The following is a 72089-nucleotide window of genomic DNA, read 5'->3' as shown; positions in this document are numbered from 1 at the left end:
CTTGTTGAAACTCGGTTTAAAAATCCCAATCGACACCCCTAAGCAAAGTAGGGGAATGCTCACTAACGGAGCACGCAGCCTGATCTACATTTGTCGAAGAACACTAATCTCCGGGTTGAAAGTCAAAACATCCATCTTTTTTCTAAGTAAAAACATCCAAGTTAATAATATGGCATCCATGTTAATATGCTGCTGGCAATTGTCTGCAGTCTGTAACGGCTACAACTTTTGCTTTCTTGAATTTATGTGCAATCGTAATTATTCGAACAGATAATTAGTTATCCACAAAGGCAAATGATATCTTTGTCACAGCCAAAACTTTAATACCACAGAAATTTAGGTTTTACTTGTTGATCATTTAGTGTCAATTAATTTTCTTTTAACATCAATACTATATCGCTCACCATTACTTTTGTTACATAATCATGTATCACCATAACTATATAACACTTACATATACCATAGTCACCAGTGAATTTGGCGAGCAAGACCACTTTAATAGTTTAATGTATTTTTCATGTGAGAATTGCAGAGCAGTAGCCATCAATAGCTGGGTCAAACAGTTTCAAATTCCATTTTGGAGCCACTCTCCCACAAAGTTCCCCGCTTTGTATGGGATCTCTCTTTTCAAACTCTTAAATAAGTTCTTGACTTTCAAACCAACTCTTCTTAGGCAAATTGGTCACTAGAAGAGATTTAAAATCTCTCCTTGAACTGCAGGTATGGGCCCAAATTTTGCACCTTGCAATTAAAAAAAAAATCAAAAAGTGTGTCAGAACATTTATTCGATTTAGATATGCTTGTTTTCCCTCTATCTTCTTATGCAATGCAATTGTTGCTGACTGATAAAAAAATTAAAAAATAAGTTCTTGACTTTCGTGACAATGAAAACCAAAAAGTATATTCATTGAATAAGAAATTAAAAATTATATATAGAAATGTTAATGAAGTCTTGATTTAGTAGTTAAAGTTGAGATTCCAAGATTTAGAATTATGGGATCATTTTCTCCCCTTTCCCTTTTCCATTTTTTAAATTCCACCACTTGCCTGCTTTAAAAAAAATTTGTCAATATAGAAAGCAAATTTTTTTTTTTCATATAGTTATATATTAAAAATGCTAAAAGGTCTAAAATCAAAAAGTGGCGTTTTTATGGAAGCCTCCCTATTGATAATTGTGCATAATCGGGATGCCCTCCTATTTAATTCCAAACTCAAAATTGAATTCACAGATTGGTGCTTAGCCCGTCCGTGGTGGGCTGGGAATTTGGGAGTTCGCAGGGCTCTGAAGTCTGAACCCCTTTACAATACACGATATAGTCACATGACTGCCCACTTCGTTAAAGCCCGCGGACGCAGGCCGTTTCTGGGAAAATAATAAACAAGTCAGCAGCTCCACAGTGGGGTAAGTGTTTCACATATTAACATAATAATTCTTTTGGTAAATTATTTATGTATTGACATGTTATATATTAGCGGATTTAGATGCATGTCACATATATAAAATTTAATATTTAAATTTAAATTCAAATGATGTGGCATTTATCTAACCCCATCAGTGTGTACATTAACAGTGTTGAAAAGATTAATTATAATTCTTTTGGAACATAAATGAATTTGTATTCTGCCTTTTTATTCCACTTTTGTCACAAAAAAAAAGTAAATTTCCAAACTAACCATTTATGCTTCGTCTCCTTTTACGAAAACTAGGAATGCTTTAAACATTCAAAACCTCATAACCTTAGATATATGAAAGTTGTCGCATGTAATATACCAAGTTCTCATGTTTGAATATCGTTTTAAAGATTTGACACCAGTTCTTTTGAGAGAGGGCGTTAAGTTTCTGAATCATTTAGGTTCTAGAGAGAGAACGTATCACTCTAGCGCCAAGTGTAATAGATTGAATTGAATTTGCTATTGCAATCTATTTTATGTAAGTGTAACTTGTCATAAACTTACATAGTCTGAAAGAATAATAAATTCAAGTATACACACATGTAAACTCAATGATGGAGCCAAGGAGAGGTTGAGGGGGGCCATGTTCCCCCCCCCCCCCAAAGTTTTGAAAATTTCAACTTATAGTGTGTAAATATACGTGTTAAACAAAGTTGGCTCTCTTATTTTTTACAATTTTAGTTTATGTTACAAGAGTTTATATATATATATATATATTAGGTCCCATTTGAGATTACGGTACTTTTAGTAAAAAAAAATACTATTAGATGTTTGTAGACAAAGAAAATTTATTTAATTTATTTTAGTCAAGATTTATTTAAATTAAATCGATCTTGATTAAATTAAATTAAATTATAGAAGTCCATCATGTTTTGGACTGGCAAATTGGGCCAATATTATATGGGCTATTAAATCAAATTAAATCCATAATGTCCATTTAAGTTGGAGTGAATTAATTGATTTATTAATTCACAATGGACTATTTGGGTTGGCCCAATATTTAAGCCCAAGTTAAATGGATTTCTTGGGTAACAAGTGATCCAAAATGCAGGAAGATTCTGAGGGTTTTCTTGAAGACCTAGCCTACATATTTTGGCTATAAATAGAGGTCTTCCCTCAAGGCAAAGATATAGAAAAATCCCTAACATTCGGAGAAACTCTGTCAAATTCCCTCAAGAGCTTTCTTCCTCAAATCCAAGTCCAAATCAAGTCAAACAAATCCTCCTGCTATCGGTGTTGAAGACTCGAAGTTCCAAGTGTTTGACGCCATCATCAAATCAATCGTTTTCTACGCCGAAATTGTAGGAAACACCCTTTCGATTGGAGAACAAGTCTTTTCGGCCCTTCAATTGAAGCTATTCGAAGAAAAGAATCAGGGGATTAATTTCTTTGATTCAAGAACTTTCAGAGATTGTAACCCGCTTATTATTTGATTTAATAAATTTGATATTTGTGCAAGTTTTCTTGTCTTTTATTTTAGGCAACAAAATTTGTGCTTACAAATTTCTGGCACGCCCGGTGGGACAATCTCTGCCTCTCATCTCTTTTCTTCCAACAACTTACCAGTTTCAAAATTCGATGGAGTTCAAGAAGGTGAACTTTTCTCTTGAAGGCTTAGTTGCTGATGTCTCAACCACTCAAGGGACGCAGTATACTGCACCTCTGACAAGGAGTAAGGCCAAGAAGTTAGCAGAGAAGGCTAAGGCGAACGTTGTGACTGAAGAAGCAAATCTCGAGATGCTTCCTAACAAGAAAGGAGCCCATCATGAATCTATTGGTAGCCCAAGTGATTCGGCTGCCTCTGTGGTGATGCCCGTCATGATGACCAATACCACAACTGTGGAAGACCAGATCTCGAATCTAGCCAAAATTGTCGAAGGGCTGGTAGTGCATGCGCAAAGTCAAGATGCCAAGATAGTCAAGTTAATGGATATGGTGAAAAATATAGGCGAAAATAGCCTTAGTATGTCCAAGCAGAAATTCAAAATGCAAGATGAAGGGGACTCGTCATCAAGGGAGAAGGAAAAAGAGGATGCGAAGTCACAAGCCGCGAAGGAATTTTCAATCTCCCCTGATGGCACCATTCATGTTGACAATCTGAAGGAATTTATCGAAGGCACAATCAAGGATAAGATTGGTGGAAGCGCCAAGCCATACAGCGGTTACACCAAACCTTACACCGCTAGAGTGGAAAGTTTGAAAATGCCTGTGGGGTATCAACCTCCAAAATTTCAACAATTTGATGGCAAGGGCAACCCTAAGCAACATGTAGCACACTTCGTGGAAACTTGTAACAATGCGGGCACTGATGGTGACTTGCTCGTTAAGCAGTTTGTTCGCTCGCTGAAGGGTAATGCCTTTGATTGGTACACGGATCTGGAGTCTGGAACCATTGACAGTTGGGAGCAGCTAGAGCATGAATTCCTTAGTCGCTTCTATAGCACAAAGAGAACTGTCAGCATGACTGAACTCTCTAATACACGTCAATGGAAGAGTGAACCTGTCATTGATTTTATCGACCGTTGGAGGAATCTAAGCTTAAATTGCAAAGATCGAATTTCTGAATCTTCCGCGATCGAGATGTGCATTCAAGGTATGCACTGGGGACTCAGATACATCTTACAAGGTGTACAACCAGAAACATTTGATGAATTGTCCACAAAAGCCCATAAGTTGGAGATTAATCTTGATGGACAAGAACCGCCAGTTCCTGACCCTTACAAGGCCAAAGAGAGACAAGAAGCGAGGAAAGGGGGCAAGCCACCATTTAAAAATGAAAAGAAGGAGGCTATGGCTACAAGTGTAACGCCCTTTAAGGTTGTTCCCAAAACTGCCAGGAGAGAAGACAGCAAAATCAATGCACATCAAGAACAAGGAAAGAGGAAACCAACTCTCAAGGAGATGCAGGATAAGGAGTACTCTTTCCTTGATTCTGATGTCCCTGGTATGTTTGACGATCTGTTAAGTATAAACTTGATCACGCTTCCTGAGATGAAGCGACCTGATGAGGCCAGGAACACTGACGATCCAAATTACTGTAAGTATCACCGATTGGTCGGGCATCCTATTCAAAAATGCTTTGTCTTCAAAGACAAAGTAATGGAGTTGGCAAGACAGGGAAAAATTCTCCTTGAAGAAGACAAGGCGAGTGTGAATCAAACGTCCATTGGTTCCCTGCAGTCCATGGAGGATAAAAGGGTCATGGTGCCTGTATCGCCAATAATTCAATTTGGATCACTTGATCCTATAGAAATCAAACAAGAAGGTGCTCCTTCAACTCTTCAGGAACATGTATATGAAGATGAAAAGGCGCTACAGTCTGATGTGGATGATGAAGGATGGATTCTAGTCACGCGAAGAAGGAGGCGGAAGTCTTGTCCATCTAGTAGGGCGAGCAAGGTCTTAACAAGAAGTATGGTGATTTGGAAGGGGAAAGAGAAAGACGTAAAGAAAACTAATGATTGTCATAATCTTCAAGGAGGCCGAATCTTCAAGCAAAAGTCGCGAACTCCTATCACTTTAAAAGAATTTTTGCCAAAGGAATTCTTTGATGTTGATGTGGTCGCAAGTCACACAACGCGAGTAGATCATATCGAGGAACAAAAAGATAATACTTGCGAATCTCTCTGTGAGATGGCCCGTGCGTCCACCGGCAATGAAGAAGGTCGTGTGCCTACCAGCAATGAAGAGGTGAACGTCACAAGTATCACTTTTACTAGTGAAGACTTGTTGCTTGGGTCAACACCGCATAACCGTCCTTTGTTTGTGACTGGTTATGCAAAGGAGCAAAAAGTGAATAGAATGTTGATAGATGGAGGTTCCGCAGTCAATATTCTCCCTTTAAAAACTCTGAAGGAGCTTGGTATCCCGGTTGATGAACTCTCCAATAGCCGACTGATGATTCAAGGCTTCAATCAAGGAGGGCAAAGAGCTCTTGGGTCACTAAATTTGGAGATAGTCATTGATGACATGACGTCCAGAGCACTATTGTATGTGATAGATGCTAAAACAACATACAATGTATTGTTGGGAAGGCCCTGGATTCATGAAAATGGAGTTGTACCTTCAACTCTTCATCAATGCTTCAAGTACTGTCAAAACGGGGTGGCAAGAAGTGTGAAAGCTGATGATAATCCTTTCACTGAGGCGGAAGCATATATCGCTGATGCCAAATTTTACATCAAAAGGCACATGCGAAGGATAAAACTGAGCAACCTCTATCTGGGGATAAAATCCAGAACCCCGAATCTCCAAATGCAAAAGGGGAGAAAGTGATGACTTCGAAATCAAAAGAGGAAGTTCATGAAGAAACTGATGTTTCATTGCCAAACAATGAATCAGTTGTCTTTCGCTGCCCTCCCAAATCAAGAATGGAACAGGGACAGTCACCTGCAATTCAGCATGAAACTCTAAAAGATTTGACTCTTCCGGTAGCTCATCTTGATACAAAAAAGGCGTCATCTTCTCAACTTAAAAGGTCTAACTTTTTAAGCAAAGAATCTGAAGTTGAACAAGACACCATACCAAAGTCAAGAACTAAAGAAGGTTTTGATCCTATCGCTTATAAGCTTCTCGCTAAGGCTGGATACGATCTCAAAGAATCTGCGGTGTTAAATGTTTCATCCCGTCAATCTACCAGTGACATGATTCATGGGTTGAATCCTACCCAAAAGATGTTGAAGGAAAAGGGATACGCCGTTGAAAATCCCAAATTTGGCCTTGGCTACTCCTCTCCTACACCAATCCGCATCAAGATCAATAGAGTTAGTAGCCAATATATTGCTATAGAGGATGAGTCTTCTCAAATAGTTGGTAAATTTCAAGCTTTTCATGAAAAGGAGAATAAAACTCCACGGGTATCTGTTTTTAAGAGATTAGGACCACAAAGAAGACAAAAGCCTCAAAACTCTCATAAGAGTAAAGGAAAAATGGCAAAGTCATTGCAAAATCTTGAAAAACCTTCTAATGGTTCTCATAAATTTGGTAGTATCATTCCTTCGAGAATGAGAAGATGCACAGATCTTGTAATAAAGTGTGGGACTGAATTGAGGGTCAGGGAGCATACCGTGGTGTACACAAGACCAAAAGAGGATGATGAAGAGAGTGTTGCTTCATGTTGCTTCATGCAATCATATAACTATAATTGACGGTGACTCGCCTGAAGAAGAAGAAGATGCTGAAGAGGCTCCACCTGAATTGGAGGAAGGTGTTAAGGCCACTGTGGATGATCTAAAGGAGGTCAATCTTGGTACTTCAGAGAACCCACGTCCAATATATGTAAGTGCTTCATTGAGTCCTGACGAAGAGAAGGCATATATTGAACTCTTGTGGGAGTATCAAGATATTTTTGCATGGACTTATAAAGAAATGCCGGATTTAAACCCAAAAGTGGCCGTCCACCATTTGGCTGTTAAAAAGGGAGTTCGACCTGTGAAGCAAGCACAACGGCGATTTAGACCCGATTTGATTCCGTTGATCGAAATTGAAGTCAATAAACTCATTGAAGCCGGGTTTATTCGTGAAGTTAAATATCCCACATGGATTTCGAGTATCGTGCCTGTGCGAAAGAAGAATGGACAAATCCGCATTTGTGTCGATTTCAGGGATGTTAACAATGCTTGTCCCAAAGATGACTTCCCTTTACCAATCACTGAACTCATGATTGATGCAACTACTGGGCATGAAGTTCAGTCGTTTATGGATGGCTCTTCTGGATATAATCAAATTCGATTGGCACCGGAGGATGAGGAGCTCACTGCATTTCGTACTCCTAAGGGTATTTATTGTTATAAAGTGATGCCCTTTGGTCTCAAAAATGCTGGTGCCACATATCAAAGAGCAATGCAAAGTATCTTTGACGACATGCTTCATAAGAATATCGAGTGTTATGTGGATGATTTAGTTGTGAAATCAAAGAAAAGAAATAATCACTTGGAGGATTTGAGACAAGTTTTCGATCGGTTGAGAAGGTATCAACTCAAAATGAACCCTCTCAAGTGTGCATTTGGAGTCACGTCGGGGAAATTTCTTGGTTTTGTGGTTCGCCATCGAGGCATTGAAATTGATCAGGCCAAAATTGATGCTATATTGAGGATGCCTGAACCTCGTGACATTCATGAATTGAAAAGTCTTCAAGGGCGATTAGCTTATCTGCGGAGATTTATCTCAAATTTAGCAGGAAGGTGTCAGCCATTTAGTCGATTGATGAAGAAAGATGTGCCATTTCAATGGGATGAGGCATGTAGTAATGCATTCAATAGCATTAAGTCTTATCTTATGAAAGCACCTGTGTTGGCTGCACCTATTCATGGAAAGCCCTTACTCCTTTATATTGCCGCCCAAGAACGATCGATGGGGGCATTGCTCGCTCAAGAAAATAATGAAGGAAAGGAGGTTGCCCTTTATTATTTAAGCAGAATGATGACCCCCAACGAACTAAATTACTCGCCAATTGAAAAGTTGTGCTTAGCCCTTATTTTTGCAATACAGAAGTTAAAGCACTACTTTCAAGCGCATAGTGTGAGGCTCATTTCCAGGGCGAATCCCATAAAATATGTGATGAGCAGACCAGTGCTATCCGACCGTCTAGCTAGATGGTATCTTCAACTACAACAGTTTGAAATTATTTATGTACCTCAAAAAGCTGTGAAGGGACAAGTTCTAGCAGATTTTCTTGCTGATCACCCGATACCTGCTGAATGGGAACTAAGTGATGACTTACCGGATGAGGATGTACTCCTTATCGAGATTCGTCCACCATGGAAGATGTATTTTGATGGTGCGGCTCATCGTCATGGAGCTGGAGCAGGGATTGTATTCGTGACTCCTGATGGAGGGATATTGCTATACTCTTTTACTCTAAGTCATCATTGTTCAAACAATGTCGTTGAGTACCAAGCTCTCATACTCGGACTTGAAATAGCTGTTGATATGGAACAGTTGGACATTCAAATCTATGGTGACTCTCAATTAGTGGTTAACCAACTCTTGGGAAGTTATGAAGTCAAAAAGTCCGAGTTAATTCCGTATCACAAATATGCAACGCAACTAATGAGGCGTCTTGGAGGTGCAAGTATTAAGCATGTTCCTAGAAGGGAAAATAAGCAAGCTGATGCATTAGCTGCGCTAGCCTCTTCACTTACCATGCCGGATCATGAGATACAAGTCCGTGTGTGCCGAAAGTGGGTAGTTCCATCACTGATTGATGATGAAAATATTGAAGGAGGCGACGCTCATGTGGTCTCAACCTATGAAATTGACAAAGAAGATTGGAGACAACCCCTCGTTGATTATCTCAAATATCAAAAATTACCTGAGGAGCAACGTAGAAGAATTGACATCCGTCGTCGAGCCCCTCGTTTTATCTTGTACAAGGACACGCTGTACCGAAGATCATTTGAAGGTGTACTGTTGCGCTGTCTAAGCGAAGACGAGGCATATCGGGCGATGCACGAAGCACATTCTGGAATATATGGAGCACATCAATCCGGTCCCAAGTTACATTTTCGGATTAAAAGGATGGGCTACTATTGGCCTACTATGGTCAAAGATTGCATAGAATATGCTCAAAGATGTCAAGCTTGCCAGTTTCATGCAAATTACATTCATCAACCACCTGAGCCGTTACACCCGACCGTTGCTTCTTGGCCTTTTGATGCTTGGGGCCTTGATGTTGTGGGGCCATTACCAAAGTCATCCGGTCAACACTTATATATATTGGCTGCGACCGACTACTTTTCTAAGTGGGCTGAAGCCATACCGCTCAAGCAAGTTAGAAAGGAAGATGTGGTGAATTTTATTCGTGTGAATATTATTTACCGTTATGGAGTTCCCCGGTACATTATCACTGATAATGGAAAATCCTTCTCCAATGGCTTGATGGATAAGTTATGTGAGAAATTTAATCTCAAGCAACGCAAGTCCTCCATGTATAATGCCCCAGCCAATGGTCTCGCAGAGGCATTCAACAAAACTTTATGTAACTTGTTGAAGAAAGTGGTGGCAAAGTCAAAGAAGGATTGGCACGAAAGGATAGGCGAAACTCTTTGGGCCTATCGCATCACATACCGAACTCCGACGCAAGCCACACCATATGCCTTGGTCTATGGTGTAGAAGCTGTTCTGCCCCTTGAGCAACAAATTCCTTCTTTGAGAATTGCTATCCAAGAAGGGCTCACGGAGGAAGAAAATGTTCGCCTGCGCCTTGAAGAGTTGGAAGCTTTGGATGAAAAGAGATTGGAGGCCCAACAAAATCTGGAGTGCTATCAAGCCCGTCTCTCTAGAGCTTTTAATAAGAAAGTTCGACGTCGCTCCTTTCAAGTCGGGGACATGGTACTTGCCGTTCGAAGGCCAATAGTTATGACTCATCGCACTAAAGACAAATTCGTCTCTAAATGGGATGGGCCGTACATTGTTCGAGAAGTCTACACGAATGGTGCGTACAAATTAGTGGACAAAGATGGCGTGAAAGTTGGTCCTATAAATGGAAAATTCGTGAAGTTATACATGCCATAAAAAAAAAAAGTGAAGTACTCCATGACGCATGAGTCTAAACTGCATGTTGCTCCAAACCCGCATGAGCTAAAACTGTGGACAACAACCACCAATAGTGTAGCATGTGGTTAAACTGCTGAAACACTCCACCAAATCTAAGGTGGTAAACAAAAGGATACTCCTGACCCGCAAGAGTTTAAACTGTGAATGGTAGGAACTACGTGTGACTTGATTCCCTGTTGGGATACGTAGGCAGCTTAGAGGGCAACTTCTAAGTTCAGTTACAATTATATAAAACTAAATCCTTTGTCCGGATGATTCTTTTGATAAAAAAAAAAGGAGCGTTCATCTTTAAGACAATTCGAATTATTTTGTGACATATACTTGAAAGTGTATTATTCAGATTACCAAATTATTTGGATAATTATCTTTTCAAGTGTGATCAAAATTATGCAAAGATAGAATTGTTCATACTACAATTGATAGTCTAAAATGGTGGCTATCGAAAAAGCAAATAAAGACGAGGACGTCTGCAAGAATGTGAAAAAGAGAGAGCAAGTTTCATTATGAAATGTTTATGCACATAGCTACACGCTTTGAGCAGGTAACAAAAGATGAAATTTGAAACAAAGTAAAAGATTGCAACTATTTCTAGAATTCAAATAACGACAGCTCCTTTTGGTTGCTTTCAAGTAACGCTTGCATCTTGTCCAAAGTTTGACTCTCCTCAGCAAGTAGGGGCGGGGAATTCTCGATCTTTCGAACTTCATTTTGTAAGTCGACCATCACGCCTTGCACTCGGGTAAGATCATCTTGCTCTTCTCGTAGCAGTGAAAGCGTCTCCTTCCTGTGAGTATCCAAGAACTCAAGTCGCTTCCTCAACTCTACTTCCTCGCGATCAATCTCCTTAAGCTTCAACATGTGTGTTGAGATCTTCTCTGCCTGTTGTCTCTCCTTACTCTGAGCGTCTCTAAGATGTTGGGTAGCCGTAGAAAGCAACTCATCATATGATTCAGCTGGAATTTTATTTGAGAGAGAAGATTTCACTGCAACGTAACGAGCTGCATTTGCAAAGAAAGCCTTTAAAAGGCCTTGCAAATTTGAGATATCCGCGGCATTGAAGCTTTGCATTTCCTCTATGATTTCGTTGGCTTTCATTTCAAGTGCAGGCATGCGCTCTAAGGCTGTTTGAGATATCATCACCCTCAGGTTATTCCACAACATTTGGATATAGTCTCGACGGCATGTTGAGATCACATTTTGGGGGCAAAATTCAGATACTCGAGGTGCCCTTGGCCACGATGGTGGATCGAAAATTTTGAGTTTCTTTTGGGCCGATGGAGTCATATGTTCCACCTTCTGTGGCGTGATTTGCTGAATCACATTGCCATCCTCTACTGCCTTTTTGGAATTCTCACTAGCACCCATTTGTTGGGTAGAACTGATCACTTGTTTGGCCAAAAGTTCAAATGCAGTAGGTCCTTCAACTGATATTTGACTTGGTTCTCCATCATCAATGAAGATCAAGTCTTGATCATCCAACTGTAAGGAAAACGTTATGAGACAAATCATGAATATGAAATTGACAAGTAGATTTCAAATGCTAAATTAAAGAAGGCAAGGGGGGTCCTTACAATATTGACACGGCTTATACCAGGCACAGATATATCCGGAATGTCTTTAAAGAGTTCCTTAGGATCTAAACCAATATCATCCAAAGGGAAAGTCATTACCTTGGACTTCTTGCGCTTCCAATGCTGGTCCGTGCTAGTGGATTGCTCATCCTCCTCATCAAAAGGCTCGCTCCTCTTCTCCTCATGTGAATTGCAAGAATCATGATCAATGGCTTTCACAATTTTTGAGGGAAGACGAACTGAAGTACCCTTCGAAAATTGTTCATTAGGGGTAAGGTCCTCAAGGGTAGCAACCTTGTTGTTTGAACTCTTCAAAATTTCCTTCTCGTTTCTCACAGTCTTTTGCTTCATCTCAAGACTGTTGTCAACCTTGGAGAGATTGTTCAGATTTGCAAGTTCCTTCCCTTTTGACCTCTTCTGCTCCCCACTTGATTGGATACTCTTAATCAAAGTATCACGCCCTTTGAGGAGGTAATCATCATGTACCGTAGACCACCATGTTTGAAAGCCTGAAGATGTGTGCTTGCTAGCATTCAAGGGATAGCTAGGAAAAAGTATCTTTGACTCTGTTTTACTACGAATAGCAGTGCGCCAGAGTATTCGACTCAAGTCATAATTTGTGGAACGCACATCTGCCCCGAGTTCCTGTGGAGGAACTTGATAAAACCCGAATTGTCGCGCGAATCTATATGGACTATATGGCTCAACAAGGAAATCCCCTTCAGCATGCAAAACTAAGTAATTTGAGCAGGCGCTTACAAAATAACTTAGTTCGAGATTTGCTAGTTTGCCATCGTCAATAAAGAGTTCATTGCGATTCTTCACAAGAGAAGTGATTCCCCAAGTTACTTTATCTCCCTGATGAATGAGGTCGCGAGCACTATTTTCATCAAAGTATCGTGCGCCACCCTCTCCAGAATAGTTGGTCATGGTGGGTCCAGGCATGGTATTTGGAGTCAAATAATGGGTAGAGAAATAACTCGCTAACCAAGCATATACGTAGTGCACCGGAAAAGCCGCACGTGCACACCCTGGGGTAGCTGAATTTGAAATTTTATCAAGCCCACGGTATATGTTTAGCAGGACAGGAACAGCAAGGCAAGTCTTACGACCGGCAGCCATCATACTAGCCATTTTGAAAGTAGATGGTCTAATATAGTGGGGGTCCTCATCTGGTAAAACAAAGACACAGAGCCAGCAAGATATAAATGCTGCAAGATAACTCTCTTCTCGCAAGTGAAGTTTAACTCCGATGGTATTAAATACACCATTGTCTTGACTTGAAAATTTGCGCGGTTGTCCAATTTCGCCATCCGGATTTTGGGTTGCTTGAGCACGAGATGCCCTCTTTATCCTTCTCTGCTTTGGCTTTGAGTACCTGGTTTTGCCTTTAAACCAGAAATTAATCCACTGGTCAGCAGAAACTCCAGCTTTGTTGGATTCCCCACGTTGGAGATGATGTAAGGCTGCGAACAGATACTCACAACTTTGTGGAATATGCCTTAATTTCTTTTCATTAACCCCAGTTAGCTCCTCCGCGCATGGGATTACCTCTTCATAGATACCCCCGATGATTGGAAGTCCCCCCAACTTGTGCAAGTCCCAAAGTGAAAGAGACAGTTCTCCAACAGATGTATGCAAGGTATTAGTGTCCGGACACCACGCCTCGCAGAATGCTCTAAGTACATGGAGGTTCCTATCATATGTGAAAAGCGAAGCATATAAGGCATCAAACAAGCAATTTTCACGGAGCACTTGTTTGCTCCTGCCGAGAATATCCTCCAACCACTCCCAATAATTCTCGATGTAACTGAATGCACCACTGAGTCTCAAGGAAGGACCCCAGTGTGCATCTCCATCTATGATCCGCCTGCCAAGGGTTTGAAAAGGAGTTGTCCTTGGCTCCTTATCATGAATAAGGGATTTCAAGGAGTGAACCTTCGTGCCATCATCTTGAGGAAGTTCGAGTGACCAATCCTTTAACTCTGGGTACTGGTGAGAAGGCCACTTACCTGAGTAACTTCCTTGTATAGGGGGATGCACCAATAATTTCGTTCCTTTGTCACCGGAGTCACCATCGCTGTCAGTGATAAGGAGATACTTTTCGTTTGAAGAAAGCGACTTCCTTGAACACCACCATTGCATCAAGACTAACCTGCAGCAAAAGGAAGGAAAAAGAAAGTTTGGTTAAAATAGCAGGATTGAAAGTAGTAAAAGACTTCTTGAATTTTGGGTGAGTTTTATTGAAGTGGGTAATTGCATCTCCTTGGTACTCCTCAAGCCATAATATGGCTCTCGTGGGAGTTTGCGGTTGCGCCATCTTCAAATTTCTTGGTTGCACCTTCTTCATGTACTCCTCAAGCCATAATATGGCTCTCGTGGGAGTTTGCGGTTGCGCCTTCTTCAAATTTCTTGGTTGCACCTTCTTCATGCACTCCTCAAGCCATAATATGGCTCTCGTGGGAGTTTGCGGTTGCGCCATCTTCAAATTTCTTGGTTGCACCTTCTTCATGTACACCTCAAGCCATAATATGGCTCTCGTGGGAGTTTGCGGTTGCGCCATCTTCAAATTTCTAAGCCATAATATGGCTCTCGTGGGAGTTTGCGGTTGCACCTTCTTCAAATTGAGTGTCCATCGGGAGATTCTTCCAAAAAAAAAAAAGAAAAAAAAAAGTGCATTGACAAGAAGTAAAAGTCATGGAGTATGCCAATTACCTTGGTGTTGTGAATGCCAAGAGTTTTGGTTCTACAATCGCCGACACAATTGGAGCATCAATTTTGTCTCGGATAAAGGGTGCCAATACAAGGGGAAACCTTAAAAAGAAAAAAAAATCCATCAATAACAAATTTGCGACGGTCAAAAAAAAAAAAAAAAAAAAAAAGGAGGGCAGTACGGCTCACTTGAATAACCTCGGTGTCCCCGAATTTGGCCAATAAGTTGTGTTATGCGGGGGATAGTGGTTCCGACTGCAGGTTGCAAAGTGCCAATGTAGGATGCAATTTTAGTGGAAATAAATACCAAGAAAGGGGGAAATTAAGCCATGGAACAAATCTCGTGCTAAAATGCATCTTCTCTAATGATATGAGGGGCAACGTGAATAGTTGGCAAGACAGAGCTATTGAGTTCAAATCAAGCAATATTCATCGATTTTATCATGCAAAAGGAGTGTTGAAGTTTTTCTAGTCTCCCCAAATTTTCAGTTGCCACCAAACATCTCATGAGTATTGTGCATCATTCACTGAATTAACATATGCAATAGAGGTGAACTTAGCATGTGTTCGGTGGAAACTGTAGCACAATTGCATGAGTTGCAAGACCACTGGAGCAATTTGACAAACAATGGGGGCACAAGGCTACACTATTGATTTTAACAACGACTAAAGTTTGGCGAAGCCTAATTTGCAGCAGCAACAAGTGCAAGAAAATTAAAATTCCAGCAACAGCAAACGTGAGAAAATTGACTTTCTTGGCAAGAAAGTTTCCAGATGAAATTGTGAATTACCTGGTGTGAAGCTTACGGGTGTAATTCTTTAAGAAAGCTGGAGAATTTCTCTGTGGTTGGGATATGTTCTAGCAAATTTTGCCACTTTGTATAGAACTTATATAAGTTAGGTCCAAGGAAACCAACTTTCGTACTCCAAGGTTGTAAGAACTGGTTTTGGTATCATATGGTTTAAGAAGCTTTTGAAATTTAGAAAAGTCCATATTCCTGAATTTGGCACTTTCTGGTTTCAATTCTTTGCTAGATACTGAAAAGAAAATTGAGGAGTTTTGGAAAGTGGAGTAATGCATGGCGGTTGTCCAGAAACTTGAGTCCCCCAATGATCGTGATTAATCACTCATTCAGTTCAATGTAGTTTTTTTTTTTTCGGGCAAGTCTTGGTTGTTTTAAAAATCATACCACCTGGAAATATGGGTCCAGTAGCCAAGTCGGATGCTGCGTATTGACTTCAAAGGATTTGTGTTGAAGTTGGAAAGCTGTTGGAAGTTGTGAACTTGTGTTGCCTAATTTGAGTTTTGGCAATTCCCAAATTGATGAACATTGTTTGGCAGACAAAGGTAATTGCCTGGGCATTGATTCTAGCAATTACTCCTTGCTCGTAAGACTCGACTTAGATGACTACTAGTTGCCGCATCATGAGAAATGGAAATGGTTGAAAGTGGTTATCTAATTGTCATGGAATCCACCGCAAGTCAAATGGAAAGTGGCCTCATGACTTCTTAAAAAAAAAAAAATTTCTGAGCAAATGAAGCCACTGCATTATGATTCTATACATGAATCAATTGGAAGCTACAAGTTTCGGCAATTGTGCTTCTTTAAATCAAGTTTAAGAAATTAATTCCAATTTGGAAGCTACAAGTTTCGGCAATGGCACTTCTTTTCAAGTTTAAGAAATCAATGCCAATTTGCTTGTGAATAAGATTCGGCAACCATCAATTTTGTTTCCTGGTTTGAAACCTCATGCAAGGTGGTGAGAATTAACATGTTTGGTTGGCGGTTACCTAAGTTAAGAAGGTTCCAAATATTTGTGACCAGTTTCTCGTAGCATGTGGAAATATAAAATTCAATGGGTCTTGCTCCTTCAAATCGAGCTGGTGCCAGGTTGCCAAAAAAAAAAAAAAAAAAAAAAGAAAAAAGAAAAAAAAAGAAACCGATGGCCGTCTGGAATTTGCAAAGGCTAGTTATAACAAGATCATGAACTTGGAAGCTGCCAAATTCGAGTAACTTCCAATTAGCCGAGATGCGAATTGGAAATTATCTTCGATTTAGCAAGTCTGCCGCATATAATTTTGAGTGCCGAAGTGTGAAGACATTTCCTAATCTTTGCACCACGTCTCGGCTCTCTAAAGTGGAAGTTTCATGATAAGTATTCCACCGAACAAAGTGATAGCCATGCTTTGATTATTAGATGTTGGGCGGTGCAATGGTCATAGAAGTTTCCCAAATGCACGAGACTAATTGCAAGCAACAGTTTCATTGTAATCACTTGGGTAATGATCCTACGCATTGCACCTTGGTGTAGACCACACGTGATTCAAGGGAAATCAGCCTCCTTTTATTAAAAAAAAAAAAAAAATCAAGTACTTCAAGTCTCTATTTCAATCCTTGACAAGCAAGTCTCAATTGAGTCTTGAAGTGGGGGCATTTGTAAACAAATAAAATTTATTTAATTTATTTTAGTCAAGATTTATTTAAACTAAATCGATCTTGATTAAATTAAATTAAATTATAGAAGTCCATCATGTTTTGGACTGGCAAATCGGGCCAATATTATATGGGTTATTAAATCAAATTAAATCCGTAATGTCCATTTAAGTTGGAGTGAATTAATTGATTTATTAATTCACAATGGACTATCTGGGTTGGCCCAATATTTAAGCCCAAGTTAAATGGATTTCTTGGGTAACAAGTGATCCAAAATGCAGGAAGATTCTGAGGGTTTTCTTGAAGACCTAGCCTGCATATTTTGGCTATAAATAGAGGTCTTCCCTCAAGGCAAAGATATAGAAAAATCACTAACATTCGGAGAAACTCTGTCAAATTCCCTCAAGAGCTTTCTTCCTCAAATCCAAGTCCAAATCAAGTCAAACAAATCCTCCTGCTATCGGTGTTGAAGACTCGAAGTTCCAAGTGTTTGGCGCCATCATCAAATCAATCGTTTTCTACGCCGAAATTGTAGGAAACACCCTTTCGATTGGAGAACAAGTCTTTTCGGCCCTTCAATTGAAGTTATTCGAAGAAAAGAATCAGGGGATTAATTTCTTTGATTCAAGAACTTTCAGAGATTGTAACCCGCTTATTATTTGATTTAATAAATTTGATATTTGTGCAAGTTTTCTTGTCTTTTATTTTAGGCAACAAAATTTGTGCTTACAGAGTTATTTTACGGAGATATGCAGTGTTATAACCATTAGAATCTTATCATGGAGGCATCGGGTTCTTTCGACTGGGGACAAGATAGTATTGCTAAGGAGTGTGTTGTCTTCACTGCCGATCTATTTGTTGGTAGCGGCGTCGCTGCTGAGGAGGGTTTTTGCCTTGTTGGAAAAGGTGATGGTGAATTTCTTGTGGGGCTCGACAGACTTTGGCCCCAAGTTCCATTGGATTAGCTGGGGTGATCTGTGCCATCCGCAAGATGAGGGTGGGATCGGCTTTCGGAGCATTGCGAAGGTGTATGATGCATTCTCCATTAAGGTCTGGTGGACCTTTAGGCAGCAGCAATCTCTGTGGGCAGAATTTCTATCAGCAAAATACTGTAAAGGGGTCCATCCATGCCTGGCAGAAGGTGTCACTTCACAGTCTTCAATGTGGCGCAGATTATGTTCGGTCCAGCATTTGGCGGAGGAGCACATCAGTTGGATTCTAGGTAAGGGATCGATGGATTTCTGGCATGACAATTGGTTGGGTACAGGAGCCTTATGTCATCGGGTGGAGATTTTTCATGAACATAGAGTTTCAAATTTTGTCACAGAGGCACGGTGGAATTTAGGGCTATTCAACCAAGTTTTAGAGCCTGGGGTGGTGAGGCAAGTCATGGATGTTCCCCATCCTCCCTCTCGAGGGTCTGATATGATGGTTTGGGCTTTAACGCAGGATGGGGTGTTTTCGATTGCCTCAACGTTCTCTCTGGTTGCGTAGGCGACTAATTGTTCCTGGGTGGCCTCCCAAGTTTGGCTCAAGGGATGCCCACTCAAGATTTCTTTTTTAATGTTACGGCTCCTACGGTCAGGGCTTCCCATGTCAGATGTACTACGTAAATTTGGGGTTCAGGGCCCATCTAGGTGTCATTGTTGCGCGGAGCCGGACGAGGAGGGGCTTGACCACACGTTTTGCACAGGGGATGTAGCAAGGGCGGTTTGGAGTAGTTTCGAGGACCCAGGGGAAGAGGGCGGGGTGTCCAATTTGCGGCACAGGGTGCTAAGGTTGTGGTTGCGCCGGGGGCAAAATGTGTACCTCAAATTCGTTAATCGGCTGCTCCCTATGCTCACCTGCTGGGAATTGTGGAAAGAAAGGAACAAAGGAGTCTTTGAAGGGAGAAGTATGATGGGTACTGAGGTGGTGTGGCAGGTTTTTCACCAACTAAGGGACTTATACCATTGCCATTTTCCGAAGATAACATGTTCGTCGGGCTCTTGGGAGGTGTTCCACTCTTCCTTGTTGGCTATGAGACGGAGGATGTCGATATTTCCAGTGCATTGGGTGGCTCCTACGGTAGGGTGTAAGCTGAATTCAGATGGCTGTGCTAGGGGGAACCTGGGAGTTAGTGGGGATGGGGGCGTGATGAGGGACTCGGACGGGCAGGTCATTTTCGGATATTCCTGCTTCTTTGGCTCCTTGATGAGTTTACACGCGGAGCTCAAGGCTATGGCATTTGGGGTGCAATTATGTGTAGCCCGCGGCTTGCATGACCTATATATCGAGACTGACTCTCTAGTCTTGGTGCAGATTCTACAAGGGAAACGAGGATGCCCGTGGAGACTGCAACGGGAGCTGGAGGGCTTGCTCAGATATAAGCGTTACTTCCGGGAAATCACTAATTGCTATAGAGAGGCGAACAAGCCGGCTGATTATTTGGCTAACCTAGGAGCAGACATGGAGTAGGAGACAATTTTTGGAGTCATCGCACATTGCCTGTGAAGGTCCGGGGTGAGATCCAGATGGAGTAGTTAGGTTTCCCGAATTTTCGTAGGAGACTCTTGAGTTGAGAGTTGTTGAGAATTGTATTATGTTCCCTGGTGTTAGTTCAATAAAATCATAAGTTATTGATCAAAAAAAAAAAGGGAAGATTTCTAACAAAGTTCACCTCTTTACCTCCAAAACCTTAGATGGACAGCCAAGCATGAAGTACTCAAGGGTTTCTTCCTCCAAAACCTCTCCAATAGCTTCCTTCCAAGCTTATTCTAGGTTTGTCGGAGTAGACTAGGATTTTCTCTTGTTTTCTCTCACTAATCAAGCAAGAAATCAATGCTTGAACTTGGAGTTGGTTTTCCCCTATTTTCGCCTCAAGAATTTCGGCCAAGACAAGACAAAGAAGGAAGAAATGGTGAAGAAAGAAAAGGGAAGAAAGAAAAGCTTATCTTGGCCAAGGTCATGGTCAGCTTTGGTTGGCTACTTGACAAATGACAAGAAAAGAAAAGATATCTATCTCTGTCCCTCTATTTGTCTCTATTTCACCAAGATATCTAGGGTTTCTCCAAATTGACTCTTAACACCTTATGTCACATAGTCCCTTTTGTATAAAACTTTTTCTAATCCTCCAAATTTATTGCACACATCTTACTAGTTGATCACACCAGTATGCTGCACTATGAAACTTATCATGCACCAAATTAAGCATGCACCAAGGTAAATAATACAATAGGGGATAAATCATGATGTAACCATTAAAGCAACCAAGATTTTAAGGCAAGTAAGTTCAAATAAGAGCTATAAAGACAAGTAGAATTTCGATGCCTCACACATATTGCCCTAATTTATTTGGTTAGATTTAAATTATTTTATTTTTGTTAACAACAACTAATCCTAAACTGTTCCATGTTTTAGGTGTAATGTTTCTATTAATAATGATTAATCATTTGCCTTGTTGGGGTAAGAGGTAAGGGGTAAGGTGGGAAAGATTATAAGTTGGAGACAAAGTGTTAAAAACTTCCTACTTACACTCAAAAAAAAAAAAAGAAAAAAAATCCCACTTTGCTATCCTTAATTTTCATTCTTTTTTTTAAATGTCCCTCCACTCTCCACAATCTTTTCACCCCTAACTGTCAGACTTAAGATTCGAACCTTGAACCTAACAGTGGGAAGAATTCAAAGACCTCTTCCCTGACTACTGGTCTTACTTTACATTCTTATTGTGTTTAATTTTGGTCATATTTTAGAAAATTTGCTAAGTTTGTTAACTATAATCAGTCACCACTTTGTTATTCTTAATTTTTGTGCTTATATAAAGTAAGAAAGTTATGTATATTTATTTATGCTCACAAACAATCACATTTCCCGCTCTAATTGTTTCCACTATGGACTTGCTATTAGCATATCAATTAACCTACCATAAATGAAAAAGAACAATTAAATCATATAAATTACTTCACTCATATCCATGGCAAGTTACTGATTCACTCATTAATAATTAAATCTAGGGATTTTCTAATGGGTGCCCATTATCCAATCATTAATATAGACAAGAAATAGTCTACTTAATCATTTCACATTTTGGAAAGCTACTTTTAAGGTATTCAAATATTAAATGACATACGTAACCTTTTTTCTAAAAATAAGTATCACAGATCTTGTGCAAACACTTATCTTTCTACCGTTGAAATAATGAATTCACCATGGCACCAAAAGTGATGCTTTTAAGCCTCAAAAATGGAATCAAGATGCGTAAAACTCATATTTAACTCATGTTTAGAACTACAAAAGTTTTAACTCATGTTTAAAATCTTCAATGCTTTGAGAAAATATATTAAAGATAAAACAAATGTAAAATCCAAGAGAGATCATTTTAGTTGAAAATATTCATGTATTGGAAGTTGACTCATTTTATTTTATTTTATTTTTACATATTTTCACATCAAAATCATTAGTTGGTTTTGACAAGTGATGTAAAATGTCACAAGAACCATGTTAAAATTAAATTCATTTATCAACTAAAAGAAAAAGAAAACCTAGTGAACCATTCATATACAATTTGTTTAATTAAGAGAATTTGTTTAAAATTCACCTAAAGAGTACTTGCTTGTTTTGTCGATGTTTTTGAATTTTTTTTTTCTATATTTTCTTCTTTTACAAGTTTTAAAAAATTTATTATTCTATGTCTTCTTCCAAAATAGATTTCATTTTACCTTTCAATTTGTCTTTTGTGGAGGATAACAAGTTTCAAGTTTATAATTGTTTTCCTTTTTTTAGCCATAAAAGTCTTGATTTGGTTTGGTCTAGAATTTAGGAAACCATTATCTCTTTGTAATAAAAAAGAAATAAAAGTATAAAAATAAGCTACTTTAACTACCTTGACAGTATTATGCATCTTTTAGATCCATAAAAGAAAAGAGCATAAAGTTGGCCACACTTTTGTGCTTAGTTTTACGAAAGTAAATTATTATATTTCTAAATTTATGTTGTAGAAAAAAAGACAACTAAACAAAAAAAGAAAAGAATAGAAAGAGATGAAATTGAAGCACAAATAGTCCAACTTTCACCTACCTTTATTGGTTTATTTGAAATGGTCATTTTTGTCATTCGCCAGAAGTTCTCCAAAACTAATGACATTACCTCTTAATTGTTAAAATTCGTCAATTATGGTAATTTTAACTATATTATTGAGAGCCCATTGAGCACCCATTAGCTAGATGGTATCTTATATTGTTGATTATTTTCTTATCTGGGGCCACTAGTATAAATTCCCAATTTGTCAAGAAATTCAATGCGGTTGAATGCCCTACCAAATTATGAATCTATGCGATGTTTTTAATTACCAAATTGAAAGGTAAAATGAAATCTATTTTGGAAAGGTATAATTAGATGTAAATGACCATTTTGAAAGGTCATTGAAAGGTAATTGAAAGGCGATGTTTTAAATTTCATTAATGAGATGTTTTCACTTTCTTTTATTTGAAAGGTAATATGGTCATTAAAATATTGAAAGGTATAATGACCTTTTTAATTGAAAATATGGTAGGTCATTATACCTTTCCAAAATAGATTTCATTTTACCTTTCAATTTGGTATTAATGACCATAATTGAAAATATTGAAAATATGGTAGGTCATTACTATATTGAAAATATGGTCATTAATGACCATAATGACCATATCGATGGCCATATTGAAAGGTCATTAATGAGATGTAAAAATTGAATGGTATAAATTTCATTTTACCTGCCCCTTCCGTCCTACCATATTTTCTACTACCTATTACCATACATCTCTTTGTCTTCACTTGTTTTCTATATTAAAAGGCCTTCAACCTTTTTCAGTCCTCATCTCAAAAATTTCAAAGCCATCCATTACTTAGCGGAAGATCAAAACAGCTTAAGGAAGATTATGTCTACCATTAGAGTTGGCCTAACTCTCATGCTTTCGATAGCAACATTCCTCCTGCTCGTCCTTGCCTCTCAAGGCACTGCAGCCGAGGATTTCCATACGTGGTGTAAAAAGACAACCCACAGTGCCAAATGTATTGATGTGATCTCCGCCGATCCTCGAAGCAATTTGAAGACTAGTCCTAGTGGCTTTTGCACCATACTCAACGACAAGGCCAAAGCAATTGCTGCTGGGACCTCTTCAAAAATCTCAAGTCTTCTAAGAACCACCACAGATCCTCTTCTCAAACGTGCTCTCGGAGCATGTTCTGATTTATATGATGGAGTCAACTCTAGATTGGACCAAGATTTTTCAATGCTAAATCATGAAAACTATTCAAACCTTGCCATAGCACTCACAGGCGCCTTCGATGACGCTACGGAATGTGAAGATGCATTAAATGACCCCAAGCCACTTGAACCTTCATTGACGCCAGAAATACAAAATGTTGCTGATATAGTTGAAATTACCTTAGCTGTTCTAAATCTTAATGAGTGCCACAAAACCGCTGCTTGTATTGGATAGAAATATGAATGTATGATCCATCTACAGAAAATTGTGATGTTAAATCATCTTTGAAATTCTTCAAACTTAATATATAGATTTGCTCTTGTGTATTTTTATACAAAGTGAATGCTTTTCCATTAGAACATTTCTGGAAGAAAAAAAATTGCACTTTGATATACCAAATTGTAGTCTAGTTTTTTTTTTTTTTTTTTTTTTTTTGTACAAAAATGTATAAATTTAGTGATAACGAGTAGAGTCAACAATTATTGATTAAGGTAAATACTTATCTACACCTAGTCCGGACATAGACTTGTAAATCGTGTGGTATGTCCAAAAGGTAAAAAGGATTATTGTTCTATTAATATAAATAAATTCTTTTTTTGCTAGAAAAAGTTTGGGTAATTTTGGCACCAGTAACAACCACGGGTTAGGGCATTCTTTCGAAACCATAAATCTCTTGTATCTTCAGAGTCATTAGCACTAGTAAGGTTATATTTTCTTGCATCAATGAACACCGATTAGCATATTACCTTGTCGAGTTAGTATGAATTAGGATATATTATCTCATAGGTATTAGACAAAATTTGATGTACTAGTTATTTAGATTCATTTTAGACAAGTCCATAAGTACATGCATTGTCTCATGATACAAATTTTTAGAAAAGTATTTAATTTTCCCTACTCTGAATTTCTAATATAGTATCAAGAGCATTTGTTTAGTTCTTTGGATAAATTTGCAAGAAAATATTGTTCTTATTTGTTTTCCCTAAAACCTTTCGCAGCTATTCCTTTATGTTTTCCCATTTCTAGCCTTCATCTTCGTCTACGACACTATAACTCTCCACTTCACAGCAGCTCGATTATTTCTATACCTTTTCCATAGCTAGAATCCATTTCACATGCAGGCATGCATCGGGCCATCACTCACCCGCACTCTACACCGGTTGGTTCCCGTTTAATGCTCCAGCCTATCAACTACATGCTGCTCCATCCCACGACCCAATCTTGGTCCAGATCCGACAGCTTCGATCTGCGTGTTTATTAGCGCGTGCATTTGCACGAGCATTTTTATTGATCAAGGAGTAGGGTCAACAATTAGTGATTAAGGTAATTACTTGTCTACACCTAGTCTAGTCTACACTTAAAAAGTAGAAAGGATTTTTGTATCTGTTAATATAAATAAATCTCATGTGTTTATTAGTACCACTAGCACTAATTAGGACATATTCTCTTGTATCAATTGACATCGATTAGCATATTTGTGAGGATTCGTACTTTTATTCTTAATTTTACTTATTTTAAAATTATTTGCATTGGTGTTATTTAATTTTATTATTTTAGCATGAATTTTACTTAAATCATATTTTTATTGCTTACGTGTCAAAATTTTTCAAAAGCCACACCGACGCTGTTAATTGGGGATTTGGAGAATTAACCTCGGACTAGTAAGAATGAGTATTAGTGGTGTAAGAGAAACTACTTTAGAAGATTAGTATTTGAGAGTAAGAAACAAGAAAAAAAAACTAACTAGTGCATGACACTATTTGGTCACTATTCCTAGTTGACCTTTAAACCACCAAAAAGCAAGATTTCTCTTCAACTTCACATCACAATTCAAAGCTCAATTTCTTCTTCCTTTTCTCTCTCATTGGCTGAACTCTTGAAGCTCCAAAGGAAGGGAAGAAAAACTCTATCTTCAACCCAAAATCTTGCTCCAAGAATCTCTCCAAAACCTTCAAACATTTGGAAGTTGATCAAGCTAGAAGAAAGCTCTTGTCTTGTGGTGATTCTTGGTGATTTTGGTGGTGCAAAGCTTGACTCTAACTGGGGTTGAAGAAGCTTGGGTGAGGTAACTAGTTTCACTTCACTTGATCTTTAGTTTCATGCAAGTTTTAGAGGTAGCTTTGCATTGTTATGAAAGGATATTTGAAACCCTAAACAAAGTTAGACTAGATGACTTGAGGATACCCTTGTTTTCTTGATTTACTCTTAGGTAGATGCCTTGAGGTGAATTACTAGGTAGCGGACTTGAGAATTTCTTGTTTGTTTAGTTGTTATTTTAGTGATTTCTAGCTTAATTTTGGCTTGGAAGTTGGAGAGAAAAATTTGAAGTTTTCTCAAAATTGTTTCAAACTCCTCTTCAAGCACGGTATTGGTTTTCTACGAAGAAGCAAGTTAATAAAGTTGAGATCGAGATCATGTATGATAGCAATATTTGAGATGCAAAATGACTAGTACGGAAATTGAGATCAAGTTTCCAACCATAAGGAATAGCTCAGAAATCATGCTTGGCATTATTTTAGTAGATAAATCAAAGGGCCAAACTATCTTATAATATGTCGGAGATACAAGTCTAAAGCACATGTTGAGTAGACAAACAAATTCCAAGCAAAGCATCTAATGATGAAGCATGCAAGAGCCTTGACCGAAGCTTCTTGTAGCAATTAGATATTGCCAGTACAAAAAAAAAAGGGTGAAGCTTCAAGTACCTGGTAAGCGAGGAAAAAATTTTATTGGATCGCAACCTATGGATGATGATTGACTCTTACGGCAACGACAACTTGATGATGCAACTAAAGAGAGAAATAAAACGCATCCAAGATTTTGTGGCTGGGACTTGGTTATTTATAGGAGAAGGTTTGATTCGAATCTGAATTGGAAGGAAGTCCTTTTCCATACGAATTTGAAAGAGAGTGGATCTGCCTTCCAAAACTAAAACCGGTTTATCAAGGTCTTTGGGATTGCATTGGTAATAGTAGAATTTGTAATGGCAAAGAGTTTTAATTCAATGTGGAGTTGAGCAAGTGAGCAAGCGTGACTTGTCATGGGCTGTGATTATGTTTCAACAAAATGATAATACAATTTATATGGAACTCCTCCTTGAGTTGTCGGATTCAATTCAACAATTTACCAAGGACGCAATTCCTAGCTTTGAGAGGTTATCCAAAAGAAAGAATCCTTATACACATGATCTTTGAATTCCCGAAAGTAAAAAAAAAAACAACATCTATAGCCAAGGCTGTGGACTTGAGGCAAGTGCATGATGTGATTTGGTCTTGGAAATTGAAATGACTAATTCACCAAGCTTTGCATGCATTCGGTGACTATCGTGGCATTTTGCATGGCCATCTTATATGATTGAGCCGTTGCCAGTAAATTTGTAAAAGCCTTGAGTTCGGTCCAATTATGGGCTTGCAAGACACGGGTTTGTCACAAATTATACCCAAATTATACCACGTTCAAGGAGAATTCAGGTTGAAGAAAGTTCTAATTTGAATCCGAATGGGTTTCTGCTCCTAACGGAAGTTCAATTAATAAGCTTGGGATTGGTTCATCCAGACATAGTTTCCTTTTGAAAGTTGATCTCTTATCTATAAGAGTCGGCACTGAAATATTTCCCAAGTTCTCAAGAGATTGAATTCACAAAGGACAAGAATTCTTGTGCATATGGTAGACTAACAAAAGGAAAGCTACGGACATCGGACATAAAACTTCGAAATGAAGTGATCCGGCCTCGGGAAATTGAAAGCACTAGTGATGTGACGCCCCCACTTCTCCCTAAGGCGAACCAAAGGGTATCCATGGGACGCCTGCCCAACTCTCGCCAGGACTCAAGCAATTTCCGTCCAAGCTTAATACAATACTAGACGTTACGATTAAATATCGTAAATACAATCAGTGCGTAAGCATTCAAGCTTATCAATATTCAACATCTGCCCAATCATTACATCGGGACCTCGAAATACATCAATATTCAAAATATACATCAATCACAAGTCTAGCCCCAAAGTGCAACGGAAACCCTAAAACAAGAGTACGCCAAGAGGGGTTTCTCCAACATTTCTCCAAGTCCAATCCTGTTAAGGAAAACAAATCTACAGGGTAAGCAAAAAGCTCGTGAGGCCAAGAACACACATGCAAGCACGTTGTTCAGGTAACAAGCCCAAATAACAGTTCAAGTGATAAATTACAAGTAATTCATAAAGCCAACGAAATGTAAACAGAAACAATTCAAGGATATGGTAGCTCTCAGAAGCTAAGTTCCACTTGCTTTGCCAGTTCATTCGTATATCTTCCCGCGATGACTCTCCATCAACCGGGTTGATATTTTCAAACCGTAGATCACCACTTACTTCTCATCCGTCCACCATACACCGCTTCGGGCCCGCACGACATTTATAAGGCTATACTCCACGAGTATGCCAAGCAAGATCTCTCAAATAGATCAAGCTTATCATGTGATTTCTCATGACTCCCAAGGTTCCCGACCAAGCCCATGCCGGCTCGAGTCCCAAGGTCGGCTTATGAGTTTGGCGTCCCCCATGTATCATGTAAGTGTCGAGGAGATTCACTCCAGCGACGTATGCAGCCATAGCACACCATGTCATGTAATAAAGCATTCGACAGTCTAAGCAGGTATTTCAAGTCATGTAAACTAGGTAAATCATTTAAGCATGATCATTTGTTTCAAATGAGAACGAGTGCATAAAGTACACACCCGACTCCATTTTTCAAAACCAAGTAGGCTAAGCATGTAATCAGTAAGTCAAGCATGAATCAAGTCCATAGAGTTCAATAGACACGCACTTGACACTCACCAAGTTAGAAGTAGTCTCAACCGAAATTTAAACGTTCACCGTGGGATCCTCTTGAGGGTCCTCGTGTGCGCCTGAGCAAATAATAGTGAAGTATCACTCATATATCCCAATTATCAAGGAAGATTGAGCACTAGTACAATCTAAGGAAATTTCATGAAAACGAACCTCAATTACTCGTAAATCGAGGTTTAAATGGAGTTTCTTAAAGTACACAGTAATCGAGTTTTCATTTTGGGAAATCAAGTATAAAACGTTCAAGAAATATTGAAGGAATAAGGAGTACTTGAAAACTCCCTTCCCTTGGAATTTGGGAAAAAAATTCAGGTTTGATATGATACTTTGAAAAATCGTATCTCCCATTCTACATGTCAGAAATTGGAAAATCAGGTGCCGTTGGAAACCTCTTTGAAAGTACTAAATGTTCTTAAAATACACTTTTCTAAGATAAGAGAGGTTCAATGAAAGTGTCAGAAATCCCAAGGGAGGCTTCTGAAATCATCCCTGAATAAAAAATGGATATCAGCACTAAGTGACTGACATGGAACTTGTGAGGCAAATTTCCCATTGAAACTACCACTTTGAATCATGTTTAGGAATTTCCTGCAAATTGCAAACCAATCCCAGACTTGAAGTTCCAGATAATCTGTCTAAGATAGACATGGTCATACCCATCAAGTCTTCTTATGATACTCTACTTCATGAGTATTCTTCTTATGTCTTTAATATCTGATTTGCTTCCCTTTTAATTACTTATCTTTTTGTAGACATTGATTTTATGAAAATTTCTGTGGAAAAAAGCATTTGTTTGTTAGCCTTGTCAATCGTTCCAGTCACATTCTTGAACATTTTCACTCAAATCACTTTTACAATTTTTACTATTTACCAAAAATTAAAAATAAAACGAAAAGAGTAATTTCATCTATTGCACGAATCAACAAGCCAATTGCCAGTTTTAAGTAAATTTCCATACCTATCCTACACCTCCAAATAGTATTTTCTTCGATAAGATATATACTTTCCAATACTTTTGTTGCTTGATTTTCAGCCCAACCCCCTCTTTCTAAGCATACTTTAGAAATTTGCCTTCATCAAAAGTGGTGCCAAGAGACTTATTAGTTGTCAAATTATCCTTAAATGGGGCAAATTTATGCAACACACAATATCTTCTCCAGGGTCAACAAAAGTATGCCAAACCCTTTTTTAACAAAAAAAAAGGATAAACAGTAAAATAAACACTAATAACTGCATTAAAATATCAAGGAAAAAGAGTTTTTGTTTGATAACTCAGCTTAGTGAAACCTACTTCTCCTTGAGATGAACTACATTGCACTTCAATAAAGAAAGATTGGTCATCTCTTTTTCCGTCCTTTTGTTTAAAATTGAATGATTTTTTAAAGCAAATTATCCAGGTAGCAATTAAATTTTTGACCATTCATCTATTAATAGCATATTTTTATTCACTAAACTATTAAAAGTGTAAATTTTGAACCATTTTATTTGATTTTACCATAAACTCTGTTAGATATAACTATTAATAGTATGTCTTGTAAGGCATGTAGACCCTTAGATCTGGTAGAATTAACGATAGAATGAAACGGAATGGCGTAAAATTCATATTTTTGATAGTTCAATAGGTAAAAACATACTATTAATAATTAAGTGGCCAAATCTTGACTATTGAAAAAGTTTAGTAGCTATCTGAGTAATTTGTTCTTCTTTTTTTTTTGGACTTTTGGTGCTTTCTATGAAGTTTTATCAACTGATCTGTACATGAGACAGTAGAGTTCGTGCTGCCAAACGCACTTGTGATCATGCAAAATGCAGAGAATGCATTCATACAGCTTCAGAACTTTTACACTTTAGTCATTTTCAGCTTTCAATTGCTCCAAACCCCAAACCAAATGGCCACTAAACTATCATTTTCTGGCTCCAACTCCAAGAAAATCAATAAATGGCAATTTGTAGCTCTCAATTCCATTCTCAATTTTGTCATTCAAGAGGAGGAGTCTGGTGCTGGCGTTATTCGCTACTGACTCTGATGCAGAAAGTTCCGAGCTTGAATCTGACTGAGCAGATGGATTTATGGTAACTGTTGCCTTTGCAATTGGCCCATTGTTGTTTAACTGACAATATTGAACAGCACTTCTTGTTTTCATCACTTTTCTTTCATCTCCTGATGATGCTGAAAGTATTTTGAAAAAAAAAAGAAACAATAATGAAGTGAGCATAAGGGCCAAAAATGACAAAATGAACTCAGGAGGAGGACTCAAAATACGTCTCAGTTGCAGGAGATACTGAAGAAATGGACGGTGGGAACATTAGTACATTCTAAACGTGACAAATTCAAAGAGGGCTCAACAGGTCTCCTTCTAAAGAATTGAAGTATATGTATATAAAGAAGCGCTCAGACAATTGAAAAGAAAAGAAAAATCTTGCAGAGGTGTGGAAATTAGATGATCTTACCCGCTTGATTCAAATCAGGACCCAAAAAATGGTATTTTTCTGCAGAAACAGAGCTAGTGAAATAGCCAGGGGAGACTCTGTTTGAAGATGGAGTTAGAGAGAGATCAGTGCAAGTAGAGGCAGATTCCTCCCTATTATTGGTGGAAACATCTGAACCATTGCATGCACTATTCTGCAGAGTATTTACTGTAAATCCCTTATGGTATGCTTGAAAACTAGAGGGCTTTCTCCTCCTGTATACACTATTTTCCTCCCTCTGTTTTCTGGCGATGATGACATGCCAGTGATTCTTGACTGCATTATCAGTTCTTCCGGGAAAAAGCCTTGCAATCATAGCCCATTTGTTACCGTACATCCTGTGAGCTGCCAAGAGCCGTTCCTCTTCTTCTTCACTGAAAGCCATCTTGTTAATTCTTGGATCCAGTTGGTTGAACCATCTCAATCTGCAGCTCTTTCCTGCACCAATGCATAGAAATATTTTGAATCGACAAACCAGTTAATAATAATAATAAAAAAAGATAAAGATAAAGAGGTGACAGAAAATACAACTTTTGGTTAGTGGAAATTCCTTTTGCACATTCGGCATTCATAGAGTCCCTTTTTCAGAACACGAATTTCCAACATGACCAGCATTGTACGTGAAAGAGTTTTAAGCAACTAAATATGCCCATACATTGAACCCAGCCGCATCCACTTCCACACTTACCCCCCCACCCACCCCTCCCCCCCTTCCCAAAAAAACAAAAAACCCCGCAGCCCTCCCCAATTGAAAAAAAAAAAGTAACCAGGAAAGAAATTCAATAAAGACCAACCAATTGACCCCGTGTTGTCGACTGATGATTTATTTTGAAAATCTCATGGTTTCTTGTATTAAAAAAAAAAAAAGAATTCTTATGGTTTCCTTAGTCTTTACCTGATCTTCCTTCAAGTTTCTCAGCAATCAGATTCCAGTTCTGAGGTCCGTATTGACAAACTAGTTCTTTCAGCTTAGCATCTTCATAAGGTCTCCAATGACCTCTGGAACAAAGTTTTGTATGTCCTCCACCATTCTTTTTCTTACTTTCTTGAGTTTCTTGATCAACTCTGCTATCATCTTCCCTCCGTGCTTCCCTACCATGATCTCCCACTAGATGAAAACACCAAGGCATTTTCACTTGCTGTTCTGATGGACCAGCAATCAAGTACTGAATCATTCCCCTTCTGATGTTCAAATCACTCTCTCCTTCCCAGGGAAAATCCATAGGAATGGGAACTTTTGGGATTGGAGGAGATGAGGAGTTCACTCCTTGAAAGCCACACTGCAAGCTGTCACCATCTCCTTTGTGCTGAAAATTCATTGCTCTCCAAAAGCAAAACTATAACTAATTTTTTTGTAGAAGAAACAATGAAGAAAGGGTTTCCTCTTCAATCAGAAGGATGTCACATTCTTTATCATTTGCTACCACAAAAAGAAGAGGAAAAGGTAAAAGCAAAACAATAACGTCCAAACTTTGAAGAGAATAATGAGGATCAGGGAAATGGTAACAGAACGGAGAGCATGACCTTTGCTAAGAAAGATAGAGTTAAGACAAAAATGCAAACAAATTATTTCTATTGACTACAAAATTGTCTTGCTACTCTGACCCTTATATTGTTTTTGACACATTTTATAGGGTTGCACGTTAATATGCCAAAATCATTTCTAAATTATTATAATATATATATATATATAAATTTATAATATCCCTACTTATAAATATTTTGCCAAATTAGTTTTCTTACTATTAAAAAATTAATACAAAAAGCCCTTCTACCTCTAAAGTACTCGCTATCCAAATTTTTATAAGTTATTTTGAAGTGTGGAACCATTCTTACTAATATATTGGTACTAGATTTGTGAAAGTATGATATAAACATTGCAAGGGAAAATCTTTTAAGTACTCTACTGGCTAAATTCAACATATATCGAAATCCAAAAAGAACTTAAGAACGATTATTTTGTTATTTAATTATCCAATTGAATAAATTTAAAATTTTCATAGCATGCAGGAGGTGACATTCTGTAATTGAAGTTTCGTTAACTCAAATTTGGCCATTTTTACATCTAATAGAAACTCATTGTATATGTGAAGTAAAAATTGATAAATATTCCTCGTGGATTAATTTCACTTTGCAATCTTTAATTATATTTTTATTTTAATTCTTAAATTTTAAAGTGAGAATATTATTCTCTAAAATACAAAATATGTGCCACTTTAATAATGCATGCCTCACTTTAGTATTTAAACTACAACTTGTTATATTTTAGTTCCTCAGGTATGACAAATTTTTATATTTTAAGAATAAAAGTATGATAAATTTTATACTTTAAAAATTAAAGTATCTTAATGTGAAGTTTAGGAATGAAAATGAGAATGCGAGTATACTTAAAAGGTGTAAAGTGAAATTAGCAGCATTCAAGGTACACTTAGATAAATTCTTTCATTCGAGAAAATATTTATTTATCTAATTATTTTCTTTATCTGAATGAGATCATCTGGGGTGTCCTTGTCCAATTTGGGGACTGGATTGGTACCATATTTTTTAGCAAAATATATCATTTCTCTAGAACTATGTGTGTGCGTGGAAATCGAGAACCGCTCGTGTGGGTGGCGGTGGTGGGAGTCCCAATTGAACACTGTTGGGCTTGGAAGATTGTGTAACTGCTCTACTGTTCTCCCTTTCTCGATTTTTGAGGGAAAAAAAAAACAGAATCTGTTTGTCTGTTTGTGAAATCTCTGTCTGTTAGCTACTTTGCTTTGCTATGCATTATTTTGGATGGAGTAAAAGATGAAAGTTAGTAACGTCTTCTTAGTCAGATGATGAGGCAAGCACTTCCAACACCTTTCTGATTCTGCTACGTTTGGTAGAGTGTATTTTGTTCTTAATTTTGTTTTCTTTTTTGGTGAATATGTCCTGAAATGCCCTTTGAGTAGGTGCAAATAAGTTGAATTGAGTCAAACTTTAGTTTAATTAAACTGAATATGAATCAATTTTATTAAAATTGAAGTTAAACTCGAACTAGAACTCAATCGTACTCTAATGTAAATCTAATCAAGCACAAATAAAGCCTAAATTAAACAAAACTTGAATCAATTTTATCCAGCTTGATATCGAACTCAAACCAGCACTCAATCGTGCTCTAATATAAACCTACTCGAGCTCAAATAAATTTTTTATTTTTAATTAAATAAAATTAATATTTCACCCTAATAAATAATTAAAATATTTGGGAGATACATGTAATTTTGTTACTAATAATATTAAAAATTAAAAATATATAAATTTGAGCTAGCCTGATGAGCCAACCAATTGAATATATACACAGCTTGACTTAATTGGTTCACCAAGTCAACTCGAGCATGAGTTAAGGTCGGTGTTAATTGAACTCATATCAAGTTTTAACCGAGTGGACTTTCATACTGACTCTATTCATTTGCAATCCTATTTATGAGTTCTTCAAATATAAAGTTTTAAAATAATATTGAAATTCTGTTTGTGCTGTAATATTTTGATTATTTTTTCCTTTAGTTTGCTGTTTCCTTAGAAAATTATTTTGACTCAAAATTTGTTTTAAGGATGGCAATTTGAATTAAAGATCTAGGTAATTAATGGAAAATGTGTAAACTCCATTTTATAAATTAATTAGAATGTAAGGAGACAGCGAATAAAATATTGGCTCACATTTATGACCTATAAAATATTTTTAGAGTTGGAATATTATATTGTACAAAATTTTGTAGAAAAATGAACGTTCTTTTTTATCAAATTAAAATGAAATAGAAAGACATTCATTTAAGGACAAAGGTAAGGCTGGTTTCAAATGCTTCTGATTTTCAGAATGAGGATGACAGGTGCTATTTTGGTTATTTTGTCCTTGAAAAAGTTAAAGGCAAGTTGTAAAAAAACAAATAAGAATGGAGAAGAGTAGAAAAGAACAACATTTTTTGAATTAAAAGCAAATATCAGATGTTTAGAATCATTTGATAATAATGCAATACTATCATAGGAAAATGGGCAAACCACTGAAAGCTTGCTAGCAGTATGACAAAATATATAAAGAAATAATAAGCCCACCATATACAACTATTACCTGTTACCCATTAGTCTTAGCACGTGGGTACAAGTTGGCTGGATCAATTCCTAACAAAAGTCATGTTTTTTATTTTCTGTCAAATGAGAGTTGTGCTGATCAACAATATGTAAGAATTTTTATAAAAAATCTATGATTCTAAAGGATATAATATAACCTACAGTGGTGATCGGAGTTGAGTTCACCCAAATTTTTATAAAATAAGAAAAGAGAAATGGTCTTAGTATTTTTCTAGTGCCTCGGATTGCCCTCTGAAGATTACTTCCATTCAAAGATGAGTTTTCCAATATACACATGACCGTAATAGCATAGTTATATAGCTCTTTATTGTCAAATTAGACAACTTCTGACCGTAGTACATTACAAAGCTAAGTTTGAGAAATTCCAATCAGTAGGTAAATCTGTAGTTCCTACTTTGCAGTTTTCTACTATAAGGTAAATTTATGGGACTATCCAGAGGGCATAAGTTATAGTAAATTAATTCACATATGTTGTAGGGTGGTTTGTATACTTAAATAACCGTCAGTATATTGTAGGGTGGTTTATTTTCAAATGTAATTTATACAATTGCGAGTGTACTGATTTTCCTTTTTTCGTTTTGGCCAAATTTGTTCTAAAATACTTTGTGAGTTTAATATTGTGGGAGAAATTTTATTAACTCTATTATTTTTTTGTGATGGAGTGTATTTCACATAAAAGATAAATAAGAAAATAAAAAATGATGGGAAAAACGTATTGAGGAACTCTCTAAAAATTTTACCTAAATAACTTCAATCCAAACAAATGTTTTGTGGTAGACTACCTTGATGACCTTTTTTCAATTTTGTTGTTCGGTCCCATCAAGATTTTGATGGGAAAAACGTATTGGGGAACTCTCTAAAAATTTTACCTAAATAACTTCAATCCAAACAAATGTTTTGTGGTAGACTACCTTGATGACCTTTTTTCAATTTTGTTGTTCGGTCCGAAAAAGATTTTGATTCAAAATAGTTTTAGGGATGTCGAATTGAAATTAATAATTGAAGTAATCAATGGGAAACATAAGAAAGTTAAAATTTTAAATAATTAAAACATGGATTTTCTAACAGGTGCTCGCATTAGCACTCGATAGTAGCAATGTTTTGAAACTCGAACTGTTAATTGAACCGATAAAATGATCAGATCGAGATTTAACCGATCGAACTGATTCAACCTGAGTTTAACCAAAAAGTAAGCTACACATTTTTTTTCCATTTGTATAATAGTGATGATGCTGCCAATAAATAAAGATTTTTAATTGCAAATAAATCAAGTCTTTATTCCCACCAACAAATGACAGGAAGACCATGTTATGATGAACGAACAAGTCTATATCACTGCTCCAATAAGTTGGGGCCTGATTCAATCAAACCAAGTAACCTCTTTCATAAACTTCTCATGTAATCATATTTTTATGAAGAGCCATATAAGTTGCGCTGACAACGATCACATACATTAGCTACATTATGGGAGACACTAAGTGGCTTCTTCTTTTGCATTTGTGGTAGATCAAGTTCCAAAACATCACGTAGTGCCTTTGAACCTTCTTGAAGCTCATCCAAGCTGAAAATGACAAATCAAAGCTTGAGTCTAGAGTCACACAATCAGAAATGGAACTTTTATTGGTAACACAACAACATTTGGAATCAATAGCGCATGCATATGTAAATATAGAGGTACATACTAATGCCCTGATTTCCATTACTCATCAATTATTGAAGTTTCTTAGAGAAAGTGACACCTCAAAATGCTGTTTTGTAACTGAAAAGAAACATTTGTGCAAACATTTTTCGAAAAGACAGCTGGTGCGGGGAGAGTACATCCAGGCTGCTTCTCCAAATAAGCTTTCTTCACAAAAGCTAAGATAGAAGTAGAGAAGTCACAAGCAAACGAGAAAGCAAAACAAATTTCAGCTCAATAAACAGCCTAGAATCTAATAACTTAGAAGCAATCAAGATCAAGCCCTTGGCACATTGATCTAGACACAGATAGGAACTGGTACAGAATGACCTCATGATGTTTAGATAATATACTTCAAGACTATTGACAGTATTTTCCATTTCTAGTACCTATGAGGACTAATTCAAACTCCAATTTCAAAATGGAGAAGCTATTATTCCCAGTAACTTTGTTCCCCCTTTCGGCAAGGCAGTTCCAACAGTAATTATCACAAATTATCATGGAACAATGGGCTTCAGGTGCTCCATAAATATAAGTTAGCATCAAAGCAAGGGAGTTAGCCAAATAAGCCATAAATATTATAGCAAAAGCAAACTTAAGCCATTTTGTACAACATAGTAACTAATCAGTTAGGCAAATAAAGGAAACAGCAAATTTTTACCAATTAGTTTTTTTTGTCAGTTTCTCAAATAATACTCCCTCCGTCCCATTGAAAGTATCATACTTTATATTTTGAGATGTTCCAAAATATTTGTCACTTGCTAAAAATAGTAAAAACTTTTCATTCAATTTCACTCTTTTACGATTTTGTTCCCCACAATAATCAAGTCAGCCCTTTGAGCCCACTTGTTCGGTATTAATGTGTTTGAAAAGTTCATATAAATATGTGCGTGGAGTGAAAAACCATAAGGAACTTGGTTGAGACCCCCAACATGCAAAGCATGCATAAGATATATGCAAACAAAACAGAAGTTCTGGCCCCACCCTCCAGTAGTTGTTCAGGCTTTTAATTTTAATTGGCATCAATACCTGAACCTATTGCATTTACATGAAGAGCTTGAGCGAGGGACAAAACGGTAAGCAACTCACTTATGCTGGAACTGTTCATAAAAAGCACAGTTTTCTAAGTGCGACGAAATTTTTGGGACGGAGGGAGTAGTATTATCTTCTTGTATCCGTGAAAGAGTAATAAACATATGCCAGCAAACAACTAGTAAATCTGTGGAATAGATGACTAACTATGATCCTGAGAATCCAGTTGATGACAGGATTTAACAAACGAACATACAAACAAACATAAAACATGGATCAATGAAGTCAAATGTCATAAGTTTTTTTCCTCCTCTTAATATGCATAAGACTTCTGATGGGCTTTAAACTTTCTTAACATATAAAGAAAAAGGTTCATTTTATCCAAATCTGCAGGCCTGAAAAATAATTCAGATCTTAAAAATAGTTTGTCTTTTGACATAAATATAAAAGTGAAGGGCCACTTTAATTTTGTTGATGATCCTTAAAAGAAACATGGCTATCTACCCACAGATAGACCTAGAAAATAATCTTTACCTCATTTTTGTGTATAACTTGATTCTATTCCAATGACCAATAATCAAGAAATATGTACTCTATAAATTCAATATGCTAAAAGCAAAATATTCCCACCAAGGACAAATTTGGAAACTAAAAGGCGCTAATAAACTATTTGGCAACTTACATATCCTCAACAATTAATAAAAGATAATCCACCTTTCCCTGGAATGAATTTTTTGAGGCTAAGTTGTGACAGAGAGAGAGAGAGAGAGAGAGAGAGAGAGAGAGAGGTGATTAGGGCAGAAATGAAAGAAGGCAAGGTTTACTTTTATATCTAAACTTGACTACACCAATCTGCAGGTGAAGAGAGGAAACCCAGAAAGTATAGTTGGATTTGCAACTTAAACAAAAACACAAGATCACCTGCAGCTTTTCAGCATTTTCAGAAAAAACAAAATATGTTCAAGATTCTAATTCCACAAAACATAGTAAAAACCAAAAATTCAACACTGGAAGACAGAACAAACTTCCATTGACACCTAGCTCTAAACCAAAAGCTTTTCTTGATGGTATATTCTGAGTCTTAGGTTTCCAAGAGGCCTACATGATAGCTGTTGCATCAGAGAGACTGATGGACTAAAATAAAAAGAAAAAGAGAAGAAATTGTTGCCTATGACCAGCTGAGCATGAGGAAGTATGATAACAAGTACCAAAGAGAGTTGAACCCAAGATTTTTTTTCCTATCCTACTACTACCATGTGGAATTATAACCTCATAAAATGCTTATGCTTAAGACAATGAAAAGAGAGAAATGACTAGTGACAGCACCAGGGAATTGTTTTTACAAATTCCATGGCTAAATTACCACCTTAGAGTTGCCAGCACAAGCAGTTTGCCATTGAATTCATCACTCACTTGCCATGAGCACCCACCGATAACAAGTGCAAAATAAGTTAAAAAGTAACTTCCCACTATGACAAATTTTTCTGCTACCCCTTTTGAAACCCAGTTCCCTGTCTCAACTACATCTTTTAGACCAAATGCAGCTGCAGGTTTTGTCCACTTAATTGGGGAACTAAGGAAACAGAATTCAATAATATTGCGGGAGAGAAAGAGATGGAGACCATTCTATACCTGATATTCTTCAAAAAATTAAATTTCAAACTTGGATTGGCACATCACTGCTTTCTTGGTCAAACTACAGACTGAAGGAAAAATACACAAGAACAATTTATACACCGAGACAATACCCAAAAGAGGGTGTAATCTGGACAACAGATGGACTTCAGAATCTAAGAGAGCCCTAACTTCTTTTCCCTGTTTCATCTCACACTTCTATTTCAGGAGGCACCAAATCGACATAAAACGCTGAAAGACAATGGTTTTATTTCACAATATTGAAAGCATCTATTAATCAGGGTTGCAACAGGGAAATCAAGTCTATCCCTACCATAACTGCGGCCATGACTCTGCCATGCCAGACATGCTAGTGTTCCTCCATGTAATCATTTGATTCTTCAATTATGAAGTTTTGAAGGTAAGTAACAGCAAAATAACACAGCACAAAAGATTTTAGCTCTATAAACCAGCCTGACTTTAGGAGAATAATAAGAGTTCAAGGCACAGGAGAGGCAAGGATGATTAAATGTGTCCCAATTCTGATTCACCTAGATATCACCGACTTCAAGAGCACTTATGGCATGGTTCAAGACTCCATGTAAGGAGTTGTAGGCTAGGAACCAAACTAAAGATGTCTAGATACCATGAGCCATATCTAGGGTAATAGTCCAAGAATCAGGAAGAGAAAAAGATAGATGGAAAAGTGGAAGATGCAATTCTCCCCTGCTTCCAGTGGCTAGGAAATTTAAGCTGATGCAGCACGAAAGAAGCAACAGGCAGTGAAATCTGATGCTGGAAGAGAATATTGAGAGTTTGAAATAGAGAGAGAAACAGAAATTTATGATGATGCCAGAGATCAAGATAAGTAGGAGCAATAACAGATTCTAGGAAGTCCACCTAGATTTTCTCGGCATTGACAACCCAAGATAAGGTTGCTTATTTGTACAAGAAAAACTTTACAGCGCAATCAAACGCAATTTCTTTGCATTCTATATAAAGTATTACAAGCTAAGGATCCTTAGTGGCTAAGCAAACTAAATTGCTAAAAGAACCTAACAACTAACAAAATGTTAAAGCTATCCAGAAGAGGTCATTCTCTTAGGTCTTGTCCTATATATAAAAACTGTCAACGAAAAAGACTTAGAAACCATGGGCAACAAGGACAGAGATAGAAGCACAAGGATTCAAGTTAGGTTTGACAATGTTAAGAGGCAGCCCCAAACCTAATATCTTCAGCACCTAAAAAAACCTATAACCTATAAAACAAGACAATCATAGTAGGACTGTAAAGATGCATCAAATCAATAGACTAAGATAACAGCAATAAAGTCCACAAGTTTATAACTCTGGGAATTCCAAATATATCCTTTTGTCTTGTCCTTGAATTCTGTATCAAAAGCATTCAAGTGTAAATTTACTTGATATAGGTTACTGACAGCAAGGATGGTAAAAGGAAAAAGAATAGCAGCACCAGAAAGAAAATGACACATTAATTTCTTTGCTCTTCCTTTCCCTTTGTTATAAGGTTCACTTCCACTTACTTATGGTTGAACACCTTCATAACTAATTTGCATGATAAACCGCTCTGAAAAGACTAGAATACAAACAACATACTAGTTCCTTGACATCATTATTATTGGAACAAGCACATTGTAGATTATAGGAACTACTAAGAGGAAAGAAACACTTCTGAATACACAGTAATCAAAAGGAAGGTTTTGTACCTCATTGAAAGTGGAGGAGTCAATCTTATAATAGAATCATGAGTTGGCTTAGCTAGAATTCCCCTCTCCTTTAACTTCAGGCATATGTCATAGGCAGTCACTGGAAACAAGGCCTTGCTATTAAGCTCCACAGCATTGAATAGACCTTTTCCTCGCACTTCCTTTATGATTTCAGGGAATTGCTGCTGTACTATCAATAGCTGACGCCTGAGCTCCTCTCCCATTTTAGCAGATCTGTTGAAAATTAAAATAGACTAGCAATCATAACATGACCTAATAAAATCTAAGTCTACATGCTGTATGAAATTGTTATCAGAGGAGATTTACGAAAAATAAGAATATTCTTAACTTAAACTGGTATGTTACAAGGTTGAATTTCAAGACAAAAAACAATACTCCTATCATGGGGCACCAATGTTTCTAATAATGATTTTGGTCTTTGTTTAATGCTTAATAAAGTGATAGAATTCTTAATTTGTACATAGACTATTGAGCATACAAATATCTTAGGCAAGCAAAAAAAACTTATACATCTTGCATTTTTTCCATAATATACTATCTGTACAAGCAGTCATTATCTGACAAAGGACAAGAAGAAAGCTTCAGATTGTTTTTAAGTACGAATACACGCGCCTTAAACAACTTGAAATATCTATTTTAGGTAGTTGGGGTACTTAACTAAAATATGCTAATGTGCATAACAACCTAGTTGTGCAAAGGCCAAATGCAGGGCCAAGGTGTAATAGAATGGTACCAAAGCAGCCCGCTTGTTCTTTACTTGAGATTTGACCCTGTGACTGGCAATTGAGAGAAGCTCCTAATTTAACAAGCAAGTTATTTCACACAGGAATAAGGGGCTCAAGTTAAATGTCTAACATGCTTGACTTTTCATGCCTCGTACAACTTGGATTATCCGTTTGGAAGACAAAGACGAATGTCAAATTAAATTCTGCTCATGGGCACAGGTGATGAGGGGATGAGATAATCTACTCAGTATGAGTTGTCAAAATCTCCTCTTTCAGTTATTTGCACATGCAAATCATAAAAAGTTCAAAAAAGCTTGATACCTTTCAGCAAGCCTTTCATCTCTAATCACGTCTAACGATGCAATGGCAACTGCACTTGCCAAAGGATTTCCTCCAAAGGTGCTGCAGATGATGCATGTCAAGCAATGTAAATAAGCTCCAATAGCTTCTTACTACAAGTGGGATGAAGTTTTAGTTAAAGGAAGGAACACCTTCAATCTAAACAAACCAAAACTTACATAATTAGAGTTCACAAAGTAGCAAATTTTGAAAAGCGTTTTGTACTCCCAAAGGAGAAGAAACAATTACTTGTACATCCTCTCTTTAGGGTTACAGTTTTCACAATGTTCCATCTCATCCAAGTGTTTATTTCCTCTTCCTCACATTGCATAAAAATATTCAATATGGCTCAATATTTGTATAACAAGAGGAAAACCAAGATAAGTTATCTGCAGTAACTAAGCATAACAAAGCAAACCTTCCATGCTCCCCTGGTTGGATGCAAAGCATGAAATCCTTGTCTGCTAGCACGGCACTCACAGGTAGCACCCCACCACCAAGTGCTTTCCCCAGTATCTGAATCAAGGATCAAGCAGAACCATTATACTGTAATTTTATGGGAATATGCAAAAATAATCGTTGAGTGGATAAACAGATTGAAACATGAGGCATATGGAAAACTCAATGGACTATAGTTGACTGAATATCTGATGAATAGTTTTCTCCAATTCAGGAAAGAAAGGAAAAACAACAATCTGATATCAGAACTCTAGAAAAAGAATGAAATGTTCTTTAAAAAGAATTATTCTAGTTCCTTAAGAAAGAAGAGGAGGAGCCATGCATTATTTGTGATTTAAGATGTAAAAGTCACAAGTAGTTTAAGGGTAATGCACGTCCAAAGGGCCGGTAAAGGGTTTATATATCTCCATCAGTCCATGTTATTTGTATTGTTAGCTGCTCTCTAGAACTTATTTATACTCCCTGTCATGATTTTGCTATACCAGCTGGGAGAGCTGAAAGAATTGAAAGAACGACAATGCTTTTGTACTTAGGCACAAGAAATAGGGATATTGATCATTGAGCAAGTTGAACTGTGTTTAATAGACCTAACTTTTGAGGGATTTAGACTATGCAATTCGGGTTGTCAAATCTTTCTTCTAGTTTCAAGATGAGATCCTTGGTCAATGAAGCTGAAAAGGGTACATATCCAACTGGCAAAAGGAGGTAGGATAGAGTGATATATATGTTCAATGTAAGAGTTCAGATGTTCGACAGGGAGGGGTTTTTGGGGGGGGGAACAAAAACAAAGAGATAGGCCCTTAAAAGTGTATTGCAAATATCTTCTCAATCATTTGCATATGTTGGTTACAAGGTTGGAAACGGCTCCTATGTTCACTGTTTTTATGATCATTGGTCTTCTTTTTGCTTTCTCCCAAAATTTCCTCAGCCTATCCCACCTTCTTATTGCCTCAATCTTTTCTCTATGACCTTTACATAGAGGTTATACTTTTAGTCAATTCCTGAAACAGACACCCATCTTTAAACCTAACAGATAATCTCTGTAATACAATATCACTATAAGATATTAGATTAGGATTAACTAAAAACTCTGGCTTCTTTGTTTCACCATCCTTTTATCTCATTCACAGAAAGATAATATTCCTTATTTTATTTGGGACAAATAGGATGGAGACCAAGGCTTTCTTCGGAAAAGAAGCACTTAGTTAGATGATCATTCCTAATTGAATTAGCATCAATAGAGAAGTACTTGAAAAGGCCTGAATCAATCTATTTGGTCAATGTACCACTCTAGATTTAAAGATTTTATACAAATTAAAGCTTTCACTGTTGCAACTTTGTTGCTTTGAAGTTGCAGAAAATAAGATTGTTAATGATCAATATCTGCTTTTGAACTTTTTCTAATGGAGTCATACTTCTTTCTACGCTGTAAGTTTGGACGTTGGGTAAAGATTCTTGTTTAACGATATCATTAACAGGTTCAGGGAGGCTGCAAATGAGTCTTATGCAACTTCTTTCTTATTTGTGTCTCTTTTGGATATCCACCATATTAATTTTACTTGTTCTCAATGACAAAATTGTTTGTTGCATGAGACATCAAAATAGAGTGTCCCAAGATATCATTACAAGACATGATACAATTTAAATATGACCAGAATTAAGATACTATACTTTTTAGTTTCAACACACTATATAATGCAACACGCTCCATGTCCACAAATATAGTTACTTCATGGCAAAGACAATAAAAAACATGATTAAAAATAGTTTGCTCAAATTGCCCAAGGATGCATGGGGAAAAAGCAGCATGACCTCATAATTGTACTAACAGCCGTCTAGTCATAAGCCAAATTGATAGGAAGAGACTAGGATTCTTACAACTTTATATGAGAAGGAAAGTGGTATTAAATTATATCCCATTGATCATATGTCAAAATTCTATTCTCGAAGGTCAGTGCTCAAACTATCATTTCAATTCTATATGAGAAGTAAATGAATGTCCTTACAACAACATCAGGGCGGACTCCCTCCCAGTCACAAGCCAGCATTCTTCCAGAGCGCCCAAGGCCACTTTGTATTTCATCAGCAATCATTAAAACCTTATATTTTGAGCAAAGATCTCTAACAGCCTTTAGATAACCATCCGGAGGAAGTATAACCTACCATCACAAGCCAAAGCTCGCAGAAGTAACGAAAGTTGGAGGGAACAGAAGAATTCAATTTACTTTCAAATTTAAAATATATACAGTTTTTTGAAGATAACAATCTGAAAAGTAAAGAACATACCCCTGCCTCCCCTTGAATAGGTTCAAACAAAAACCCAGCAATATTTTCTCCTTTTTCTGGATGCCATGACAACAGAATAACAATAAGTCCCAACCATGATTGGCTGAAATGAAGGTAGTGGCCCTTCAAGGATGCCAGAAGTATATAGACAAACTAACATTTGTATCGAGCACATCAGATCAAATGTAAACCGCAAATATACCATTATGATGGGGTAAATCAACTCATACAATCACTTATGGAAGCATGATAATTGAGGAGCTCCACCTTACATACCTCTAAATATTTTCTCAAGGCCAACTTCATCACCAAAATCAACTTTGAGAAGACCAGGCAACAAGGGCCAAAAACCATTAGTGGCGTCATTGTCACAGCTCATAGATATAGCAGCCAATGTGCGACCATGGAAGCAGCCACAGCATGAGAGAATGATAGCCTGCAAGGTAACAAAGTTAAATTGACGCATCAAAAGAACATCTCAGCATGTCAACAAACTAACAAGCAATCAATAACTTAAATGAAGTCCAAAAAATTAACTAGATTATAAAATATTCAATGCTTCCTCCATTTCAAGTAAATCTGATCCTTTCTGTTCAAGATGGTGCAGAACAAATTACAAACTGTTCATATGCTCAAAGGTGTCCACAACCCACTACTACTACTGTAGATATAATTCCAAATTAGAAAGAAGACAAAATTCATAACACAAATTCTGAGCTACCCAAGCAACTGAAACACAAAATTACACCCCTGATAGGAAAACTGATGCGAGAAAAACTTGCACTTATGGAACCTTCTAAGTATTGTTGAGCAAATACTCTTGAATGAAAATTCTAAAGAAAATAAAAATAGAACCAAATAAAGTAATCATACAGATAAATTACCACTGATGATAGCAGAATCCATCATAAAGCATCTCAAAAGTACCGGAGTCATAGCTAAAGTAAATCACAATGGATCAGTAGATGTGCTCACTTCAAATCATATATCACAGATTATGGGTAGAGAGTAACAACTGTAGAGTTCTTGAACCAAAATTTGTGCATGTCTCCTATTCTTCCTATGTGCTAATACAAATCCTTAACAACCAAAAATTGTAGGAAGATTTCCATACAGACATGTAGAAGAAGATAACCAGGGAGCAAGTCTAGGTGAAAGAATGACTGCTACAATGTTTTTCACGACTATTGGCAAGTATAATAAATTAAGTTAAACAATAAGTAGCCATGCTTTATCAAACTATTGAAGCCCTCCCACTATTAGAGTCAAAAAATTCTGTGAACACATGCATCTCTAAAAATGAAACGTGGAGTAGGAAGAAAAGTTGCTAAAATTTTCAACAAAACCTCTTCTAGTCCACATTGATGAAATTAGGACCCAGCAAAGCCAATGCAACAAAAAGCATATCTTCTGCTAGTAATAAAACCACCTAAGTTTCACATGCAGTAGAGAATTAATCAAATTTTTTCCAGGGGTTTCAACTTAAAGGTATCTTGAAAGTTACACCAGCTCTAGGGCTTTCAGGGAAGTCTATTTATATATATAGCTCAATGTCTGAAGGAAGAATGGAGCATGACAAAAGTTAGGTGGCAAGGCAAAACAAGTACCAGAAAATAAAGCAAGAGGAATCTCCATGAGGATAGAGGCTTTTGATCACAAAGACGCAAAAAGGAGTTGAAATTACCACACAAAACATTGATAAGGAAGAATTGTTGGCTGTAACAGCACAAGGGCATAATTTTGTAAAGAAAGAATAAAAGTCATATCTAGCCAAACTATGGGAATTCTCTTTTTAGAACCTCAAACCTAATGAAATACGCTTTGCAAGATGATAACTTGGCAAACGCAGCAGAAGGTAGTCCAATAAGCTTAAATGAGATCCCATCTTGTAGTACCAGAAACTGTTGGATTACCCATAATGTTGCACATTTTCTATCCTAAACCAGTATGGTCAAGAAGTATTATTATGAGTTCAGTTGAGCATCAATCCAAGAATAATATACTCTCCAATCACCACCATAATGGTATCCACCAACATAAACTCAAAATAGTTTTACACAGAAACATGGGAAGCATCAGTAAGTATGTTAAACACAGAAATTATAGCTAAAAATGCATTCCACAAGAGTTAAAAAATGCTCTCCTTTCCTAACTGTTACAATGGTATTTCTTGATTGTTAGGAGAATATAAGTATTCTTGTAGATAATAAATTAGTAAGGGTATTCTTGTAGATAGTTTGTTAGGTTTTTACTCTTATAAATACTAGTTGGTCACTAATAATACAGTGACTAAATGTTTTCCCTCCAAGATACCTGTTCTCATGGTATCAGAGCTAAAGTCCTAGGGTTAGGGTTAAACATCTAGCAAGAGTCTTGTTCACGCGATATTGTTCATCGCATACTGTTCATGCGACTGTTCCAAAAAGTACTGTTCACAGATACTGTTCATTAGCACTGTTCACATGCACTGTTCATGGCACTGTTCATCTCGAGTTTTGACCCTTTTTTTTTGGTTTGAAGTGTTATTCGCTATGGCTGAAAGTTTTGCTCATGTGGTTACCACTGACCAAGTTGAATCAAGTTCTTCAGCACATGGGTCCCAAAAGACTTTTACTATATCCGAGGAAGATTATGTTAAATTCCTACAGTACCAAGCTACAAATCACGCATCTCTTCCCTCTACTTCTTTAGCACAAAAAGGTAATGACTCATGGATTATTGACTCCGGGGCTACTGATCATATGTCAGGCACCTCTAAAAATTTTGATAATTTTCATGAGTCTACTTCCTTTCCTCATGTTACTTTAGCTTATGGATCTACCATTAAAGTTAAAGGACTAGACACTGTAGAAGTTAACCCATCTCTTCCGCTGTCTTCTGTTCTTTACGTACCCAATTTGCCCTTTAATCTAATATCTGTTAGTAAACTCACTAAATCTCTACAGTGTTTAGTTACTTTTTCTTCTGATTTTGTTGTCATTCAGGATTTGAAGACAGAGGACGATTGGTGGAGGGCATGAGCATAATGATCTTTCTTTTCTCAACTTCAATGGTCCGATTGCATGTCCTGCTACTGTTTCTCCTCTTGAAATTCACAGTCGTTTGGGTCATCCGTCTTTACAAAATTTGAAAAAGTTGGTTCCTACTTTGAGTCAGTTATCTTCGTTAGATTGTGAGTCTTGTTAGTTAGGAAAGCATCATCGTGTTTCTTTTGCTCCTAGAGTCAATAAACGGGTTTCTGAACCCTTTATGCTAGTTCATTCTGATGTTTGGGGTCCTAGTCAAGTCGCTTCAAAGTTAGGTTTTAAATATTTTGTAATCTTTGTTGATGATTTTTCAAGAGTTACATGGCTTTATTTAATGAAAGATCGTTCAGAACTATATTCAATTTTTTGTGCATTTGTTACAGAAATAAAGAATCAATTTGGTGTGCCTGTACATATACTTCACAGTGATAATGCGAAAGAATATTTTTCCACTCCTTTTAATACCTTTATGACTAAATCCGGTATTATTCATCAGTCCTCTTGTCCTCACACTCTACAACAGAATGGAGTTGCTGAAAGAAAAATTGGACATTTAATCGAGGTTGCTGGGACACTTTTGTTGCACATGAATGTGCCCAAACAATTTTGGAGTGATGCAGTTCTAACTGCATGTTATTTAATTAATCGCATGCCATCTAATATTCTTGGAGGCCAATTACCTCACTCCGTTCTTTTTCCTCATGAATCTGTGTTTAAATTACCTCCTCGTATTTTTGGATGTGTGTGTTTTGTTCATCAGCTTGCTCCCGGGGTGGATAAATTAGATCCTCGTGCTATTAAGTGTGTTTTCTTAGGATACGCACGAGGGCAAAAAGGGTATAGATGTTACAGTCCAGTTTTAAATCGATTTTTTACTTGTGCTGATGTTACTTTCTTTGAATCCACTCCATATTTTATGAAACACGGTATGTCTTGTGAGTTAGACCAGTGTCCCTCTTTTTCCTCTCCTGTTTTACCAGTCCCTTCCTCCTTATTACCTGAGTTATCTAGTCCACCAGATTCTATAGCTAGATTATCTCGTCCTAATCTTCAAGTTTATTCTCGTCGTTCCATGGTTGAGCAAGTTCCTGATATGCCACGCACTTCACCAATTAACTCTCAATCTTCAAATCCAGGTATGACGCCCTCCTCTGAGTTAGATCTTCCTATTGCTTTATGCAAAGGTAAGAGGCATTGTACTTCTCATCCTATTTCTAATTTTGTTTCTTATTCTCATCTCTCTATGTCATATTCTTCTTTTGTTACTTCCCTTGATTCTGTCTCCATTCCTAAGTCTATTACCCATGCTCTTAATCATCGTGGTTGGAGATTAGCTATGCAAGAAGAGATGTCTGCTTTGGAACAAAATGGTACTTGGGATCTTGTCCCTCTTCCTTCTGGTAAGCGTGTTGTTGGTTGTAAATGGGTGTACACTATAAAAGTGCAGCCTAACGGTTCTATTGATAGATTGAAGGCTCGTCTGGTAGCTAGGGGATTTACTCAGGTGTATGGAACAGACTACTTAGAAACATTTTCTCCTGTTGCAAAGATTACCTCGGTTCGTCTTCTTATCTCTTTGGCAGCAACTTATAATTGGCTATTGCATCAGTTGGATGTGAAAAATGCATTTCTACATGGAGATTTGGAGAAGAGGTATATATGGAACAACCTCCTGGCTTTGTTGTTCAAGGGGAGAATTCGCAGTTGGTTTGTCGTTTGAAAAAATCCTTATATGGATTGAAACAGTCTCCGAGAACTTGGTTCGGCCGGTTTAGTAGTGTTGTCATGGAATTCGGTCTGACAAGGTGTGGAGTAGATCACTCTGTATTATATCGGCATTCTAATGCTAGTAAAATCTTATTAGTTGTTTATGTGAATGATATTGTGATTACAGGTGATGATGTTGTGGGGATCCAGAAACTTAAATCCAATCTGCAGGCAAACTTTCAAACAAAAGATTTAGGTCATCTACAGTATTTTCTGGGTATTGTGGTAGTTCGGTCTAAATATGGGATTTATTTATGTCAAAGGAAATATGTACTCGATATGCTGAGTGAAGTTGGGATGTTAGGTTGCCGACCTGTGGATACTCCTATGGATCCTAATGTGAAATTAGTAGGAGATCAAGGTATATTACTAGATGATCCTAAGCAATATCGAAGACTTGTGGGTAAATTAAATTATCTCACTGTAACGAGACCTGATATTTCGTTTGCAGTGAGTGTTGTGAGTCAATTTCTTGATACCCCTCGTACTAGTCATTGGGATGCTGTTATACGGATTCTCAGGTATCTTAAGAGTGTTCCTGGAAAAGGATTGCTGTATCAAAATCATGGACACACTGATGTTGAAGAATATAGTGATGCAGATTGGGCTGGTTCTGCTTCAGATCGAAGATCGACCACAGGATATTGTGTGTTTGTTGGTGGTAATTAAGTGTCGTGGAAGAGTACGAAGCAAACAGTTGTCTCCAGATCAAGTGCAGAATCTGAATACCGTGCTATGGCTCACACTGTGTATGAGTTGGTTTGGTTGAAGAGCATGTTACTTGAAATTGGGTTTGAGCATAAACAGTCTATGAATTTAGTGTATGATAATCAGGCGGCTGTTCATATTGCGTCTAATCCAGTGTTTCATGAAAGGACAAAACATATTGAAATTGATTGTCATTTCATTCAAGAGAAATTGCTTGACGGAATTATCAAGACATCTCATGTACCGTCTGTAGATAAATTGGCTAATTTGTTTACCAAGAGTTTAGGGGGTTCTAGGGTGAAATACATTTGTAACAAGTTGGGTGCTTATGATATATATGCTCCAACTTGAGGGGGAGTGTTAGGAGAATATAAGTATTCTTGTAGATAATAAATTAGTAAGGGTATTCTTGTAAATAGTTTGTTAGGTTTTTACTCCTACAAATACTAGTTGGTCACTAATAATACAGTGACTAGACGTTTTCCCTCCAAGATACCTGTTCTCATTGATGAACCTCAGTTCTTGAATTTTTGAGGAAATCTGCCGACTCATGAAACTGATGAAATTGTTCAAGAAAATAACTTGTCATGCTTCAAGGCAACAATAGAACCATAAGTAGTAGGAAATATCAATCTTTTCCCTAATTTAGCATCCAGTATCATAGTTCAGTGGCTTAAAGTTGGCTGGATAGAAGCCATGAACCTATTGGAAGCCTAGAAAGGATATGCTTCTGAAACTAAGGGAAGGCTACGCGATAGCCCAAAGAGTCTATACTACAGTTGAAAAGATGCTGGATAGCTGCTCTTAGCTTAGGAGTTGTTTGTTTGACCTTTAGGAGTCAACAATACTTTCTTCTTCCTTCTCACTGCAACGTTATTCTGGTTAATAATGTGAATTTAGTAATTAATTATATTCAAATTACTATTTGTTGCTGGATGACTAGATGAATCTTAGAGTCTACTAGTCATGCAATTCTAATCTTATCATGTTACATTCAGGTTAGCAGACAATCTAGTCTATACAAAATCACTCAATTAACAAATTCTTTGACAGAGTCGATTAATGAGAATTTAACTTGACTTAGAGGATATTTCATTGTTGTCACCTTCTCATCAACTTCTGCACCAACATCATCTTCTCTTATTCTCACCCATGTGGTCACATGCACTATTCAAGGTGGCAAAACAGACCCAAAATCCTTAATACAAAGCTGCTAAGTAAAAGAGAGTTTCCTCTAGCCTCATCATAGTCCAATCAGTATATGTTAAGTCCACTATATGTTTCAAAACAGAGAAAGGTGTATCAAAATCTAGATAAACACAAACTCTTCCTCATTCTGATTATTTTTCCAATGTAATTTTGGTCATTTGGCCCTACGACTTTTTATCCTCTGTATGTCCATTCTCAATCATCAGGATAATTTGGGTCAATATATTCTTGAACACCTTGCTAATTGGCACACAAATAACGAGACTGACTATCATCTCACCTTTATAGAGCCTACAATCACACCTATTCTTAGATTTCCTAGTTAGAAATCCATAAGCTCTGAATCATCACCGCAATTATCATTGCTCTCCAGCAATTTTTGTTCGTTCTGATGCGTATAAATTATTCTTTCCTATTTCTTTTTTTCCCTTTTTTATGATGTTTTATTCTTTCTTCCCTAGCCAATCCAGGAACACTATCCTATGGTGACAAAATGAAATCAAAAGTGAATTAATTGCAGAAAACAAAATAAATGAAGCAGCATATTGGACAAGTTGAAGTTAGATGCAGTTTCTTCAATTTATATGAAGATAGCGGTAGGCCCAAAACAGTCAAATACATAACAAATTAGCGAAATTCTACATGAGGTGTACACGTCAAGGAGAGACTAACCCTGTTATTTTGAAGATTGAAAGATATAGATGCAGCCAGAAACTCAACCTTAGAATCATGAGCGTGATGAGAAGTTGAACCAGGGAATCTCTACATTCTTATTTTACAGTCATTCCTCTTTCCATTGCAGAACCAACGGGACTCTAGCTACAACCACTATGTTTGAAATTTAGACAAGTAAGAGGCTCTACTCATGAAAATCTTAGAGAGTTTATTAGCTTGAAGAAATTGAAGAACAAAAAAGTGGATTAATCCCTCAAAGTTCAAAAGAAGAGTTAGTAATTATGTGGGATGAGGGGGAAAAAGAAGCAACATAGTTAGAAAATTTGAGGTTTTCAAATCTATTGCTTCCATAATTGACAGAAGAAAGACTAGCTGTCATCTCATTTTGTTGTCACCGATGAGAATGAAGGATAACATATTTGCCAAATGCTGATAAATGAACCAGAAGTACAAGAACATGAAGTTTACACTAGAGGGGCAGATTTTGTATTTGGTAGCCTCTATAGCATTCTACACAACCTTTAGATGAAATTTCTATCCAAAATAAACTTCACTGGTTTCAATCAATGTTCAGTATTTTAGCTGTATAGTTTGAATTTCTAAGACTTCATGACAAAAGGATAGGAAAACAATGAGAAGATACTGCTCCTTACCATTATAGCATGTTTCATAATGCTAGAAAGTCCTATAAAGCACAAGTTATAGCAAAGAAACAAGTATGTCAGATAAGAGAATGACATCTACAATGGAGAAAACCGCAAAAGCTGTCCATCAAAGACATTAAAGCTAACCTTGAATGGACCACCTTAAGTTTGTCCTCTCACTTACGCATTTTAAATGGAGAATATACATTTCTTACAATGTTTCAACTTCTACTGAGTCCATCTAAGGGACAAATTTGGACAATCTTAATAATTCGGGAGAGCAAGAGTGGAACAGATCTTGAAATTTAAAAGTTTTTAATTCAAAAAATTTGTTTAAAGAGTCCAAGGCACAAAATTACAAAAATCCAAGCTCTAAATTTAAAAAGATAGATAGTAACAATTCATGTCCTGAAATGAATCAGAGAATGTTTTTGCAACTACCACCAAATAATGAACTAAGATGGTTAACCCTATTTTTGTGGCAAGACCCACTATAAAACATACTACCGTGCAAACTATATCAAATCCTGTTTAAGCCTACCATTCTACCTTCACTTCAACCATCAGCCAAAGGTCATTAGCAAACACATCAATTGACTCTGTAGAACATGACATCAAATCAACTTTATCACCCATTCGAGAGAGCAGATTTCAGTTAATGCATACCCATCAGCCACTTAAAGAATCTTCTGTCAGTTGAACTAAATAACAAGGGGGTATTTTGTCCTCCATCTCCCTAGCAAACCAAACTTCTGCCCAATTATATATTTAGAGAATCAAGAGCTACAGAGGTGAAACTGACAGCACATAGAAGCCCAATGGCACTTTTTGGATTCATCTCATACTTTTTTGTCTTCTCACTTCGACCAGTCTGTATAATTGTTGAGCAATTGAAATTTAGAATAGCTGTCTAACAGACTTTGACACAAGTACTACTGCCTCACCCACCAGAAGATAAATGAAAGATTGCCACATTTGAGCAGCCTCAACTATTAGTTTTCTCCTAATGTGACAAAAAGGCCTAAAAATACACAACCATGCAGCTTTTATACTATCTTCACTGCTAGTGGTAGCTACTGTAATTAAAATAAATTCTTTAGCAAGGCTGTAGCATTAACCAGGGAAGCAGCCAAAAAAAAAAAAAACAGATTTTGCACCTCATCTCTTGGTATTGATTTCTTCATGTATCCCCATTTCCTTGCTAACTTCAAAGCTGTCTCTACACCTTCAGCACCTGTATTCATTGGTAGCACCATCTCATATCCAAACATGCTCGTTAGACGCTCAGCATATACTGGAAATTTATCATTATAGAAGGCTCGAGAACTAAGAGTGAGCTTTTCAGCCTGTTCTACCAATGCTTTCATGATCTTGGGATGACAATGCCCCTGCAGCAAAATATTAAAAGTCCAGCTTAAGTACTATGGGCATAGCTAAGATCAGCCAGACAAAATAAAGTGCTTTAACGTATGATTCTGACTCATCCAGTCACTGCCATCCACCCTAGCTAAAAGATCAACATAGTACAGGAAACCCAATACAGAGAAACAACCTTAGGGCTTGCCATTCAACCAAATGAAAGGTTTTCATAAACATAAGTTGGTAAGGAGAGAAATTAGGCAGTTAGACGAAGAAAAGAAATACATGACTAAGTTCTGGTAGGTAAAACTGACAAAAAGGCATCCAACTTTTGTCACTATGCTTCGATTTTTGTGTTCATTTTCTTTTTTTTGTTGTTACCTGATTTACAGCAGAGTAAGCGGAGAGAAAATCAAGATACTTGTTCCCTTCTGGATCCCATATGGAACACCCCTTTGCTTGAGAAAAAACCATAGGAATTGGATGATAACTGCAATTACAACAAAATAGTGTGATACTAGTGTACTAAAAAATGGAAATTTTTGTTTAGAATGACTAGGATGAGGCATAACTTTGTGAAATTCATTTAATGCATCAGAAAATTCATATTCAATAACTTAATTATGGAGTTTCTCGAAATTTTCTTGTAGTTTAACTTTCAAAGCTCAGATGAAGAAAAGTCTTTTGGATAATAACTACAATTATAACAAAATACTGTGACCAGCATACTGACTAGAGAAAATGTATGTCTTGAATAACTAGGATAAGATCATAACTTTGCCAACATCATTTAATGCATCAGAAAGGAGTTTCTCAAAGTTTTCTTTAACTTTCAAAGCTCAGATGAAGAAAGTCAAGCGATCTTTCTTTATCCTTGATAACATTTTCCTTGAGTAAGCATCACTTCCGCTTTCTTCACTGTGGATTTATGAATTCATTTATCAGATAGAGGGGTCCAAGCTGGTAAAAAGGTCTAACCAGAGACAGCAACCCATCATACCCAACATCATCCCAACCAAGCACTCAAACTTAACCAAACAAGGAAACATATCAAAGCAGTACTTGAAGCTATCTATTCATCCTGTAAAACCATAGCCACAAAAAAGCTGTCAAAGTGTTCAGAATTTTTCACAAATTTTGGAAAACCTTCTACAACCCTATAGCAGGAGTGGATCCCCACCCAAATTCTCAGGCACAGTTCTGTACAAATAATTGCCTGTCGGTTGTAACATAGGCATCTGTACCCAAACTTTATAAATTTGCTTAATTAAGTTTTGAATCTCATTACACCAGCATTGTACCTGAAAATGATATAGTATTACCTTGTACCTACTTTGAACAGAAAGGAGTTACAGGAAAAATGGAAAGGCATAACATATTCGAAGAAATGGGTTCTCATGCTCTCCATTCGCTTTGAATACACTTAAAGCAATTAGCACACATCTAGAAACTTAACTCTCATTTTAAAGGCACTATGTTTCAGGAACAAGATTCATTTCAATGTCACGAACTTAAGCTAAGGAAAGGTTAAAGGGAGTTCAGTGTTTTAATCTATAGATATAATACAATTTCCTATATTGAGACTTAAGTACGGAAGAAATCTTTGCATCTAAAAGCAAGACACTTAAGGTTGAAAACCATGATTATTAGCATCAGACCCACAAATCAAATGTGCTTCTTTAGTCTTTTATTTATACCAACTTCCATTTGAGGAAAATCTTATAGTACCATTTGATATACAGGTGAGGCAACTCATGTTTTTGGCCCTATCAAGTTCCAACTAAACCTGCAGAGACCAGTGATTGATCCTAATTACCTGAAACAATACGACGGATTGCATGTTTACAATAGATTATTTAGTTGTTCAAGCACAAACAAAAGATCAATTTTGATGATACAAGAAATGTGCACTCAATATAGGAGTGCCACATGGCAAGTCGAAGACAAGTTGTAGGAGCACGCTAGCCATATATTGCACTTACTGGCAGTATCCAATTTTGTCTATAAATACCCCATGTAACCTCACATCCATAACAGCAAAATATAATCCCAAATTATCACTTTTATTCACTTCTCTCTTCATTATCAATTTATATCAGAGTGTCCTTCCAGAAACAAAAATTAAATTAGGTTGTCTAATCATTTTCTCATGGAGGCGCCCCAGCTAGCACAACCTGACCACCCCAAAACATTTCACCAAACAGCATAAATGCCAAATATTTCACCTTTAAAAGGGGTGCTCCTATTTGATTGTTTAACCTGATTTTAGATTTCAATTTTCAAAAATCAATTATTTTTTTTATCTCGTTTGCTCTTGAATCCAGATTTTAGATTTACAAAATAGGTAAAAAAACTCAAATCAAGAATCCACCAAGATTAATTTTTACTGATTCTGATTAATCAGTTACTCGCAAAATCTACAGCAACTGAGAACTTCCCCTATGCTACAGCTTTGACATGCCACATTTCAACCATCCCGCACACAAGAACCTCACAACTTATTCAAGTAACAATCACAAACAGTATGGAAAGGCACAGAATCACTAATTAAATATGAAAGAAAAACAAATAATCAATACATAGCACATGATCATTTAAATATTCAATCACAGCCCAGAAAGGAACAAGTTTTCTTTACTTGTGAGCACTGTACTCGTACTCCAGGTTAATGATATGTTGAGAAGACAAAGCACTGGCAGTGCCTTGAGGAACAGCACTGAAATTCCTAGCATCCCTTCTCATACTGCTGCAAATTCTCTTCATTAACTGCTGGTAAGGCCGCTTGCTTGCCATCTCTGCCTCAATAATCTGCTTCTGAAGTTCTGTCTTTCACAGTATTTTTTCGCTGCTCTGTTTCTCCTCCTTTTATACTGTTGCATCTTTTCAAGATAGAGTTTGATTCTTTAATTTGTCCAGATACGGCGTCGTTTTGTATTTTGATTCTTTTAATTTGTCGAGGTGCGGCGTCGTTTTGATTTATAAAAAGTAATTGATTCTTACTGGTGTTCTGACGTAGCGAAGAAATGATTGTTGGGGCACCAAATGTGCTTTTTCAGGATTTCAGCTCCCCGATATAATGCGGCCAAAATCTTTGCAGATATCCATCTTGAGAAGTGGAATGTGTAACACTAACGGACTAAAAGGTACCCAATTTGACGGAATTGTAATTTTAGTCCCAATGTTTGGATCACATATCAAAATAGTCCCTTTTATTTTAGAATAAATCTTTTATGTATTATCAATGTGTACACTAGCACGCTTAGCTACGCCCATGTGCAAAGCTTGGTATTTATATTCAAATTGAGATTATGTGGCATGCATCTAGATCGTATAAACTGTTACTGGAGGAAAAATTAATCATTTGTTTTAACCTAAAAAATGTGGAATGCATCTAGATCGTATACATTATTAGTGAAGGAAAAATTAATCATTTGTTTTAACCTAAAAATATTAATCGCCTATCAAAACCTAAAAAAAAAAAATTAATCTCCTACCAAAATATTCTTTTTCTTTATAAAAATTTTCCGCAAAAATATTAATTTCCTATCAAAACCTAAAAAAAAATAATCTCCTACCAAAATAGTTTTTTCCTTTATAAAAATTTTCTAAACAATGGAGAGATGAGACTTAAGAAGTGTGGAAGGGACAAAGGGATTTGAACCCAAGACTTCTAATTCTTGAGATCTCAATTTTTACCGCAAGACTAAGATCTCCTTAGCTATTTTACAAAAAGTTAAAATTTATGTGGAACATCTAAGGGAAATTAGATCACGCCCGCTATTGACTAATTAAGGACCCTAATAAACACTTAATTAGGAACTTATAAGGACTCCTTTATATAACTTATGGTAGTTTTTCTCTTCTTTTGTTACAAGATAAAATGGTCACATATTAACTGTGATAACTACCCAAAAAATGTGATAAGTAAATAAATTCATTACCACTAGATTATGGTAATAAAATTTGACATAGAAAGGGGTCTTAAAATTACTTTTTTCTTGCATTTAACATTAATTTCCATATAACGTAAAACTCCTTAAGTATTGCAGTTAAATTTGTACAATGCACAAAAAGATTCCTTTGGTTCTTTCCTATTCTGAATTTTATTTTTGAATAATTTTAGAAACCTCTTCTAAGGTTTTTGGCAATTTCACTAAACACTCTTTATGTTTCAAAAATTACATCTATTGCTCATGATTTGACAGCTTTAGTAACAAAACTTTAAAACAACATTGAATTGGTCAAAATTTTAAATGAGTAACCTAAAATTCTCTCATGTAATGTACAACTCTCCCACACAATTGTAAAATAATTTACCACAATTATAAAGAATGTAAGTCAAGTTTTTCATATTAGTGTCTCTTATTTGATTAGCATCTATTATTATCACTCTATCACTACAATAACTTGCTTTTTGACGGTGATTTCTTGGGGATATAGATTTGTATAATTGAGGAGAGAGTATTAGCATAAAAAATTATTTCTTTGGGTTTGTAGATCTTTGGAGTGGTGGAGCCATCATTGCTAGCTTGTGATTTTGGCAACTTTCATTGAGTTATTGCTGTTTTTTATGCAAAAAAAAAAGGCACAACAAGTGATCAAATTCAAATGTTAGCTTGTCACAAATATCATCATCTTACATTAAGTTATAGCAAATGATTGGGGCAATAACGTCAATCCCAAGATTTTGACAGCGAAACTTCAAAATGAGGAATAAGAAGGAAAATTGAAAAGAAAACATAATCATTTATAATATAAGCATTTACATGTTATTATGATCATTTTAAATAGACAACTAGACAAGGGAGGTGGGCATAATTTTTGATAACCGCAAGGGTTCTCAGTGAAATTATCAAAACTCTTAGGAAATTTGTAAAATGATCCCTAATATTTATAGCATTACTGATATTCAAGTACTCTTTGTGTGATACCCCGACTTTTAGGATAATATTTTTGTTTAGTCTCAAAGAGGATATTACGGTTTCTTTATTTTATTTTTGTTTTAAAACATTGTTTTATTTTAAAGACTAGAAACCCTACTTGTACTTTAAAACCCTAGTTTACTTGTGACTAACAGGTTGTGTTTAAATCCCTCGTATTTGACTCAAAACCCTAATTTTATTCTATGAAATTGTAAAATTCATCACATTTTTCTTAAAATTCCCTTTTATTTGAAATATATTACCTTATTATAGCTATACTACTTATTTACATCCTCAAGGGTTAGAATAAAGAATAGAATTAAGAGTTTTACCCTTAGTTTTATAGTTCGGGTAAATTAGAGTTTTCACGTATTTTGGTAATGTGATTAAGTGTGGAGGTTTGTGTACTAAATTTAGTAATTAAGAGTGAGTTTTAGATGAGAAATAATATGAGATTAGAAGTGAGAATAATAAGTTAGTGAATTATAAGTAAAAATCCTAGTATGTGCGAGTTAAGGAAAAACGGGTAGAACCGACTTGCACCGTTTGTTACCGAGTGAGTGCACCACGTGAACACCACTTTATTACCTTAATACCCTTGCTATTAATTGAGTCAAATCAGCCCCAAAATATCTGATAAAGCAGCCGAAAAGTTGGACAAAAAACAAGAGAGAGAAAAGAAAATTTTGACCACCAATCAAATTGTGACATGTGTTAAACTTTGACCAAGCCTTTTTCTTGCTTTCTTATCTTTCCTTGGGCTGCATTTCTTCTTCATTTCTGCACATTTGGCCGTGAGAGTGAGGAGAGAAAAGGAGAGAAAGAAACACTTCATTCCATCTTGATTTCTTGCTCAATCTTGCAAACTAACCGATAGATTCACCAAATAATCCATGGAAGTTGCTTAGGAAGGTGGATTGCCATCTTGGAGTGGAGAGTTTTGGTGGTTCAAGCTTCCTAGAGGCTGTTGTGCTTCTCCAATACTAGGTAAGGAAGTATTAGTTCATGGTTGTACTACTTAATGGTTTACAAGTGAAAGTTATGGTTTGTTGGGTAGATCTCATGGTTTAGTAGTAGATTTGGTCAATTCCAGCTTTATAGTGTAAAATTTCAGCTTTGGGTTTGAATGATTTTCTTCTTATACTTGCTGTATGGATGGTATATGATGATGTATATGAGGTTGTAGTGCTGGTTTCAAGCTTAAAATGAGAGTTATACCTTGAATGGAGCAAATTTCCAGAATATCGGTTTCTTATGGTTCAGTTCTGCCCGTTTCTGTTTGAGTATGTTAGAGACCGAACCAGCCTTAGCCCAAAACATGAAAGTTGTAGAGAATGATGTTTTATAGTTTTCTACAAAATTTCAGCTCAATCGGAGCAACGTAGCCTGTGAAAAGACCAAAATACCCCTGACTCTCATAGGTTTAGTCCAATGGACAATTTTGATATTTTGCAACACTAACCGTGTCTGTTCACCATGATCCGTACTGATTTAGCATTTGGCCAAAACATGAAAGTTGTAGTGTTATGTCTTAACTTTCCAACGCCCCTAGAATCACCTTTATTGGACTTCGGTAGCCTGAGTTATTGTCATTTACGTATAGTGCGGTTAAGTAGCCCGAGTGTGAGATTCAAGTTCTGTAATTTGAAATTTTGACCTAGCTACACTACGAACTGGACTGAGTGGTCTTCATCAAAGTTGTATCTCTCTGCCTTAGCTTCAAAATGGTATAAATTTCACCCTAATCCGATAAGCGTAGCTCTGGTTGCGTCTGTTACGCAAAACAACGTCAAATCTGCCTTTTGTTTCCTAACTTAAACTTCATTTCCGCACATGTTCTTAGCTTGATTTTGTACTTGTATGACCTTGAGCCTATTGGACGGCTAATGAAATGAGATTATGTTGTGTGTAACTTTGGGTTTGATTGAGGAAAAGAATGAAGCCATAAATGGCTGGAAAATAGGTAAATACAAAGGGCGTGCTGCCCAAATTTACGCTCGAGAACTAGGTAGATATGCTTGCGACTTGAGTAAGGTTTGAGAGCGAATACCACTTGAACCATCTAGGATATTGCACCTTCTTTTATCGAGGTATATAAGTTAGAACTTGGCCGACCTTGTACCCTTGGAAAAATGAAATTTATGACTAATAGATATACTTTTCTCCATTTCGTCGACCCAAATGGTATTTCAAAGTATAATTGTTTCCAAGTTTCAAAGTCTTAAGAGCGAGCATGAATTTCTTAGAATTTGATAAGTATCTTGAATACTACTCAAACGAGTTGCATTTACTTGATTTTCTTGAAGCGAAACTCCTATGTTTCGAACTCTAGAAAATTTTACATTCGTAAATGATATTTTATCGCAGATTTGGACTCCAACCAAGGAGTTGGACCTGAACGTGTTTTTGAGAGGCACTAGACTTTTGGTGAGTGCTTCCAAATATCTGGTTGAACTTGACACTTGTTTTGATACTTGATCCATGAAAATACATGATACGAGATTTGTTGATCGGGCAAGGGTATACTTTATCGCACTTGCCCTAATATGATATCTACTTGTTTATTGTTGCAATTAACTTGATATATTTGTACTTGATTTGTAAGTGTGGAGCCGCAGTATGTACCACACTCTATCCGAGTGGGAGGTGCCTCTCATTCCCGTCTCCATACTTTTATTTTAATTCAGTCGATTGGAGTGTTACCTCATCGACTTTTGGGGACCCCAAACCCCACTGGCTAGTTAATCGAGTCGAGCCGGCAAGGGTTTGGTCGATTAGATAACGAACCATGGGTAGTTAGTAATGTCGAGTGGAGTGATATCTCCTCGACTAATCGGTATACTCGAGTATTACCACCCCTGTTTATTGAGGATTTTGGACCCAGTAGGGGGTGTGAATGGTGGACGGATAGTAGTGTAAGTGGTGCTCTACTGGATTGGTTACTTACTTGAAGGTTGACGGAGTGTCAACTATTACTTGATCAAGCTCTGGTGATGCAATGGGAATTTGGCTGCTGAGAGCCATCCGTATCCTTATACTTTGGAGTGATTATTGTTTATTGGATTATTGTTTCTTTTGAAAACTTTTACACTCGCTCACTTTGAGATTTGTTACTTGAAGTATTATTACTCACTTTTATGAACTTTTCATGCTCATTACTTTGTTACATGATACTTGCACTTTTAAATAAGGGTTAACTTGCTATTTGGAACCTCACTGGGCTTTTAGCTCATTCCACGTCATTTGTTTTCCTTACAGGGGGTACGAGCGAGGCGTGAGATGTAAAGACTAGCGTAGCCTAGTTATTTTTGACTTTTGGCTTGTACTCGCGCTATCACTCGATTAGGATGATTGTACTTGGATTGTATACATTTTGAACCAATTTGGGTATATAGAGGCTTTGTATATTAATTGTGCATCGATGTAAATTATAAGTTTGAATTGTGACGTTATTTATTGTCTATGGATGCATGAACGTGATACGAGTGAGTGAGTCCTGGCGAGAGTTGGGCAGGCGGTCCGCCGAACCCTTTGGTATACCTTAGGGGGAGGTGGGGTCGTCACAGATGGTATCAGAGCTCCTATCGAGCTCGTGCCGGGAGAAGGTTCTCGGACAGTGGGGATTGACTTGTTAAGTGTGAAACAAATATCTGTTATTGATGACCTTAGATATGTATGTTGGGTAGGAATATTAACTTGGATGATTTGCACTTGGGAGCATACGGCCTGAGATGTGAATGCTCCTAGTTTCGGATTCTTATACCCGAATACCAAAACTGGAAAACACTAGAATAAAGAACTATATCTCGATTGAACTTGAGATAAATTTGGATGGTAAACGTCAAGGCATGAAAGATTCTAGGATTGGATTTGAGATTGAACTAATTAAGGAAAATGGATCAGTGAGTGTTGTCATGGATTAGTCTTGTGCACGTTTGGTTAGGGTTATGTATATAATAGTTAGATTTGTGATCGTTGCACACGCTAAGGTGCTGGTATTATAATTGTTTTGGTTCTTCGGTACCTACATACTTTGATTTCGTGTTTCTATGTGTGAGAACTTGCAAATTCCTTATATATTTCTTGAAAATTTCCTTTTATTTGAAAATTATTTGGAAATTATTATTCTATACCATATTGCGACTCAATCACCCTAGGAAAGTGTCAATGATCATAGGAAATTAGGGTTTTCCTTTCCAATTTCAATTCGAAGTGAAATAGGGTTTTTTGTGTATCCGTCGTGTAATTATCCGGTGCGGAGCGAGGATCAAATTTGGTGCTTAAGAGTGACTTTTGGGTGAGAAATAATATGTGATTAGAAGAAATGATAAAAAGTTAGTGAATAGAAAGTAAAAACCCTAGTACGTGTGATTTAAGGAAAAACGGTACGAACCGACGTGTACCGTGCACTACCGATTGAACGCACCACTTGACCACCACTTTCTTACCATACAAGCTCATTAATATTTGAGCAAAATATCTCCGTATTTCCAGCTGACTTTGACCGAAATTTAGGGCTAAAAATGCAAGGAAAGAAAAAGAAATTTTTGTTGGCTTTGGTGGTGACAAGTGTCACACTCCTATGGCTCCTTGACCAAGCCAAGTCCAACCTTCTTATCATCTTGTTGGCTTCATTTTCACTCCATTTTTCTGCTGGTTAGCCGAGACAAGAGAGAGCAAGAGTTTCACCATTTCATCTTGATTTGCACCATCCAAGTGAGGAACCAAAATTCTAAACCGATTAAAGTGTGAGTTGTGAACTTGGGAAGCTAAGAGAACCAGAAATTCCCAGAGGAGGTGAAGTATTACTTTTGCAAGCTTCTTTTGTTGAGATATAAGGTCTAACCCATAGCTTTGGTTCTTTTATTTTTGATTAAGATGTTATATAATTCATGTTTTAGTTAGATTAGTTGTGATACAAGTTATTGTGATGATTTTTAAGGTGATATATGTAAGTTAAGGTTTGATGATTTCTGCCTATACTTGCTATATGGATGATATATGTTGTATCCAAGCTTATATAGGAGGTTGTGGTGGTGGATTGAGGCAAGAAATGAAGAAAGTTTCATTGAATCCCAAAATTTCCAGATTTCTGGAAAATTTGATTTCAGTTCTGTCTGGTTTCAGTGCACTATTTTAGAGGCCGAATTAGGCTTAGAATAAAACATGAAAATTGTAGAAAATGATATTTTATAGGTGTATACAAAATTTCAACCCAATCGGAGCAACGTAGCCAGTGAAAAGACCAAAATACCCTCGCTTCCCTAGGATGTTTCCAGTGATCCGTTTTAGACAGTTCATCCGTTTGGCTGTGTTTAGTCACTATGATCCGTGCAGATTTAGCCATTTTCCAAAACATGAAAGTTTTATTACTCTGTCTTAGGTTTTAAACGCCTCCAAGAACGCCTTAAACGGACTTTGGTAGCCTGAGATATGACCATTTAAATGTAGTACGGTTAATTAGCCGATTAGTTGGAACCTGGTTCTGTGAACTGGGAATTTGATTAGGTTACACTGGAAATTTGATCAAGTGATCTTCATGAAAGTTGTAGGCCTTCGTCTTAGCTTCGAAATGGTATAAGTTGCACACCAATCCGATAAGCGTAGCCTCAGATGTGTTCTTTCCGTAAAAACCCGTCAAATCTGTCTTTTGTAAACTTCATTTCCGCACTTGTTATTAGTTGATTTATGTCCTTGTATTGTCTTGAGCCTATGGAACGGCTATTGAAATGCATTTGTGTTGTGTATAAACTTGGGTTTGAATGAGAAAAATAATGAAGCCAAAATGGCTGGAAAATTAGGTAAACACAAAAGGCATGCTGCCCAAATTTACGCTCGAGGACTAGAGAAATACACTTGCGACTTGGGTAAAGTTGATCAATGACTATCACCTGAACCATCTAGGACATTTGCTACTTTGGTTATCGAGGGTTATACGTTAGAATCTAGCCGAACTTGTACCCTTAGGAAAAGCGGTAATAATTACTATAAATCTGTTTTCCTTGCACTTTTGACTCAAAAGTTATTTCCAAGTATACATCTTACAAAAATTTTCAGTTTGAAAAGCGAGCAACCGTTTCACGACTATTCTCCAAGTGAATTTCAATTTTTTGATTCTTATTGAACGAAACGTCTAAGTTTCGAACCTTAGTTGATTTTCAAAGTTCTTAAATCAAGTTTTATCGCAGATTTGGACTCCAAACCCGGAGTATCACCCAGACGCGAACACTAAAGGCACTACTTTTGGTGAGTGCTTCCAAATATCTGATTGAACTTTATATTTGTGATTTATCTTTGACCAATGTGACTACATGATATATAAATGATTGCTCGGGTAAGGGTGTACTTTATCGCACTTGCCCTAACAAGAATTGTACTTGTTTACCGATTTCACTTGACTTGCTCACTTGACTTGCCTGGAATTCCAGAAACCCTGTGGCTAGTTAATCGAGTCGAGCCGGCAAGGGCCTGGTCGATTAGATAACAAATCCTGGGTAACTAGTAAGGTTGAGTGGAGTGTTATCTCCTCGGCTAATCGGTATACTCGAGTATTACCACCCGTGTTTCGTGTGGCGTGCGGGCCCGGATAAGGGGGTTGAACGATGGACGGAGACTGGCGTGAAGTGGGGTTTTCTTTCTGGACTAGTTATTACTTGAAAGTTGACGGAGTGTCAACTACCAATCGATCAAGCTGGGATAGAGTAGAGATATGAGCCACTGTATCCTTATATGTGAATATGATCCATATATTCTTGATTACCTGAAGTATTATCTCTTTGATTGGACTTGTTTGCTCACTATTTCACTATTACACTGTTATTATTTTGTTTGATGGCCAATTTGATATTTGGAACTTCACTGAGTTTTGTCTCACTCCGTTAGTTTTGTTTTCCTTACAGGGGTACGAGCGAGGCGTGAGACGTGTAAAGACTAGCATAGTCTAGTTGTTTTGACTTTTGCCTTGTACTCGCGCTATTACTTGAATAGAATATTTTGTATCTGGATTGTATACACTTTGAACCAGTTTGGGCATATTGAGGCCTTGTATCTTGATTGTGCATCAATGTAATTTATAAGCTTGAATTGCGATATTATTTATAGTCCATGGATGTATGCACGTGATACGAGTGAGTGAGTCATGGCGAGAGTTAGGCAGGCGATTTGTCAAACCCTTTGGTACGCTTTAGGGGGAAGTGGGGTCGTCACAGGTGGTATCAGAGCCTAGGTTGTGAATTGATCTGGATAGATTGAGTGCTGGATAGATTGAGTGATTGACACGATAGGTTAGGATTTTATTTTTGAGTTTAGCCTTTAACCTTGTTTTCTATGTCTCCTGTACTTACTTTTGCAATGTTACTTGCAAACCTAGGTGATGACGGGTACGGATGCCTCTGGGAGTGCTGGGCTGTCTCAGCCCATGCCTACTGATGTACCTACTGACATACCTACTGACGCTCCTATTGACGAGCCACATCTGGAGGGGCCCGTCTGTCGCGTGATCACGTATCAGGAGAGCCCCGGTGGGCCAATGCAGCGGTGGTCCCCAGCGCGCAAGATCCGACGCTGTGACTGCTGGAAGACCTACTCCTACCCTGATTGGGTAGTGTTTGATGTGGACGACGAGCAGAGACGATTGGGTAGCACCAATCGTAGGTGCTATTCAGAGATAGAGCGTCTCCAGGCTACTCTCCGAGACCAGGGAGCTAGGATCCGAGAGTTGGAGGCCTCGGTTTTGGAGGAGCAGCAGCTGACTGATGCTTTCCGCGAGCGCTCAGGCGACGACTGGACGCCTTATGCGAGTAGTTAGGGATATCAGAGACCGGACCGGCCACATCCTGACTGAGTGCGAGGCACTGGTGGATGATGTGATACAGGACTTGGCCGAGGAGGGTCAAGTGCCTGTAGCTCCTGAGGTTCCTGGTGGTCCTGAGGAGGATCCGGATGAGGATCCTGAGGAGGACCCAGAGGAGGAGCCGAGTGCATCCTCAGAGTCTGTTGGGTCAGCGTTTAGCCAGACGAATTGTTAGGATCGGGGTTTGAGGAGATTTTTGTGGATAGTTAGGAACATAGTTGGACGACACGTTTTCTTTTGTTTTTGACTTTGACGTATCACGGTGGATGTAAATAGGGTTTCTTTTGTTCTATATTCCTTGGCTAGTATAGCCTTTGACTTATCTAGGGTGGCATGTATATGTGACTTGTTTGCTATATATATAAAGTACTTGTTTATTATGTGTTTTATTGCCTCTATTTATCTTTTTGCAACGTGTGATACGAGCCATACCTTACTTTGTTTATATGTCTATAGTTGATTAAATCCAAAACATGGAGGGTAGAAGAAGTCAAGTCAGGGGAACTAACCGAGGACGCGGTCCTAGTCGTGGCCGTGGGGGTAGACAAGCACAGCAACCGGTACAAGAACCGAGAGAGGAGAGAGAGGCAACGATTGAGCCACAACCTGAACCCCAGGCTGTAGGGGGAGATCAAGTGGCAACCGCAATCCAATAAATGACTAATATTCTGGCCCGTTTAGTGGAACAACATGGTCAAACCCCTGTAAATCAACCTAGGGACCCCGATAATGGGCAAGATAGGGCCTTAGAAAGATTCCAAAAGTTCTCTCCACCCAAGTTCTTAGGAGGACTAGACCCGACGGAGCCGAGAAATGGCTAGAGGCTATGATTAACATCTTTGCCGCTTTAAACTATACAGAGGAGAGGCAAGTACAATTCGCTATTTTCCAGTTTGAAGGTCCAGCCAGGGCTTGGTGGAATGTAATTAGGGCCAAGTGGGAGAGAGAAGGAATTGCATGGACCTGGTTAAACTTTGTGCGGGAATTTAACGAGAAATATCTTTCACCTATCGTCCAGGAGAAGAGGGAGGACGATTTTATTAAGCTCTGGCAGGAAACTTCTAGTGTAGCTGAGTATGAGACTCAATTTATGAAATTATCAAAATTTGCTCCTGAACTGATAGCTACGGAGCAAAGAAGAGTACGGAGATTCATGCAAGAGCTCAATGTGGAGATACAGGAGGCCTTGGCAGCAGCCCAAATTAATACGTTTACGGAGGTGTTGGAAAAGGCCCAACGGATAGAAACTGCTAGGGCACATGTGAGAAATTTTCACGCTAAACGGAAAGGGGTACCTAGTGGAGGCCAAGGGTCAGTGCGGAGTGATCGGAACACGCCACCCGCTAAATCCGGTCGTGGGACTGGAGTTGGACGGTTTTCGAGTGCATCTAGGGGAGGTGCTCCGAGAGGAGGTGCCCAGAGGGGAGGCCAAAGTGCGAGGGGACAAGGTAGAGGCATTCCGCAGGGAGGCCAAACCTCCACTCCCCGAGCAACGTGTGAATATTATGGGAAACCGAACCATACAGAGGATGAATATTGGAGAAAGGCTCGAAAGTGTCTAAGGTGTGGAAGTACGGAGCACCAAATAGTCAACTGCCCGTTGATCAGTGATACTCAGTCGACTGCCAGGTCAAACCCAAAGCCGACCAATGTCGGAGGGACCAGGTCGAGGGTACCGGCCAGAGTGTATTCGCTGGACCAACAATCCGTGCCTGAACCAACGGAGGTAGTGGAAGGTACGATTCCTGTTTTTCACAGGTTAGCCAAAATTTTGATAGATCCCGGTGCTACTCATTCTTTCGTTAACCCTACATTTATGCTTGGAATTGACATGAAAGTTGAAAGTCTACCTTATGACTTAGAAGTAAGAACACCTACGGGTAATCAAATTTTACTTGCAAATGAGGTGTACAGAAATTGTGATATTTGGGCTGGCGAACGGAAATTAGTAGTCGACCTCATTAGTCTAGCCATTAAGGGGTACGATGTCATTCTAGGTATGGATTGGCTAGCTGTGACAGCCCCACTTTCCCCTAAGGCGAACCAAAGAGGTTAGCGGATTGCCTGCCCAGCTCTCGCCAGGACTAACGGTGCAGTATAGAGCGATCTATTGCGTTCCGGAAGTTATAAACGCGCGTAAACAAGGCAAAAGGACAAAATAACCCAAAATAAAAAAAAATGAAAATCGGAGTCGGCCATGAATAGTAACCGACCCGTCAGAACGCAACCAAATATCGAACAAACATTCACATCTTGAACTTTAGCAAATACAATCCAAAGTGACATACAAAAGTTGTCAAAAGTGAATATATACACGGTTTGCCAAATTGAAAGTGAAAACGGCCCTAAAAATACATTTAGGGTTTCACTTCATATACAATACAAAAAAATATACATCTAGTTCATTCGGCAACCATCTATCAAGATTCATTCCAAAAAGAGTCATATTCCTGTAAGGAAAACAAAAGGAACGGTGTGAGCTAATTGCCTAGTGAGATACTATCACTTACGCAACCAAGTGCATATAAGCATCAAACTTTCATTCAATATAGTAAAATAAGCAAAGGTACACGTCAAATATGGTGATAAAAGGATACGGATGGCTCTCAAGAGCCCTTTCCTCGTTTGCATTTCTTGATCGGACGTCATTGACTCTCCGTCAATGTTCAAAAGTAACCAACCGTAGACTCCACTTTACTCCCACTCCTTCCACCTAACATACCCCTACCGGGCCCAAAATCCAAACACTTGCACTTTGGTATTACTCGAGTATACCGGAATCGAGAGTCTCGCATACTACAAGATTCCATATAACTTTACCCAAGGTTCATTAATTGGCACGACCAAGCCCTCGCCGGCTCGATTCAATCAACTACCAATGGGGTTGAGCTCATTGATAACATTTGTAGTCGTTGGATACTCGTCCAATCAATTCACTTTCATTTCATTTCATGTAACATTTCATGTAACATTCCAATAACATGACAACAATGATATAAGGCATATAAGTGAGAGTGATAAAGTACACTTTCACTTCTATCAAGTCACATTCAATTCACTTCAAGCAATTTACATTCAAAGCCATATAATAACATACAAGTGAGTAGTACTCACCAAGGTCAGTGCAGATACCTCCCAAAAGAGAGCTTTAATCACCAAGAAACCCTAAAATAATCCAAGGAAAACAATTGAAGGTTCCACTTTCAAAATCGAGTATACAGAATGCACATGTGAGGCTCGACTACCAGTCGTATGCCTCGCCAAATAATTACTTAAGCAAGGGTGCAAAACATGATTTTTGGTAACGAAAAGGTAACATGAAGACCTAGGCTCAAACAACCCAAAAGCCCTTCGTTCAAATCACAAGTAAATCCAACTAGCCTTCAAGAAAAATTTCGGCAGCATATCCCTTGTTTTTACCTATTTTCCAGCCATCATGGCTTCATTATATCCTCAAATCAGTCCCAACATCTCGTACAAAATAATCTCATTCCCAAAAGCCGTTCACTAGGCTTAATGGCATTCAAGTACCAAATTTAGCTAGGAAATGACCGGATATGGAAGTCAAGCCCTAAACTAGTCAAATAAATACAAGAAGACTCGATTATAAGTCATAAACCAATTCTACATACTACCAAAATAGGGTCCCCTAAGCATAGACAAACAATAGAGGAAACCAGAAAATTCAGAAATGCAATTAGCTTTGGCCCTGAAAAAAACAGTTTTTGTCCTCATTTTGCGGTAATGGCACCAATTTCACTACGATTATCGGATGAGGGTGCAAGACCCACCATTTCGAAACTAAAATACAGGGCTACAATATTACAGAAGGTCACTCAACCCAGTTTCGAGTGTAACCAGGTCAAAAATGCAAGATACCATACCAGAATCACAAAAACAGATTCACAGAACGCATTCTAGCGGAAACATCATAACTCAGGCTCTCCAAGTCCAAATCCAGAAATTCCAAAACCAGATGAAAGCTAAGAAACAGGGCTAAATTTCATCAGAAGGCCTCAACAACCAATTCGGAAGCAATTCCAGCCAAAACAAACAATTACAGGCGCAATTCTTACATTCGGGTAAAACCAGAACAGCAATAGTAATTTCGACTTTTCTGATTCTACACTACTCCGATGACCTAAATTTTGTAGGCACCTCTAAAATATCATTCCCTACAACTTTCATGTTTTAAGCCAAGGCCAATTCGGCCTCTAACTAGGACCTAAAAATTCGGGCAGAATACTCCTTCAAGAACCCTAATTTTCTGAAATTTCTTCAAAACCAGAAATTGGTTGCAATTAATCACCTTTTTCACTCTAGAGTCATTATAATATCATTTCTAATCATCAGATAGATAGCCACACAATCATGCTTATATTAAAACAGAAAAATCCCAAAATAATAAAACTTCATCATTTAAACCAAACAAATCAAGAAATAATCCATAAACTGCATTTATACACTAAGCATGATTAAAGCATCATTAAAGGAGAGGGTGGTTCTTCAAATACCTTAGAAACAAGAGAGAGAGAGAAATTGGTCTACTTTAAACTTTCCAAATAAACTCAAAATACAACTCACTAAACTAGTTTGGCAGGAGAGGTTTTTGGAACAAAGAACAAGTTTAAAATGATTGGTTTTAGTGATTTGGAGCAAGATGGAATAAGAAATTGAAAGGTTTTTCTTTCTTTTCCTTGCTCAACGAGATTTCGGTCCAAGAGGAAGAGAGAATGAGGGATTTTTTGGTGAATTTTTAAGAATATTTCAGTCATTGGTAGCTGGCAATAGTAGTCAAATGGTCAAATAGCAAGTGACACTTGTCCTTTTAATAAATATATTACTACTTGGTCTCTCTTATACAATACCACTTAGCACACCTCTATTATCTTTAACACTGGTAAATTAATTCAGTATCCAAAAATTGACTAGTTGCCGAATTTTTTGAACTTTTTCGCACTAGTGGGTCCACGTCGGTAATACGTCTTATTTCCTCAAAACCCTATTGATAACTAGAAAAATCATCTAAAAACTTATTATTTGGCTATAAAATTATCTAGAAAATTTTCGCGGATTTCTAGAGGTTTTTCCTTTCTTTTTAGTTTGTTTTTGCCCATCTTTTGTTTATTTTCTTTTCTTTTCTCTAGAGGTCAGTTCTTATTTGAATGCCAAATTTTAATGTTGGATCATCGTCTCTAATGCTGCTTCTGCCGAGTTTTTTTTTTTTTTAAAAAAAAAGGGGTATCAAGTTAATGCGGTTGAGTTCAGGAATATCTCTTTGGTGAATATCAGTAATTGCTTGACTTTTCTAATTTTTGGTTAACTTCTCTAGGCATAGGGAATGATTGTTGGCATTTTTCATGTGAATTGGTCCAATTATTAATTTTAGTCTCCATGCTTGAGAATTTGAGGCTGGCTGCTGCTACTCCTGTGTTATTTTTAGTTATATTGTGTTGTTTGGCTGTGAATAAAATCGACTGTGCTCCGCTAATCATTGCTACTGAGTAACCGGGGATCTTCACCAAAAGTATCGATTCTCGCGTCAAAAAGTAGTAATTGCTATGAGTGCGTGGTTGTATGGCGATAGGAGCTGAGTAACTGGGCTCTTCCATCTGAAAAATGTTGGAGCTCGCGTCAAAAAGCCCTGATGGCTAGAGACTAAGTCGTGGGTTACCATTATGCAATCAA

At 37.4% G+C, this 72089-nt stretch overlaps 3 protein-coding genes across 3 annotated transcripts; 1 reads left to right on the top strand and 2 right to left on the bottom strand.

Annotated features, from left to right (window-relative positions):
• Window positions 1-22620: 22620 nt before the first annotated feature.
• Window positions 22621-23184, top strand: LOC113757293. The gene has a single exon (XM_027300652.1). The coding sequence runs from the start codon at window positions 22621-22623 to the stop codon at window positions 23182-23184; it is 564 nt and encodes a 187-aa protein (XP_027156453.1).
• Window positions 23185-29680: 6496 nt separating this feature from the next.
• Window positions 29681-31564, bottom strand: LOC113757292 (transcription factor CSA-like). Its single transcript, XM_027300651.1, has 3 exons — window positions 31141-31564; window positions 30228-30683; window positions 29681-29946 (listed from the first exon to the last, which is right to left on the bottom strand). Exons 1-3 carry the CDS (start codon window positions 31562-31564, stop codon window positions 29681-29683), a joined length of 1146 nt encoding a protein of 381 aa, XP_027156452.1.
• A 4006-nt stretch (window positions 31565-35570) lies between these two features.
• On the bottom strand, window positions 35571-56480 carry LOC113757295 (ornithine aminotransferase, mitochondrial-like). The gene is made up of 10 exons (XM_027300653.1): window positions 56266-56480; window positions 54009-54117; window positions 53426-53656; window positions 44516-44675; window positions 44240-44295; window positions 43960-44112; window positions 41913-42010; window positions 41477-41557; window positions 40410-40643; window positions 35571-35919 (listed from the first exon to the last, which is right to left on the bottom strand). Exons 1-10 carry the CDS (start codon window positions 56418-56420, stop codon window positions 35769-35771), a joined length of 1428 nt encoding a protein of 475 aa, XP_027156454.1. The 5' UTR covers window positions 56421-56480; the 3' UTR covers window positions 35571-35768.
• Between the last annotated feature and the right edge of the window lie 15609 nt (window positions 56481-72089).

The sequence above is a fragment of the Coffea eugenioides genome, unplaced genomic scaffold (assembly GCF_003713205.1).
Source record: "Coffea eugenioides isolate CCC68of unplaced genomic scaffold, Ceug_1.0 ScVebR1_2926;HRSCAF=4050, whole genome shotgun sequence".
Lineage (NCBI taxonomy): Eukaryota > Viridiplantae > Streptophyta > Magnoliopsida > Gentianales > Rubiaceae > Coffea > Coffea eugenioides.
This window is presented reverse-complemented; position numbering and strand designations above follow the sequence as displayed.

Coding starts and splice junctions, on each gene's coding strand:
- LOC113757293 (XM_027300652.1), top strand. CDS start 22,621: ATGTCTACCATTAGAGTTGGCCTAACTCTCATGCTTTCGATAGCAACA.
- LOC113757292 (XM_027300651.1), bottom strand. CDS start 31,564: ATGAATTTTCAGCACAAAGGAGATGGTGACAGCTTGCAGTGTGGCTTT. Junction 30,684..31,140: donor GAAACTTGAAGGAAGATCAG/GTAAAGACTAAG, acceptor GCATTGGTGCAG/GAAAGAGCTGCAGATTGAGA. Junction 29,947..30,227: donor TCCTGATTTGAATCAAGCGG/GTAAGATCATCT, acceptor AAATACTTTCAG/CATCATCAGGAGATGAAAGA.
- LOC113757295 (XM_027300653.1), bottom strand. CDS start 56,420: ATGGCAAGCAAGCGGCCTTACCAGCAGTTAATGAAGAGAATTTGCAGC. Junction 54,118..56,265: donor TACGAGTACAGTGCTCACAA/GTAAAGAAAACT, acceptor TTGTAATTGCAG/TTATCATCCAATTCCTATGG. Junction 53,657..54,008: donor CTTACTCTGCTGTAAATCAG/GTAACAACAAAA, acceptor ATTTTGCTGCAG/GGGCATTGTCATCCCAAGAT.